We start from the raw sequence: 72089 nt of genomic DNA, 5'->3' as shown, positions 1-72089 counted from the left end.
ATGATCAACAGTATCGAATGCTTTCGATAGGTCAATGAAAACACCTAAAGTATATTTAAATTTTTTAAAAGAATTTGAAATTTCAAGTACAAATTGGATAATTGCATGTTCCGTAGAATTGTTTATTTTAAAACCAAATTGGTTGACGTATAACAAATTATTAGAAAGAAAATAATTGTATAGTCTATTGTACATAATGCGTTCTAGTATTTTTGAAAATGTGCAGAGGACGGAAATAGGACGATAATTACCGAAATTTCTTTGATCTCGCTCTTTTAAAATAGGGGTAACTTTTGCAATTTTTAATCGGTTAGGAAATACTCTTTGATAGATGCTCCATATACTTTAAAAATAATATCTTTTAATTGTTCAAAACATTCTATAGCTATATTACCGTTTATATCATCTGCTCTGCTTGCTTTGTTTTTTTTAAGTGATTTGAATGCTTTTTCAAATTCTTGAAAAGATAGTTTTGAATATAATTCGTTGGAACCATTGTAATTATCTATCTGTACAAGAAAATCGTTAAATTTCGCTTTGGTAAAAGGAATTTTATTTGCTAGTTTAGGACCGATGTCAATAAAAATTTGTTAAACTCATGAGCTATATCTATATGGATCACATATACGTTTGTTATCAACAATAATCATCTGGGGGAGAGAACCTGAGGATTTTATTTGTCTACCACTAATTTTGTTCATTACTTGCCAAATGCGTCTTGAGTTATTTTTGAATTTATCTAGGAGTTTTAAGTAGTAATTTTTTTTCAAGTTTTTACGAACTTTTTTAAATAGATATTTGTAATCTTTATATATTTTCTCATTTGAAGATGATTTTGTTTTGAGATATTTTATATACAGCGTCTGTTTTATCTTGAATGATTTTTTAAATCCTTTTGTTACCCAAGGATTGTTTATATTTTTTGGAGTTATTGTTCTTTCAATAATAAGGAAGTTTGCATCATATACGGAGTAAAAGGTTTCAAAAAAATTATCGTAAATTTTGTCTGCATTGTCATTGAAGTTAATATGCTTCCAGTGCAGTAACGATAATTGGTTTTTAAACAGGTTTATATTAGTATGGTTAAAAGTGCGTGTTTTAATTTTGATTTTTTTTTTTTTTTTTCATATTTTGAATTAAGATGCTCTGCTACATTTATTATCAGGTGTGCCAATAACAACAGGAAGATTGTTTCTAAAGGTTTTTAAAGGAAACTTGTCTCCAGATTTAATATTGTCACTTTTCATTTTTATTTTGAGAATTCCAGAAGCAACTTGCTCACTGGATACATTTCCAAGACCTTTAGCCAACATAATTAGGTCTTTTACAGCTTCACTCTTACAGCAAAAGTGAGAAATTTCTTTGCTTAAATAGAAATTTAAATTAGGATAAGTTCTGATATTATTATATTTGTAAAACATATAAAATAATACACTAATATTTAATAAGTCTATCATAGACTATGCATTGACTAGCATAGACTCTATGAGAAATTTAAATTTTTTTTTTTTTTTAAATAATTGAAGAAATAGTTTATTAACTAAAATATTATATAAGTTATACAATATTTTAAATTTGTTTAACTAAATTATCCCTATTGTAGAAAAGCAAGAAGGACATATCTTTTTAACAAATTTACCAACGATATCTTGATTATTTGTTGTGATCTGTTCAGATATTTCACTAATATCAGATGATCTTCTGAGTTTTTGTCTGTTAATTTGAGATATTTTCTCAATCCAATCATTTAATTTCGATGTTTCACCCCTGTTCTATGCATATAAATTTGTTTTGCAAGAATTACAAATGTTTTTTTGAACAACACTCTTTTTCTACAGCATATTCTCTCCAAATCAAATTTTGAATATGAATTTGTACTGCGGGAGTTACTTTAATACGTTTATGTGATCATTTTCCAAAGGAGATAAAGCAACATGCATAAATTAGACATTTTTCGTCGGCCATTTTGACAAAAAAAAAAAAAAGATTTATATAATCGCTTTTTACCGTAATAATAATTATTTTCATCTCTATTGCAACATTTTGCACCAATTTGAAAAGACGATGTAATCATAAAATGACGCAATTTATATTAGACATTTTAATTAATTAAATCTAAAATTTCTATGTTTAAAAGTTAGTTTAAATTTTAAAAATTATTTTAAAATACTTTATTTAACCCAATAATAGTAAATAAACAAAAAAATTTAGAGTAGACAAAAAAAACCCTGGCGGTCTCAGGAGAGCACAGTGTGTTATACCTACTAATATTTGGTACCAGCTAAAAGTAATATTAAATTGTTGTCAAAACAAACAGTAAAAAAAATTCTATAAATTTTGCGCTAAGTAGTAGATTAATAATCATTTTGCGCCAACTTACACTTACAACCAACTTACAACTTACTGGGGTAAGTTGGGTAGCTTTTTTTTTTTAATTTGGTTCATTCAAAAAAAAAAAATTTAATGAATGCAAGTTAAAAATGTTACCTAAATTTTAATTCTGGCAACATTTTTTGTAAATATTAAAGCACATTCTCTTTAAGAATGTGCTTTAATATTTACAAAAAATGTTGCCGTTAGGGTTGCAGAGCTCAAAGAGTAAAAACAGAGGCAACTAGCCCCGGTCTCCCCTACAACATAAGTTATCTAAAGAAAATTTTTAATGTGCATTAAGTTTTTTTAATTTTTTAAAGTCATCCTTACGACAGTGTAATTTAAAATAGGCCTCGGTACAAACTTACGTTCAGCTCAGCGATTATTGTTAATTTTTAATTTATTGTCAATTGAATATATCGGTAGTCAACTCATATATGAGTTTTTCTCATTCAACATTTTGATATATCAAAATGTTGAATGAGAATTGACTGCAGCTTATTTATAAGAACGAAGCGCTAATGAAATTTTTTATGGTTCTCGATAGCAACTCCGTTAATTTTCTTTTAAATTTAAATAAATCTAGGCAGGCACCACAGGTGGTAGACCATAAAAAAGATAATTTTCATAAAAGATTTAAGAGAAGAGAGTTAAAAATGTGCCATAAAGATATCACTAGTAGCAAAAAATATGCAAAAACGAAAATTCTGAAAAACTTATAATGGCGTAAAAACACTTAATTCTTACAAACAGTTCATGTTCCAAGATCTGCTCAGCCCAATATGGGAATAATATGAGGTCATTTGAAGTTTACTAAAACATTAAATGAGTGCGGAAAGTAACGCAAATCTACTGATTAAATTTTTTTTTTTACATGCAGAATGCTTTTATCTTTTTATACTGTTTTTTTTAAATTTTTTGTACATACATCGACCGACTTAGTTAGGTAGAATATGCAGGTTGTATACATACATCGACTGAGAGTTCTGGAGGGTTCTGGTTTAGGCCGGCAACATATTTTTTGCACAATTACGTAATACATTTCTTTAAATGGAAGAGCAGATCCCATATCATGAATACACTCTGGTTCAAAACACTTTACTATGAGTAAAACTAAAGAACTATAAAAAAATTTTTTTAGATCTGTTGATCTGAAAATTTTTATTCAATTTTATTCAATTTTTATTCAAACCGATGCTATGATAAACATTACTGTTAATGCATTAACAGTAATGTTTATCATAGCATCGGTTAATGCGCCTTTAAAAATCTACGTATGTAGATTTTTATCACTTATCAAAAAATAAACTATTCTTTATAAAATTTTGAATAATCTATAAAAAATAATATTTTCACATTTTATTCCAAAATTAGTATTTTAATTGTGGTTTACCACCTTGTATAGTATATGTGTATATATAGGATAAACAGGGGTGATTTCGCAACTTTTTATGGTTTAATGTTATGTCAAAGGTGGTTTTATCTTATACCAATATAATATGTTTGAATAATATAGAATAATCTATTTCAGTAGCGTTTAAAAATTCAAGACGTTTTTATTATTAATATCCATGAATAACAATTTATTTCGCACACTATATATAAAGCGACTTCACACTTTATATTACACATTGGAGCCAGACCCATCAATCCATATGACACTGCAAACACAACAATAAATTATTATTGTTGTTGTTGTTGTTGCTGTAGTTATTCGTTGTAGCTTTTCGTCTAACTGGTTGCATTGCATTTTAAGAAACCATTTGCGATTTTATTTTTAAAATCTTTTAATTTAATCTAATATATCTGCATAATACTTTGAATAAACTTATCCAACTACTATCTCCTCAATACGCCCATGATTTTATCAAAGGTTTATGGAAATTAGCAAAATCTAAACTATAAAAGTTGCCTGATTGGGCAACGCTAATAATTATATATGAATCTGAATTCACCAGATGACAGTCAAACAGTATAGAAATACAATAACACTTATAGTTATTATCATTGCCTCGCAGAAATATATTCAAGTGTTATTTTCAGTCATAATGTCTTTTAAGAAAAGTGCTTCCGCTACTGAAAGAAAAAAGACAATACGGATGAAGAATTACGATTTTATACAGTCACATTGGAAAAGAAAAACTGTTTCACTCATGGACGCCTGCAGAATTTTAATTGATATTTTAGATATGACACTTTAATGAATTGAGCAAACTTCAAACTTGATTATGTTCATGTCTATGCCAAATGAGTATGCTTAGCCAAAAATCGCGATGATGGAGGCCTGGGAATAAAAATACCCCAAAACGTTTGAACCACTTCCACAAACGTGAGGACAGCAATCTAGTAAAATTTTTAAACTCACTACCTTAGATTAAGATTAAAAGTATTGTAAAGTTCAAAAGTTATGACCATGCAAAAAAACCAACTGTCATAACTTTTGAACTTTACTATGTTTTTGAATGAAATTTTAGATCTGTCAATTAATTTAAATTTGCTACAAGACAGTAAAGTTTAAATTTTTATTACATCACTGCGCTCACGTTTTAATTAGGGGGACGGGGGAGGTCAATTGCTTTGGAGTACTTTCGTTTCCAGACCTTCATCATTTAACTTTCATGACAAAAGAATATGTTTATGGAAAAAGAAGCAAAAAAAGTTTTTCACATTTATAAATTCAAGTCGTACAGGCAAAACTGCACAAATCATCTTCAGGTTAAAGGCGGGTTGGGTATACAACTGGGAAGGCTGCTTGTTCAAAAACTATCCGTCCATCCAAAAAAAGAAAAATGTCCTTGAAACTTACTTCAGCAACAGTAAATACAACAGCAACAACGTCAACATCCGATGTTGATTCTGAGGTAGAATATCAAGAGTCTGAAATTTTAGAACAGTCCATTCAGATCAACCTATAAAAAAGCTGTTAAACGTAAAGATGAAATGAAGGAAACACTACACTTAGAAAGTCACTGCATTGCACTCTGCATTGGTCACTGCATTTTGATGTTAAACGTATAATTCACCAAGAATATCATGTGTTAGCGTTGAAAAATAAAAAATGAGAAGTTAAGTTACAAGCACTAGATCTACCAGATGAAAAAGCAAATACTGTTATTAAAAGTATAACAGCTGTTCACAATAAATACAGTTTATAGAAGAGTTTAAAGATGATTGTAGCAGTCACTAGAAATATAAACACTGGAAGAAGGATTGGGATTGTCAGTCAGTTACAAAGACGTTTTACTGAAATGAAACTGCGAAAACCAATATTCATTTTTTTGTCAACATCATGTTCTTGACTGATTCCTTTGCGTTGTAATGGATGAAAAACTTGAAGGAAACAATATGTCGCCCAGTATCGAACATCAGTTTATTCCAGAACTTATAATGAACTGCGAACTGCTAAGAAAAATTTTCAAGAATAGTAAAGAAGTCATTGCTGAAACAGCTGGATGACGTGATGATATAAAATTTCTATTTCGTTTAACTCGGATATTCCACTTTTTTGAAAAATCTGGAGTATTTCCTAAAGTGAAGATTTAAAAAATACCTAAACTAAATAATGCAAGATGGAATTCCAGCTATGGTAGTATTGCTCTTTTAGCATTCATTCTTCTACCAGAAAAAAGAGACTCACTACTCAATATTTGTATGCAGCAATAATATATGTAGCAGCTTGCACGCTCATTTAAAAGCGTTAAACTTAATTAAATGTTTTTAAATCAAGAACCATCGAGACTGGAAATTCCCAAACAAATCAGTGTGCAGCAATCAAGTGTCTTTAAGATCTTTTGGCATCTATAAAAAGAAAGAGAACACTTATAAAAAAATATATATATATTTACCCAGGTCACTGGGTGCGGATTCACAACTTTTGCGTAACTCTTGCGTAGCTGAGCAAAAGTTACGAAAAACTTACGCAAAATATTTTTTGCGTAACTATTTGGTATTCACAACTTTTTCGCAGCATTTGCGTAAAGTTAAGGTTGCGCATGAGTTACGCAAAACTTAGGCAAAACTTACGTAAAAACTTACCCAAAATTTAAAGCAAATATTTTATAACTATTTGTATAAAGGAAGTAGTTAGTATTACTAATTCTTTTTTTTTAACAAGACTAACAGGGCAATGTAACCAAACAGTAAATATTTCTTTTTCAAATTTACTTACAATTATTTTTTGTTGTTGTTGGTATATTTAAAAATGTAGTAAAACCATATAGGGGCTATTCAAATAATACGTGACATTCTTATATGGGGTGGAGGTGTTTGAAAGTGTCATCAAATATCACATGGGAGAGGGGGTGGTTAGCCACAGTGTGACATGACAAAATTTTTAAATTTTATTTTTTAATCACAGCAGAATAGTAAACCTTTAGCATAAAAGTACAAACTCAAACATATATTTGTTGAAAAATAATGTCACGTCACAAATAGGGCGGGGAGAGATTGTTTAAAATGTTACATATACAAAGAAGGGAGTTTAAAAACAGCAAAAAAGTGTTTCGTTGTACTTGAATAGCCCCATATAGCATATACGTGCAATTACTTTTAAAAGTAATAGCATATATATGATAAACATTCTTTCAATCTATTTTGATATCTATTAGCAAAATAATTAAAATAAGTTTCATATTTAGTTTATAAAACTTTTTTACTTCAACAGCCTGATTACTCAGAGATAATTTTTGCATTATTGTATTTTGAAATAGTCTTGTTCTCATTTATAAATAAAAATAAATAAATGGATATTTAAAAACTAATAAATTGATTACATATTTTTGTGAATATTGTATCTATATTAGGACAAATATTTTCTCTCTCACACAGAGAGAGTGAGTCTCTCTCTCTCTTTATGCTAGTTATGCAAGTTAAAGTATATGCTTCAATAATATTATTGTATATATTTTTGTATAATATAGTATAGATAGTATAGCATAGATACAACCATAAGTTAATATAGTATGGATGCATCATGACGATGTATCCTTTATCCTTATGATGCACCATTATGATGTATCATTATGATATGATGATCATATAGCATTGATGTATGACAATAACTAGTTATTAAGTTAATTTATTTAATAAGTTATTGGCATACTACAAAACCATATGATATATCTGTACTATAGTCGCTCTCCTTGTTTTAGCTAGGCTATGAGAGAGTGAACCATCTATTATATAGATTGTGTGTATATTTTTTTAACCTTATATTTAAGGTGAAAATAAGTTTTATAAACAAGTTTATGTAGTACATCTAAATTTTTGGTAAATATACTGCTATTGCTGTCGTTGTTAAAAAAAAAACTATTGTTGTATTATTTAAATAAATAACTTAACGTATAGCAGTATAAAATTAAGATAAAATTATATTTTATTGGCAATAACAAACAAAATCTGAAATCTTTTATAATAATAAAAACGCCATTTTTAAATATTATTAGATGATTTAAAGTTACGCCAAACTTAAGTCAGAAAATAGCAGACGTAACATTTCTTGCGTAAAGTTTGCTGAGCACTTTTTAGGAAAATGTTGTGAATACCGATTTTTAGACTTTTTGCGTAAGTAATAACTTACGTAAAAACTTAGGAATTTCGCAAGTTTTTGTTTACGCAAGGTTTGTGAATACCACTTAGCGTAACTTTGAACTTAAGCAAAACTTACGCAAACTTTACGCAAATTTTGGACTTACGAAAGTGTTGCGAATCCGCTCCCTGATTCTCTGGTTGTTTAACAATGACGTAACGCTGACGTATTACCCATGCGGAAGTTATTTTATTTTAAAGCGCGTTAATTACTAAAAAAAATATCATGCGTCAAAACAAGTTCAATTTATTTAAATTTATCAACTTATTGATTGACCACTGCATCAAAACAAGACTATTTCATGCCAGGATCAGTAAATTTGATGAAATAAACTTTCACGTATTATTCAATCGTCCTTTGTCATCAAAGTATTTTATGCGTGGTCATAATCAGAGAAAAATTCTTCACGAATCGTGTTGTGTTGCAGTGGAAAACCCTGCCGCAAAAAGTAATTGACACGACTTCCGTCAACATTTTCAAAAATCGACTAGATGAAAATTTAAATCAGTTAAAAGAGACCTTTTAAACGATAACTGGAAATAAACTCTCTCCACGTATGTTTCCAGTATTCTATTACGTTCTTAAAGTATGGTACTTGTGTCGCAGATGTGCATAAGTATCTTAAGACTGTTAGTATAGAAATGGCTGATGCAGCATTTCTTTGTTGGTAATTTAAACATAACATTTATGATTTTTCAAAAGTCTATAAATTTATTACGAACTGTTTTAAACATTTTAAATTATTGACTACTAAAATAAAATAAACTTAACTTGAAAAAAAAAAAAATTAGGCAGCGTTTATAGTCTTGTGTTACATACTCACCCAACCTTTAGTATTTTAATGATATTATTGTTGTGCTTTAAAAATACCAGACACATACAGAACTAAATGAGCACACGCGAGATGTTTACTCGTAATACTATTATATTTTCAAAGTTTGTTTTTTGTTGGCCCGATGTAAAAACAAATAAAGGTTTATGTAAGTACATAATCTTCATTACATTATTTAAATGTTTATACCAGAATCGGCAATCTGCTGCTCGTAAGCAGGTTGCCGTAAGTAACCTGCTCGTAAGCAGGTTGCCGACCCTGGTATAAACATTTGATGTTAATTTTTCAATGTTATAATGCTGCTCTCCAGCTCCATGCACAAATACTATTGTAATATTGAAAACGAGATGTTAGTAGCTCTTTAAAAACTGGAAAAATTTTTTAAACTATAAACTTTGGGTCTCTTTTAGAACTAGTTTACTTTCAATGTGAAATTGGATTAGGTTTAAAGTTAAAGTAAGGAGGATTGGCACATTCACGTTTTGTGACTCTGCACTGTACATAAATTATGATAAAAATATTATGATAAATATTTAATGTTATCTAGGACTAGGTCGGTTGACGGGTTACTACAGTTATCCCAAACTACCCAAATGCTAACGATATCCATGCAAAAACTATATACACACACATATATATATATATATATATATATATATATATATATATATATATATATATATATATATATATATATATATATTTCATGACTTACAGATTAACTATATTTATTTTGTAAGTTTGAAATTATTAATTATTAATTAGTAAGATAACAACTTAAAAATGTAAACTTGTTTTGTAAAAGAAGATCTTGAAGATCTTAAAAACATAAATTTACTAGAATTTTTTATTTTTAACATTTAATAAATGTTGAAAATTAAAAATTCTAAGTTAAAAAATTTCATTAAAGAAATTTTTTTATAAGCAATTAGTTTAATATATAATTCTTTGATGAAAAATTTCATTAAATAATTTTTTTTTCTAAACAATTAGTTTATAAAAAAAAATCCTTTAATGAAATTTTGTATTTTTAACATTTGTTTTCAGTCATTTAAATTCTTAATTTTAATTCTTTTTCACTTATAAACACTCATTAGGTATGCCTAATATATATATATATATATATATATATATATATATATATATATATATATATATATATATATATATATATATATATATATATATAAATGGCTAGAGCTTGCTTCCAACGTATAATACCGTTATATTCTGCTGCACTAAAATTAAAAAAAAGTAACAAATCTAAAGTTTTATGAGATTTTGATTTAAATTAATTGTTTTAGTAGACACCTCAAACTTTTGGAAGCCTTTTCGTGCTTTGTTTTCGTCATTTCTTGTACTTGATCCGCTACTTTTCAGTACATCAACAACTTGTACTTGATCCGCTACTTTTCATCAACAACTAAACTCAAGATATCTTTTGTCTTTTATTGAACAGTCATCTTTTTTTTCTTAACCAATTCCTTTATCTTATTTTTCCCATATTTGCTTCTGGCCTAATTCAAATTTATAACTTATATGAAGTCAGTATTTAAACCATCCATGCATGTAATGTGCTCAATTCAAAATTAGTTAAAACTGCATCTGAAATTTAAGAAAAAGCAGCAACTAGATTGTTCATATTTCAACAGGTCTGCCGAAAAATACTTCATACTTGAAAAAAGTTATTTAAAAAGAAAATTACAGTAGCCACAAATTTGAAATGACCTGTCTTAAATTAGTTATATTCCTGCGTAATAACCTGAGCACTTTCTGATTAGTTTTTCTGATTTCAGTATTTGCTTCACAGTCTTAATTGTAAAATTGTAAAATATAAATTCGAAAAGTGAAATAAATACAAGCAAACTAAGAAAATTTTATCATCCCTAGATTTTTAAAGAAAATATCTTTTTTTAATAAAGAAAATAAATTTAAAATGTCTTTACTATAGAAGTTGATATACCCTAGCAACAATGTATCTTAGCAATACTTTCATCTTCTTTTAGTTTTGAAATAGTTGAGCAAAAAATCTCTTTCAACAGCAATTCTTGTTTTTTCTGGTCTCCTTTTCTTTGTTTTTTTTTTTGGAAGCTTGTGTGTGGGTCTACCGCAGACAACTATTTAAAGTTATCAAAACAAACAATTAAATACTATAGGATAAAATCTGATGCTTAGATTTTAGCTGATGCTTTAATGTCATACGTAAATTGTGAGTAGAACTTGGAAAATTCAAGTTTTGAGCTTCGCCCAGTTTATCTGTTTCAAAATATTCATCGTTTGTTTTCAGCAGGTTTTCTTACCAGATTTTATCATGCAACTCAAATCTATCTTTGAGTCTGTTTACTTTGTTCCATTTTTTGTTTAACTGTTTAGAAAAAAATTAGTGACTCAGACGTGAGCAAAACCCCTCACAACCATTTTCTAGAGATCCCTAGCACTCTAAAACTGATATAATTTTTTCTCATCTATGATTTTTGAGCTAAATATATCAATTTACCACGAAAATGGCAATCTTTTACCTTTTATAAATTGGTGAAAATGAAAAAGTCATATATAAAAAAAAGAATTATGATCTATTTCAGAGATCTTTGACATTTTTAAAGCTTTGAAGCACTTTATCATCTTAGGATAAAATTGATCAAGTTGTATTCCGAGCGAGAAACAATTTATGAATATTTTCTTTAATTTTCATAATGATTAGAAGAAGCAAATTTCAATTAAAAAAATTAAATTTTTTTCTACTTTTAAGTTAGTATTTGCATTTTAGATTATTAAAAAGATAATTGATAATTAGTTGAAATAAATTAAACTTTAGAATTAGGAAACCATCCCAGTAAGAACGTGTCGTATAAGGACGCTCATCGAACGTTTTATGAACTTCCAATTTTGTCCGACCTTAAGACAACGCATATCCGCTGCAATATAACTTAATACATGGAATAGCATTAAATTTTGTTATTTTTTGTGTATTCCTACTATTGAGACTATAAAAATTTTATTTTCAAAATGAAAATTATCGCTAACCTTAATAAAAACTCAATTTTAATTTTCGATTGCAATTAAGTTATCAATCATTTCAAAACAAGAAAAAAAAAAAAAAAAAAGACGATAAATAATTAAAAAAAAATTTAACTTTTTTTGTTGTAAATAAGTCCTTCATTTCTAGCATGTGACCTATACACTAAATTGAAGTACTGAAGCCCCCGCATATGCTTCTTTAAAACTTTATTATTATGGAGAAGAAGGGAGAGAATTCGACAAGATTTCTGGCCAAGTATAAATATCAATAAACATTAATCTCAATAAAAAAATAAAAATCAGCCGTCGAAATTAGACCAACCGATACAATTTTTTAATACCGGGAATTTGGTACTAAATAATTTCCGGTATTTAAACTTATATATACAGATGATTAAAATCTCAAGTAATGAGTAAAAATTTACTGCGGCTTAATCAAGTTTTTTCTTTTAAATAAAAATTAAAGAACTTTTATATATATTTACATAAAAATATAATTCACAAGAGCTTTGTCAAAATCTAGATAAAACATTTAAAATCGTGACAATGGTAATTTAGTGATGACTCACAATCGGAAACCATTTTTTTGTAAATTTAAAAAAGTTTGAAATTATTTTGTCGCAATGACATAATTTTTGTTATGTATAAGGGTTGTCCATAAACCCACCCACTAAAATTACGCAATAAATTTGTAACCTCCTGAAATTTTTTTAATTGGTTTTAAATACGATAGTATTTCCTTATTTTCTTATTTGTTTTTTTATTTGTTAACTAATAATTAAATTTTGTCACATAAAAATTTTAATTTTAATTTTTAATTATTATTATTTAATACAACTTTTGCACTTTGAAATTTCCATATACAATGTATAAATTAACAGTGACTAAAAGGACAAATAACCTCTTAAAATATTTATTTTAAGATAAATAGATAATTTTAATAGTGCTTTGCTTGATGTGTTAGGTTAATATCGTTACTCACGCGAATACGGAATTTAGGATTTCAAATCGCGGTGGCAGATAAGCACCTGCGAATAACTAAACGAATAGTGAAGAGCTAGCGAATAGCAAATAGCTAAAGTATTAATGAACTTTTAAGTATTAAATAAATAAAGTATTAAAGTACTATTCGCTCCTTTTTTTACGAAAAAGTAAAAGTTGTATTCGTTAAACAAATAATACAAAAATATTAGTATAAGTAAAATAATATATTAAATAATAAATAATAATTAAATAATAATAGTATTAGTACAGTATATTAAATATGCAGTAATAGTAATAGTATATTATTCGTTTAAACTTCGTTAAACGAATAGTAATATTCGTTTAACGAAGGTTAAGGTACGGGTAATCCTGCCGTTAAACAGCTTATATTTATTTAATTTTTAAAAAACGGTGGAGAATGTAGATAGCTTCTTAATTACAATAAAAAATAATAACTATTATTAATAATAAGAATCTATGTATTCATAATAATAATAATTGTAAAAAATATATTTACAACAATTATGATATTTATTATAAATATTATAAAATGCTTTCAAATTCTATACGAACAAGAGCGCTTTTATTATTTTATTATTTATAACGGCAAGTTTATTTGATAAAAGTAAGATTTAATTTATTAATAAAATTTTAAACAAGAAAATAAATTTTTGAAAAATAACTCTAAAGCTATTTTATTACAGCTTTGCCTTGTAGAATTGTATTACTTGACAAAAAGATTTAATGATTCAAATGATTTGTATCATCAAATTGTGTACCATTGAGTTGATGTTCTTAAAACATTTTTTCGAACATTGATTATATATATCACTGATATATATAGCTGATATGAGGAGGCTGAATAAGTGCGAATTTCATAACTGCGAATCTGCATAAGTGCGAAGCAGTTGCAAAGACTGGCATAAGTGAGAACTGGCACAAGCGCGAACTGGCATAAGTGCGCCAAAAGAATTTGCAAACATTGGCATAAGTGCGAACTGGCATAAGTGCGAATTGGCATAAGTGCGAACTTGCCAATTCGCCACTTATGTCAATTTGCACTTATGCCAATGTTTGCAAATTCTTTCGGCGCACTTATGCTAATTCGCGCTTGTGCCAGTTCGCACTTATGCCAGTTTTTGCAATTGGTTTGCACTTATGCCAGTTCGCACTTATGCCAATGTTTGCAAATTCTTTCGGCGCACTTATGCCAGTTCGCGCTTGTGCCAGTTCGCACTTATGCCAGTTTTTGCAATTGTTTCGCACTTATGCCAGTTCGCACTTATGCCAGTTCGCACTTATGCCAATGTTTGCAAATTCTTTTGGCGCACGTATGCCAGTTCGCGCTTGTGCTAGTTCGCACTTATGCCAGTTTTTGCAAGTGATTCGCACTTATGCCAGTTCGCGCTTGTGCCAGTTCGCACTTATGCCAGTTCGCACTTATGCCAGTCGCACTTATGCAGATTCGCAGTTATGAAATTCGCACTTATTCAGTCGCCCCGCTGATATTATCAGCATATAAAACAAATATATGTGTTGGGACTATTTACTCATTTTGTTACAAAAATAACTTTTTGTAACAAAGTGAATAAAGCACTTTTTACAAGCGATTCACGTGTTCTTATAAGTAGGGCATTAAATAAAAGTGGGATATTTGGTGAAAACATATAGTTCCCTCCCCCTTGTCTCATTTTCAAAATGAATTTAAACATATTTGCAGTATCTCATTATTATTTTCAAAATGGTAATATTTTTTAAAAAATCTGAACTCAGCCCTTTTATAATACTTTTTTAATGAAAGACAATAAAATAAAAAAAGAATAAATAAAAGTGAGCAAAATAATAAAACTAAAAACTTTTATTAGTAGAATTTTTACATTATACTGTTCTATCCATCCAGTCGGAATCACGTGACTATATCGCGAAATCAAAGGTAACCATATTGAATTGGGGGAAAACAAATTATTCTTTCTTATATGCAAAGTCAAGAAAACTTTGGTTAACAATAAATTTATGTTTACAATTACTTTTAAAGTTAATCAAAAGAAATAGCGAAAAGATGTCTACAAAATATGTCTTTTAGGTGATTTTACTTTATTTTTACATACTTTTAGGTCTCTGTTTAAATGAAATGACGCCTTACATTGCTGTCTACATATTAATTTGGTTATTTTAGATTATAAAAAGTCAAGGGTGGATGCAGAATTTTTTGTGGGTGTTGCCTGTTTTTTTTCGAGTTGCCAAAATATAGTCGGCAATATTTTTTTGTAAACCCCTCCCGGGGCCAGCGAGGTGTGGGGGAGGAAGGTTGCAAAAAAATATAGCCAACTATTTATTTATATATTATTTATATATTTTGGCAATTCGTCATCAAAGCGGCATCAGTACTTTATTATTACTTACTTGGCATTGTTCTCAATTACCCATACAAAACAAAACTAATACAAATGTTGCCTTGGTTATTCTGTTCATAAATTAGACATATTTTACTTGTCAAACTTATTTAACGAAGTTGAAACCAACGAGAAGGTAAGCCATTGGACTTTGCACTCCATCTGTAAATTGTCATGTGGCCTAAGGTTAGCCCTCCATTTCTGGATTCTTACCTTTTCTTGATAGGCAGTTTTTTGCCAAAGTTTTTTTAATAGTTTTTATTTTTATTTTTTATGTTGGTTTTTCTAATTTTCACTAAATATAAGATAAACCTAAATATAAAATAAAATACACGAATATAGTCAATAAACAAAAAAGAAATTAATAAATTAATATTAGGTAAAAACCAACACTTAAATATTTAAAACTCTTTCTACATCAAAAATTATTTCTTGATGAATAGACATCAAAGCTAAAGAATTAAACCTTGGCTCGGTCATGCGGCTTCGCATATAAGTTTTCAGTCTGCATATAACAGAAATGCTTCTCTCGCATTTACATGTGGTAATTAGAATTGTTCCCATTATTAAAAAACTTTCCTTAATATTTGGGAAACCCCTCATGTAAATAGACTTTAGAGTCTCTGTAATAGTGGATGAGATCACAGATTGATTGTTCCAAAATGTTTCCTACAAATCTAATTCAACATGAATTGATGTAGGTTGAGGCATATCCGATATATAAAAATGCAAAAATGCCATAAAATCTAACTTCCAAAACATTTTTCTTTATATTTTTTTTACAACAGTTGCAGGAATACCAGAGAAACCTTTGTAAACAACCATCTCACCTTCATCAAATTTATTTTCTAATTAATTAAATGATCTAGAAGAGATGTGATGGAATATTTGAAACAATCTGAAACTGTGTCAGAGGGATAATTATCTCTATAAATTTGTCTGCCACAGAGCGTTGGTTTAACTTCTGAAACATCAAGAGTCTTAGCTAGATCAAGAGCAATTAAGTACCATTCGTTATGATAGACATCAATTTTTTTTTAAATCTGAAATTTGATTTTTTAAACTATTTATTTTATTACACTGTTGTGATATATCAAACGCTTTAGTTTGGAGAACAACAGTGATGGCATAGAAAGTCCATTATTTGTTTTGTTAAAACTAAACTTACAATAAAAGAAAAATTTGTCATAAGATTTAAAAAGCATGAAGCTTTTGAAGAAGTATCAATATTACCTTCATTGTATGCCATTTCTTCCATTGGATGAAAAAAGTTTAGTAGTTATCAAAAAAAAACACTCAGACCTAAGTTTTAGAGAATTTATTGAGACAGCTGACACGCTTAGGCGATAAGTTAAAAAAAATATGATATATCTTTGATTTGATCAAGAACATTTCTAACACTCTGAACATTGCATGATTTACTAACAACTAAATTAAGTTTATGGCATGCAAAGTGAACAAAAATTGCCGTTGAATTGATAAATTTAATTCTAGATGAAATACCTTTTAATTTACCAGACATTGCCGCAGCACAATCACAGCATTCAATAAGTTCGTTTTGTGCGGTTTTAGTTATATAGGTTGCATTTTTAGGAGCAGAATGAATATGGTGCTCAAGAACTTACCTGCTTCAATTTGAAAATTTAAAAGCTCTACAAAGTTACCTATACCAATGTCGTCTTTACATGCTTCTCCCATGGCCTACCTAAAGTATACAGCCTTATATTTCGCATAATTGCCGAAAAAATAGAAAGTCATTAAAAAAAAGAATAACTGCGTTATAAAAAGCTAAGCAAATAAACAAACAAAATGCATTTATTTTTAAAAATACTTTCTATTTAACAACAACAAAATTTCATTTTAAGTATTTTTTTTAGTTTCTTACATTTTTCTAGAATAAAAAAAGAAATATCGTTCATTAAAAACTTGTTAATTTTATTTATGTTTAATCTTGCTTTTTACGTTTCTTTTTTTTAAACTAACTATATTGTCCATAATATTTCCATCAGTAATTATTTTTCTTTTATTATTGAAGAATATATTACTGAATGTTTTGTTTGAGATTTATCCCAAGTTATTGGTGATCAGAACAAAGTATATTTTCTTTGAATAAAAATGTTTTTAAAATAAACTGAGCAGTTGTTCTTAATGGCAAATCGGTGTTGTTCATTACATCAAAAGTAAAGTCTAAAATTGCAAAAGTATCTCAAGTATAATTACCCAGCTTGGTAGATGGTATTATCAATCCTCCCCTTGATAAAATTTCAATAAACTGTTTATCTGGAGAATCATATTCATCTACTCCAATCATTAGTTCATTACAGCATTTACAAAATCTTTTTGAAATTTTCTTTGAAATATAACCTTCAAATTGAAAGGCAACTTTTCTGCTATCTTCTGACAAAGATAATTCGCTACGAACACAAAACCTGCCACCACTCATCTGTCTGTACTGTCCAAAACTTCTTTCTATTGGATCACTTTGAAATCTTGCAGTCATGATAAATTTATTACCATTGTTTAAAAGATCTTCAATTAAAGAAGCTTGAAAATTAAGTGTTTGTTCAAATGCTGAATTAGTTTGAGTAGACATAACAAATTTCTCACAGTTCAAGATTTTTCTTTTTCCCAATTATCAATCCATAATGCTATTGCTCATAAAAATTCTGTTTTTTTATCATGCAAGATAGTAGCATTTCCTAAATAGTTATTGGAACAAAACTGGTTTTTACTATTAGCAATAATCCACCATTTATTAAACAATCGTAAAAAATCAACAGCATCCTCACGTAAAGGAAAGTATGATTTCAAACCAGCTTTTGTACTTTCATTAAACAAGTCAAGAGCTACTTGAACATTTTGTTTATATTTTCCAGGGTGTAGCACTTTATTTGATAGTTTTGGAGCTTTACGTAAATCTGCATCTAAAGCAAGATCTTTTTCATAGACATCATGAAACAGTTTCCAAGATACTTCTCCACTTTTAACTGTAATATCATCTTTAAACCCAATAAACTCAAATGGGGTAAACAAAAACCTCTTTTGATTTAACAAGTTGTTTCTCACATTTTTAATTAAATGTACTGCATCATAGAACAAATAATCTTTTTTGCAGTTATATAAAATTGAGAAGCTATCAAAGCCATTTTTGTATTCTGATAAAAATTTATTAAATGCAGACCATTGCTTGCGTGATTATCGCACACAATAGCTCACACAACAAACCCACTACTAAGCAAAAGATTCAAAGTTTCAAGAATCTCATTTTTTAACCAATCACTATCAATTTTTACAACTGGAATAGTTTTTATAATGTATGAGATGTTTTCCTTAAAACTGTTTATCATAAAACAAACAACACTTTTGTAGAGTTCACCAAAATTCTTCCAAAAGTAGGATTACATAGATGTATAGTGCAATAATAATGCATATCGAATTAGGTTACCAGAGTACATTTGTTTTTTTAGATATTTTATTTTTTCAAGTTCTTTAAAAACTGAGAAATATTTTTCTGCTCGACTTCTTAAATAGGCAGGAAAGTTTTCAAACATACTTTTATGAGTTAATGTTTAATTATGACCATTACGAAACCACTTTGGTTATGGTACTAAACAACCCTTATAAAATAGTTTTACATGTAAACTTCTGGTATAGAAAGCTCATTAAACAAACGCTCAAAGAAATTCGTCATAAGTGATTTAAAAAGAGGATCGTGTTCAGTTATGCCAAGTGTTCTACCGCATTCTTCGTTACCACTAAGGTTCTTAATTTATCTTGTCAGCCTCTTAAAAATCTATTAAAAAAAAACTTTTCATAATAGGAACAAAATGATTTGGTAACCACATATCTTTATCCTTGGAAATAGAGCGACAATCTGTGTTACACCATAAAATACTCAGAATCTCTTTATTTGTTTTATGATCAACACATGGGTATACACTTACATTAAATAACTTTTTATATTTTTTAAGTCCAAATTTAGGTTAAATAGACCGAATTTGTTTATTTAACACTGCAGATAATGCAATTAAACAAAGAAAAGGAGCAAGTTTATTGTTTCTGCAATTGTTATAGGCCTCTTTTTTTTATTAATTCAGAAATATTTATGTCATTTAATTCTGTAGAAGAATCAAAAGACTCAAATGAAACACATGTCATGAAAACACTTGAGAGTGAAAAAAAACTTTTAGATTTCACTTGAATTAAGATTATTGGGTATCTTGAATAAAAGGTTGCTTTCTCAAACAACTCAACAGAAGTTAATAGTCGAAGAATTTCATGTGTTTTATCTGATGAATTTATCTTTAAATTATCAAAAATAATTGTTTTACAAAACAAAATAAAACATAAAAAAAAAACGTGTATAAACTCCTACTTTAAAACATTTCTAAAATTTTAATCTAAAATTAAAAAATAAAAACATTTCTAAAATTTTAATCTAAAATTAAAAAATAAAAACATTTCTAAAATTTTAATCTAAAATTAAAAAATAAAAACATTTCTAAAATTTTAATCTAAAATTAAAAAATAAAAACATTTCTTAAATTTTAATCTAAAATTAAAAAATTCATTTTCTTTTTGCATCTGAATAAAAGTTTCCATTTCATATTTTCTTAAAGAAAGAAGATCTTTGTTTACAACAGGAAACTTTGAATTTAATTCTTTGAGATTATTACGAAGCTTTGCTTTGTAAGTCGTAATATTAGGCAAATGCTTGGTTTTATGGCATTGGATAGCAACAAATACATAACTGCAAACAAAAATATAACTTGTATTAAAAATTACTTTAAGCTAATTTTTGATAAACTTCAATTTATTCAAATACTTAAGGCTTTATTCAAATAATTAAGGCGTTATTAGAATAATTAAGGATTCATTTTTATATATGAACGGAACCGAGAGAACCCTTTTGATGAAACATTCCTGCAACTTTTTTTTGTTGTCTACCGGAAATTCGGGTCAAATGAATCCTGAAACAGTAGGAATTTTTTTGGCCTTAATTACGGCAACCAAAATAAATACATTGTAATAACGATTGATTAAAAGGGTTCTTTCGGTTCTGTTTTACTTTAAAAAAAGAATCCTGATTAATAGCGGCGTTTTGAAACATGACAGAGGAAAGCTAAGCATTTGAAACATTGTTATAGCCGTGATTGCTTTTCTATAAAGGCAATTTTTTTTTTTAAAGAAATCATATATGCATATTAGTATACTATAAATTTAAGTTTAGTATTTTTTATATAATGAAACGGAATTTTTTACCACTTTTTAGAATATTACGGGCGAACCCTGGGCAACATAGAATACCCCCTAGATCTGCCCCTGGTACTGATATTTTGATACTTATTTACCAATACTAAATTAAGATGCAAATTGAAAGTAACCCACCAGTAGTAAAGTGTGCCGAACAAACATAAATATTACAAAATTTTAGTAAACCATTGCTTGCTACATGCAATACTATCTACAGCACGATTTATCGTATTTAACCACTTTCTTTTAAGTACTTCATTTTTAGGAATACTTAAGTTTTTATTTTTTTATTTATTTTGTTAGTGCAGCCTACTGCACAACAACTTTTTAGGATTTAAAAAAAAAAAAAAACACAACAAACCGCTACTGATTTTTTAGTTTGTTTTCCCCCATTTCAAGTTGGTTAATTTTAAAACGATGCTTTTTAATACAGTGTGACGTCAGGCCGACTGGATGTATTAATCATATAAATAATAATTTTATGAATAAGCCTTGCTATAGAATATGACATAGTATAAATATAACGTTATTCTATAAATAATTTTTACATAATATTTTAGTGTAATTTTTTAAACTTCAACAGCGAATTAGAGCACTTTTTGTTGATTTTCAGACCTATGTTTTTATACGATTCTTAATCAGCATAAAATTCTCTATCAGCAATAATCAGCAATAAAAAAATATCAATAATAATCAGCAATAAAAAAAAAAAAAGGGGGGGGGGAAGAAACTGCAGTAGCGCCTATTGTTTATAACTTACTATATCAATGCAATTATATTAAACATGAATAGGAATTACCAATTAAATTGCTTTATATGTAACTTAATAAGAACCAATAAGTAATATTTAACTTAGCTTGATGTTTATTAATTGGAAATTTCATTTACACAAACTTTTTTTTTTTGTTTATATTTTTGTGGAAATTGTGTAATTTCATTTTTGTAAGAAATTATTATTTGCTATTCAATTACTTTTTTATTCAATTAAAGTATTCGTGGCTTGAATTAATTTAGTTTTTTTTTTTTTTTTTTTTAGTTGATACAAATAAAATATTTTGTTTTCTTTTTTAAATTAATACAAATAAAATAAGTTTCTAAACAAAATAATTAAAATTGACATTTTATATTGTGATATATTTTATAAAATTCTTTCTTATTTATCATTATTTGATATTATAATAAATATCCCATCACTATTTTATGATATTAATTTATTAAAGTGGTACAAACTTTTTAGATTTAAATTTATCAAACGTTTTATGAAAGTATTTTGTTTGCTGAAAAGGTTGTTGTTTCGTAATGGCATTGTATGAAAACATTAGTGCTCAACTTCAAGAAATAGAAATTTTGGAATCAATGTTTCCAGCTGAAAATGAACTATACTGGCACAATAAAACTCTATATTTAAATGCTAAGCAGTTTTTACTTGATGGTCCGCTAACTTTAGATAATCAAATTGGTGTTAACCTAAAGTTTCTTTGCTTTGAAATTAATTTTAATGTTATTGTTAAAATTGAAAACAATGAAATAGAAAAAAGTAAAGATAAAACATACTTTTTAAAATTAAATGTTACATTTCCAAGTTTATACCCTAAAGAACAATATCCAGAAGTATTTCTTACTTCAAATGATTTGCCACGCAACAAACAGACTGCACTTAGTCTAAGCATGAATAATTTTATTGCAAGTCTTGATCTTGGCTCAATGATGATCCTTGAAATAGTACTTTGGCTGCAGAATAATGCTCATGAATATTATGCGGACCTTTTAAGTCCACAATGCCTGAAAGCAAAAATTTCTGAAAGTAAAAGTGAACAGTTTATGTGCTTATACATGCATCATATTTATAATAAAGAAAAACGTAAAAACATTTGCTATTGGGCTGAAGAGCTGCTGTTAACTGGATTTTTACTGCCAGGAAAACCTGGCGTTGTTTACGTAGAAGGCGCAACATATGATATCGAAGAGTACTTTGAACGTTTGCGCAAATTAAGTTGGAAAAAAATGACTTGTAAACTTAAAGATGTTTGTGAAAAAAGGAAGTTCAATGAATTTCAAGAGCTTTCATTTGGATCTAATAGCTCTAAAAACTATCATAATGATATGGGAAAATTTTTCACATTTTTAAAAGATAATAATATAGGTTATTTATTTAAATGTCTTTTTGGGGTTGAAAGTTAATTTTCTTGAATTAAATATATATGTTAAAAATATTAGTGTCCTAATATTTCTCTCTGATATCTTTATCTCTAAAAAGCATCTGATGAAAATATTTATTAATTTACCAATCTAATATTTGTCATTAAAAGATTTCAGAAGATTAAAGCATTGTAAACCATAAAAAAAATTTTCTTTTAAATTTAAACAAACACAAAAGCTATTGAAAGCATTCAAAATTTGAATAGATTTCATGCATATTTAATCTGATTTAATCAAATGAATATTATTTATTACAGAATGAATTATTTAGTCTTGCAATTGCTTTCAAACAGTTTTATGTTTGAGTTTGAAAGAAGTGAGCTAAAAATCAAAATCATGATTTTTAGTTCTAGCTTTATGATGTAATTCTGTGACATTAAAATTTTTATATTGTTAAATTCTTCATTATGCAAGTTGCTGGGTGAGTTAATTTATTTGAAAAAAGCATTTGATAAATTAATTGTTAAATCAAAAGTCATAAAAATAGTTATGCATTTAATTTAATATTATTGATTTTTGATTTTGTAATTTTTTAAATATATTTTTCAAGTTTATATCCACTCATGTAAGAATGTATAAGACAGTTATGTATATATATAAATATATATATATATATATATATATATATATATATATATATATATATATATATATATATATATATATATATATATATATATATATATATATATATATAACAAATTGTTTTTTACATTTTTGCTGTAAGCAGAGTGTTTAAGGTAAAATTGAGAAACTTACCTTTAACACTCTGCAAAAAACTTTTTTATTAAATACTAAAAATTTGTTTTTGTTAAATTTGAAGCATTTCATAAAAAAACATCTGAAAAATATTACTTATTTTTTGTTTATGCATAATTTCACACAAACACATTCAAAGTATTATTTTTATTTTAAAAAACTTCTTTTACATATTGTTTTTAATTAAATATCTTTTATAATTTCATTATATTAAAACAATAAAATACAACAATTATATATCACAAATGGGTTCTAGATTTTGCAATAAATTTTTCTCACTAATAAAACTGTTACTAATTGAAGGTGTACAAATTTCATTTCAACTTATTCTCTATCAAAGTTATCACTCACACTGAATATGATTAAATATTTATATAAAGTAAATGATTTATTAGCATCTATTCAAACTAAAATAAGAAAGTGTACTTTAAAATAATAAATACAGAAAAAAATTTTAAATTTATTGACCAGTTATTATTATTATTATTATTATTATTTCTTAAATATTTTTTTTTTGTTATTAATGTAATAATAATAATAACAATAATAATAATAACAATAATAGTTATAATGATAATAATAGTAATAATTATAATAGTAATAACAATAATCTTGTTGTTTTTATTGAATAAATTGTTATTGTATATATACATACATTAAGGATGATCAGAATCACTATACAACTGTTACCCTCTAATCCAATACAACCTGCCCTAGGATGCCTCATAGGATTCACTTTTTTAGGCTAGGAGAAGGTAACTCTGACTTAAAAAATCACTGCCTTGGAGCTCATGGTCCAAGGCAGGGATGTTGAGTCTCAATAAAAACACTTATCTTGGGCAGACATTAACTGCATAGAAAGTGTCCTTGGCAAAGATTTAGAGGTTACTTGAAAAGTTCTGTTGACAAGCCTCACACCCAATCTTTATTTATGAGGTGTAAACCTATATTGCATTGTTTCCTGCCTAGAATTACAAAAGCTGGGTGTTTGGTTGTGCCTCCTTGTTAGTGGCTATGCAGTTCTTCCTGGTATCTCCTAATAAGGATACAGCTCTAAAGCTCTATTTAATTGTTATAATGCCAGTTGGTAGTAAGGTCTCTTAAACTTTGTGGTAGCTCTCAGAGAGGTTAATTCCATCTACATGCTTTAATAAAATATCAGAGTATTAACAGTGCAATGTTGCACATGGATAATCTCTTGATACTGCTCTTAATGTGCATTTTTAAGGCTACACTAGGAACTCTTTGTTATAACTTAGGGTTAACTAGTGGAACTGAGGCAACTACATAGTTCATTGGTATGATTGATTGATTGATACATAGTTCAATGATATGATTTTCTTTTAAATTTAAGAATAACCAAAATAGCTATAAAAAAAAATTAAAAAAATCATCAGCACAACCTTTTAATCAATCTTTTATATATTTTGGTCTAACTTTTCATCCTTTGAATTTTACTCCTGCAAAATTCATCTTACTTGCTCTTTGTGTAACTAATTTGAATTCCAATGTTTGATCTTTGAATCTCAGTGTTGACTATTGTCCTTTGATTTGCTCCAATAGTTACATGCATTGCTTGTTTGTATATTTACATATCAATGGTCATATATTTAAATACCACCTATTTGTCATGAAATCAAGTTTAAATCCTCTTACTTTTCTTTTATGTGCCATCTTTTTTATTCTATCACCTTTCTCTTTTTTATTATTCTTTTTCATTAGATTACTCTCTTTTTTATATTATTTCTGATCAATTTACTTGAAATCGTTGTTATCCATCTTTATCATCATAATACTGTTATTAGTGACTTCAATACTCATAACAATAATTGGCTCTAGTATCACTGAACCTGCTGGCCCTAAATCTCAATACTTTTTTCTTTCTTATTCTCTTACTCAAATAGTTAACTTTGTGACTTGTTTTCCAGACAACCTTAATCATGTACCTTTTCTTGTTGATTTGTGTCTTATCTCCTAGCTTGTGCTCAGTTTTTCCTTATTTTTTATTGGGTAGTTTGAGCTAATTTATGATCTCACTAAAACTTTTATCTCATACTTTTTTAGGCTCACCCTTTCATTCCACTTCTTATTACTACCTTGTATGCAGACTGGGATCACTTTCATGATATTCTTTGTAATGGTCTTTGGCTGATGTCTTTTGTCTTTGTACTGGTAATTGCACCTCCTACATTATTTCCTGGATTTAGGTAGGGATTGCAGCATTTATTTCTTATCAGTTTTAAATCGAGCTTCATTTTACCATAATTATACAGATTGTGTAGAGCTTCATTCTTATATAGAGTTTCATTCTAATCTAATTATGCAATTATTATTCTAATTATGCAACTGGTATTTCTAATCATGATGATTTCTTATTCTCAAGAAAATTTCTCTTGAGATAAAGCATCTGTTTTTTTTCTTTAATATTTTTTGCCTCCCCAAGACCAAGAAGGTTAAAAATTAAAGTCAAGGAGGCTACTTTATTGTGATTACAACCCTCTCTCAACTCATTAACTACAAAACATAAATCTTGATGAACAAGGTCACTGTGTGAAGAAACAAGTTGAGCATGGTACTACCAAGAATGTGGTGTGGGTCAAACCATTTTTATAAGCTAAAAATAGATGCAAGTTTATTGTTAGAATTCAACACAGTCTTAGTTTACTAAATCTCATATTTTATTTCAAAATTTTCTCTAAACTATTTAATAAGCCCTTGCAGTATTAAATAGTTTAGAGAATCTTGCTTTCCCACCTGTTGTAAAATGGCATCTATGGTTCCAATTTTAAAAAAATTATCCAAACTATCATCCAATCAGTCTAGTTTTAGCATGGTCTTAGAATTTTTGATTAACAAACATATCACATTTTGAGTGTCATCGATACTCAAATATGGATTTTGACCTCTTGTGATTTGTTAAGTGTTATAACTAAATGGTTCTATTTTGCATTAAATGCAATGAGGCAAGGGCTATTGCTCTTGACAAATAAAGTCTGGCATGCTGGTCTTCTCCACAAGTTTGCTTCATATGGTGTATCGGAAAAGGTTTAAAGATTTTAAATTATTATTCTCTTCTAACCACATTATTTAAGTTGTCCTTAAAGGCCAACACTGTTTTTCATTTCCAGTAGCTTCCAGAGTTTTTCCAGAGTTACCATATAAGTACCCAGGAATCTTCCTGACTATCTTTCATCTAAGATGCCTTCATTTTTTGATGAAACAACTCTATACTCCAGTATTGACAAAAAATCATCACTTTTTGATTCCTTAGAACTGACAGTTTTTTTAAAGTATATCATGTTGGGTCTCAAAAGAAGTGAATTTATATAAAAATTTAAAAAATTATTATTTTGTAAAAAATAGATTTTTTTTTTTTTGTTAAGGTATGTCATTTTCTACACAGTAAAATCCAAATAAAATTTTTTTATAAAATTATAATTATTTTTAAATATTTTCACTTCTTTTGAGATCCAATAAGACTTGAAAAATTAAATTTTTTTTTTTTTTTTTGGAGTTAAGGGTCAGGTTGCAAAGTTCAAACTTGGTGACCCCCTAAACTCAAATAACAGTTTGGAAAAATTTAACTGAGTTGGTTGTGAGAACCAATAAAAAGTTTTAAGAATGGGGAAAATGAAAAGAAATTTTTCATTTTGTCCCAAACAAAGTTCAGGATTTTGAACAAAAAGTACAAAAAGTCAATATTTTTATACTAATACAATAATTAACAACTATTTTTTTAAGTCTTTGTTTTATCAAGAATTTACCTGTTGTTGTTAGATACTTTTTACCACTGGAACGTGTCAAAGTAAAACTGCTGGATTTTGAATCTGTTGATGGTGAAACATCTAAAATATTGACGATAAGCTAATTTCATTGACAATATCATAAGATTGATAACATTGCAGCATCATTAGATTGATTAAAAAAAGCTGTTTTGTTCTGACAATTGCAATATATAATTTCTGGTAGAGTACATAAAAAAGGTAAAAATAAAGTTTACAACAGGCTCAAACAAGAACTTGGTGCTAATATTGTTAGCATTGGTTGTGATGCAAATATTATGCACACTACACTTCAATCTGCTGTGGATAGTCTTCCAATTGAAATTGAAGCTCTTGTGAAAATATATAAGTATTTTCATCTAAACAGTTTGAGTAACTGGGGAAATTTGTGATTGTGGAGGTGTGGAATGTAGTAGAATAATCCAGCATGAAAGTACTAGATTTCTTTTTCTGTTGCTGGCAGTTGAAAGTTTTGTATATGTTTGAGGCACTGTAGTTATATTTATTTCTCAAGTAATCTTTTAAAGTGAAACAGGTAAGTTATATTTCTGGTTTGTGCATGGGCAGCTAAATATTTTAACAAAACTTTTGCAATTGCAACAGACATTATTTTGGAACTAAAAAATTAAAATCTAATCTTGAGGAATGAAAGAATAAAAAAATATTTTGGTGCTATTTCTTTGCTCTAAATTCCATCTCTTCCTTATTTATATAAAGACTTTCATGTAACCTAGTTACAGGGTGCCATATTTTTTGAAGCATAAAAAAACACTATTTCTCTCTCCCTCCTCACTCTCTGGTCATTTATTTCAGCATTTTGCATCACCCCCTCCCCCACTCCAGCACACTCTGAAACCTCTTTCTAACCCCCCAACCCCATACTTATTTTTATTTGGAATCTCCCAAATAATTCAAAGAACTTTTAAATTCTACACAGATAAAGTACACTTTAATAACTGACTTTTTGTATTATTGTAACCAGGTACTTTGATTATTTTTTTTTTAAATCTGAGGCAGCAGAGGTAATAGTAGAAAATATGAGAATCTAGCAGGGGTAATATAGGCATCAGTGTTCACAGCAAAATAAATTTTTAATCCTAAACCTTAGAGTCTTTATTGGGACTTTTCATTCCATATTGTTATTGTTATAAACAAAGTATTTACAGTTTTACTTTATTTTTAATTGTTATTAGTACTTCATTATTATTGTATTTATCTAATGCTGTTTTAGACATAATACTCGCCAATCTCGGAAAGGAGATGTTGTATTTACTGATGCAGGAAAAACACCTGGACTTACTATTTGGAGAGTTGAGGTATTATTAGACAATTATTTTGATTTATTTATGTATTATATAACTATATAAATAAACTTAGTTTGAAGGAATGTAAGATATTTTCCAAGTTGCCAAAATTTTTGATGAATATTTTACACAGGATTTTGGCTTAAAAAAAGTTGAGATAACTGAAGTACCCGTTTTCTACAATGGTGACTCATATGTTGTTTTAAAGGTAAAAATATTTTTTATTTTTCAAATATATTAAAATATCTTTTAATTTATATAATTAAAAAGTTAATATTATTACCATACTGTAAATGAAAAAACAAATTTTTTTTATTTTTTTACTAAAGCAAAAGTGTAATGATAATATATAACACTAAAAAAAAGGTTTAAAGCAAGAAGACAAAACAGCTATCAAATTAACAAACAAATAAAAATTAGCATATCAAATGTTTATCTTTTAACAAGATAACAAATGTTTATCTTTTAAACTAATATATATATATATATATATATATATATATATATATATATATATATATATATATATATATATATATATATATATATATATATATATATATATATATATATATATATATGTGTGTGTATATATATGTATAGACACACACACACACATTTCCTGATTCAATTATAATTTCAAGTGTAGTAATATTCAACCATTGTGATTTAATTACATTAATTACAATTTATTTATATATAAAACTAGCATTAGATGTTATTAAAAATTTAAAGTATTGAAACAAATGAAACAGATTCATTGAACTAATTTATTGCAAAATAGAGGCATTGAACATTGAATTTTGAGGACTTCCTTTCCTACTTTGTTTTGCTGTGGATTAATTTGCTTTGAGAAATTTGTTTTGTTTAAGTAAAAAGTAAATTTTTCTTTGCATTTTTGGACTTTTTTTTTTTAAGGAACCAAGGTTAATTGATTAAATTCATATTTTTAGTGTGAAGGAAAATCACCTCCATACAGCTGCCATATTCATTTTTGGCTCGGAAAGAAAACTTCACAAGTAACGTTTTTTGTTATAACTTCATTTATTTTTTAATACTTATTTTATTGTTGTTATAACCTAACTTTTTTAATTATTGATTAAATATAATTTATGTTATGCATTTTTTAAATTATATTATAATCTTTTACAATTTTCCTTATTTTTACTTTTATTTATAAATATTGTTATTTAATATTTGTTTATCATATTTTTACAATTAATTACCAAATACTTTATGACATCCCAAATATTTAAAATGAACTATTGATAAAGCAGAGCCTTAACCGCTGGGGAGGGGGAGGGGGTCCAGGAGACTTCCCCCCACCCCTCCCTCCCTCCCACAATAATTTTTTTAAAAATATTTTTATATAAGAAACCTTTTGTAAAACATATAGAATGACTTTATTTCTATAGCATTTATTTTCTTGAAATAAACTGAAAACCTTACATTTTTTAAATACTGCATTTTATTGCAAAAAATGAAGTATTATGAAGTATATTAAAACTAATTTAAAAAGGTTTGTTTTAGTTATTATAAGTTATTATAAGTTATTATTTTTTCTTGATCATAACTCTCTCCCCCCCCCTCTTTTTTTTTTTTTTTTTATTGAAGAAACCCTCTCTTCCCGCCCCCCCCCCCCCTCCAATATCAAAATTGTGGTTACAGCTCTGGATAAAGTCATGTTAATACCAGTGAATAAATGTTTTGAATATTTTAAAATAAATTGTGAATTTCAACTAAAACAATTGCTAGGTTGTTTAAGTTAGATTAGTTTGTTTTTGTTTAATATATTTTTTTTTTTTACATATGCTTTTTTTTTTACATGTTGCTTTTAGGTATACAAAAAAACAAAAACTTTTAAACTTATTTTTCTTAACTGTTGATGTTTTCTAAATCTAGTGTTTGCACTGATATTGTTGATATTGTTGTTATTGCTGGTGTGGTGTGGAAATTAGGCTTATAACATTAGAACATGACACCGAGCAATCACCATTTTTCATTTTTAACATTAATTTATCTTTAATTTTTAACATTAATTGGACATATTTACTAATTTCATGAAAATACTTTTTTTCAATAAAAAGTCTCTTTCCAGATAAAATCCTGAATGCAATTGTTATTTATTCTTCATCATTTTCATAAGTTTTTTAACAGAAAAAAAAATTTACAATGGGACTTATATTTTTAAATATGTTATTTAAAAATATAAGTCCATTTGTAAATTTTTAAAAGCCACACTTTTTTTTTCAATTTCTTTTCTTGGATGCAGACAAATTAATATTTTTATTTTCAGTAATTTCTCACTTATCACTTATAGTTAATTAATTATTAATTTTATTAATATAAGCTTATAAAATTAAGTATAATTTAAGATATTATAAAATAGATGTTTTGTAATTGTTGCTAAGTTGTTTATGTTCTTCAGGATGAAGCTGGTACAGCAGCACTAAAATCAGTTGAGCTAGATGATTTGCTTGGAGGGAGTCCAACTCAATATAGAGAGGTTTTTTTATCATATAGAATTGATATTTTGTATATTTTATTTTAATATTATTGTTAATATATTTTTTTAATCAACTTTACTTAGATTCAACAACATGAAAGTAGAAAGTTTCTTTCTTATTTTCCTTTAGGCATTAAGTAAGTAATTTTATATATTGTTGTATTAGTGCTTATTTTCAAAAAGATGTTTTTTCATTGCGTACTAGTTGTGTTAGTTCTGGGTTCTAAGTTATTCCTAATAATTTATTTTAGAAAGTTGTTAAACTGAACCCAGTGCTTTGGCTTGTTTGCATTATTTGAAAATATTTTTTATTTTAATTAAAAAGAATAATTTTAATTTTTTTTTTTTTTATCATTATAAAAATAATTCATCGCAAGTTTGAGTAATTTTTTATTAAGGTATGAAGAAGGAGGAGTTAGATCTGGTTTTAAACACATTGAGACCAAAAAAATCAAAAGGCTAATGCAAATAAAGGGCCGTAAAAGACCACGAGTTTTTGAGGTACAATTTTTTGTTTTATATATAGGAATTAAATTACAATAAAAAGTAAATTTAAAAAGTTGTCCCAAAACAGCAGAATAAAAAGAAGCATAAAATAGTTAAGTATGATTTCTTTTCTTACTTTTTGACAACAGTATTCCATACAGGGATAAATAAGAGGTTTGTAGAGGTAGAGAATGGCTGTTTGGGGTTTGCTGGTGAATTAAACTTAAATTTTTTGGCCTTTTAATACTATAATTTTTTTATATGTGAATGGGGACATACTGTCTAAGTGTTCTACTTTACATCTTCTCAGATTTTGATAATTCGTGATGTAATGTAGAAGGTATAAGGGTGGAACCGGATTTAAGCAAGGGGAAACAAATTAATTTATGTCTTTAATCATTTAACTACTTTATTGTATTGTTTTGAAAAAAAAGAGTAGAGTAGAGTAAAATAGAGCAAGGAAACAGTTGACAGAAGACAAGAAAAGTTGAAGGTTGTATGAGTCAGGAAAACATGAAGATGGGAGAAATTTCAAAAGGCTTGAAGTGTGGGGAAAAAAATTACACAAAAGTTTTTAGAGCATGCAAGGACAGTTACAGTAAACGAATGAGACTTCGGTGAATGACGAATCAAAAAAGAATAAGTTTTAGTTGATGGAACTAGCGGTGATAACTCCTTTGAGCATTAGTCATGATAGTATTTGTAGAAAAGAGAAAGAAATGCAACTTTACAGAGAGCAGATCTAACTATGTTTACAACATGTTTTTGGACCTTGTCAAAAAGAGAAAGAACATCACTAGAAGAACCAGCTCAAATATGACAACAGTATTCCATACAGGAACGAATAAGAGATTTGTAGAGATAGAGAATGGAATCAGGAGAGAAAAAATTGCAAGCATGATAAAGGGAAGCAACCTTAGCAGATGATAATGGAACAATCGATTGTATATATAGTTTCCATGGAAAGTCAGTAGTTAACAATAATCCAAGAAGATGTAAAGAAGAGGACTCAATAAGAGGGTTGCCATTCATTACAATTAAAATGTCGACCTTATTGCAATAGTTGATAGTTTTATTTTTTATATTTAATCTAAAACCTTAGATTTAACTATCGAAAGTTTTAGATTTAAATCTGGATTAAGAATTTTAATTATCAATTTTAAATTAGAAATATACAGATTAAAACATTTTCAAAGTTAAACTTTGTGGATAGTTTTTGATTCAACATTAATCGAAAAATTTTAGGAAATAATCATATGAAATTTAAAAATATAAACAAAATTCAGATTTTAAAGCCTTTTTTTTACTTAAAGCAAAATTTTGATTTTACAGCAATGTTGGTTTTGTGTACAGAAAAGCTTTTTGATTTTTATTACTAATGATCCATTTAAATGTTGTTCATTTACTAAACGGCTTTTCATAGTAACTAAATCAAGTGTTTTTGGTTATTTAATTTTTTTGTTAATTGTTTTTGGTTTACATAAACTTTTATAAACAACTTTAATGAGCAGTTGTTGTATTAAGTGGGTGTTAAAAGTTTTTTTTTTTTTTTGCATATAATAGCGAGGAGTGATTTTTAGCTATGCTGATCTTTGTTTGATTTAGAAAAATATCAAGTTTTCAAAAACCTTAGAGTAAATTTTATCAGTTGTTTCTTTGAGGCTTTTGTGAGTTCAGCATTTTTGATTTATTAAATTTAGTAAATTAGTAGTAAAATGATCCTCTTTTGGTTTAGGCTGTACAGACTTGCTGCCTTTTCAGTCCTACTTGTTATTTTAAAAAGATTTATTATATTTCAAAACTTGATTTGATGGCCTACGATACGTTCTTTTACTATAAGCTCTGTATGCCTTAAAACAAAATTAAAAAATTAAAAAAATTATGCAGGGCACCTCATGTGGTTAATACATGCAATAAATGAAAGCATGCAAAAAGTTGAAAACAAACAATATCTTAAATAATGATCTTTCTAATAAACTTACTTCTAAAGTGGCTTTATTTGCTGAAGACGCAACTATATATTCCAGTCCTTATTTGCTGAAGTCACAACTATATACTCCAGTCTTTATTTGCTGAAGACACTATTATACTTCAGACTTGACAAAAAGTCGTCTCTTTAGGATTGCTTAGAGTAGACAGTCTTACTTGAATGTGGTCTTTCTTCTGTAACATCTTGTGGCTTGCAGTGGCTGTTCAATATTTTTTTTAACTTCTGACTTCATCTCTTTCTCTGTAAATCTTCTATATTTTTCTCTATAAGTTTTTTATTTTATTTACTGTTATCATATATTATTCTTTTGTAGAATACTTTTATCATATGTTACTGCTTCTTTTAATGAGATTCTCTCTCTTTTTTGACAAGATCCATAAATATTGTTTCAGCTACCAAGCTTGAGCCTCTGTCCCATTGGTGTATAGTTGTACCTGTCTATAAATACTCACAGCAAGTTAAGCATGTTTCATCAACTAAAACTCTAACTCACCTGACTCGTCGTTTAGCAAAGTTGCATTACTGTTAATATTCCTTCATGCTCCAAAAATTCTGATTTGTCAAACTTCTGATTTCTGAACTGAATTCAGTGAAGCCATAGAGCAAACACTACATTGTTTTTATGCACTCAACCATACATGTAATTTGAGCAGGGGGGGGGGGCTTTTTTAAAATGAAAATAATATTGCAGCAGATTATACATATAATCAGGCAATTGTATGTATTACATAATAGTTCAAATATATCTAGGCCATCAAATGAAGCACATCGTTAAAGTTATTTGAACCAAATTTTGTTATTGTTTTTTTGATTAAAAAAACTGTAAAGTCTATAAAGTAAATGCTTTACAGACTTGTTGTCTTCTTCCTCATTGTAAAATATGTTTTTGTCTTTTTATTTTGAATAAAAAAGTAAGCAATACCAATAAAATATTGTATTCTATATTATTATAAAGTTTTATCCATTTCTTATATCTGTATAAAAATACAATCATAAGAAACATAGTAATCTTCAAACTTCAAATTTAATAATACGGCATTCCTTGTTATTAAATATAATAACACGGCATTCCTTGTTATTAAATATAATAACACGGCATTCCTTGTTATTAAATATAATAAGGGGTCGTCCATAAAGTATGTATATTTTTTTTTTGTCCACCCCCACCCCCCAACCGCCCTGGATTTTGCAAGACGCTTTTTTGAGTACCCTCCACCTCCCTAAAAGTACCTACGCTTTTAACCTATTTATCTAACATTTTATGATATTTTTTTTAATTTAGTGTCTCCTTTCTTTTATAATTGACCCACTGCCCTCCCATCTCATATACGCCATTTGCAGACCCCCTCTTGTCCTCCGAGCGTATGTACTTTATGGACAATCCCTAACATGGTATTCCTTGTTATTAAATATAATAACACGGCATTCTTTGTTATTAAATTTGAAGTGTCTCTTGTTATTAAATTTGAAGTGTCAAAAAATTTGTAAAGTCTGCCGGCAGACTTTTTAAATTTTTTGACACAAAAAGAGAAGTATTTTGCCCTTAGTAAAAGGAAACATTATATTTCCAACAAGGTTTTCTACCAACATTATTAAAGTAGAAATGATTTCAAAAAACATTTAAAGACTAATAAATAACTAACCTTTCTGGAAATGGCAGTATAAATATTTTATGATAGAAGTTGATTTAAATAAATAATTTAAACACTAAATTTTTGATTAAAACTTTGAAATGCCAAATTTGCTTCCTGCCACTATATATAGCCCAGTCATCAGATACTGAGTCTATTCTCTTATATACGTTAGGTGTATCAGGGTACCCAGGGTGTTTTATAATCCACCCTAACCTATGGTTTTCATTTTTTATTTTTTATAAAAGATAGTTGTAAAAGATAATATTTTGAAAATGTATTGAACTTTTAACTATCTTTGGTTAAATAATAAAAAAAGTTATTTTTTTTATAATTTTTACTTATTTTTAACAATTTTTATTAGTTATTTATTTTTAACAGCTTTATACATTTTAATTTTATAAAAGTTGATTTTTTTAAACAATTAAATTAATAGGCACTTAATTATACCACATCAAATTAAAAAAATTAAAATTAAAAAGCTAATTTTTTACTGTATTCAACACCCTAAGACCGACAAAGCTGCTATAGTTGCGTAGGCCCCTTTAGTTTTGAAAACCAGCTATGATAATTTACATTGGATATCCAGACTCCAGAACTTGACCAAAAACTACCTGACCACATCTATTACAAACAATTATTTTAAATAAACTAATGATGAGTTTGTACTATTAATATACTAATCACAGATTCACAAAATTGTTAATGCTTTGAAACAAAATATTTTGTGTACATATTTTTTTTTTTTTTAACTATTTTTGTAACAACTTTGTTATTAGGTTCCTTGCCATTGTGATTCTTTAAATCATGGAGATGTTTTTATTTTGGACAATGGTGGTTGTATCTGGGTTTGGTGCGGTAAAGAAAGTTCAGAAGCTGAAAAGCGAAAGGTAATAAACTTTTGATGTTGATTTTGTAATATCTAAAATTAGATATACATTTTAAGTTAATTATTGGAAATATTTTAGGGAATGGAGGTTGCTCAAGCCTTAAGAGACGAAGGTAGAGCAGGAACTGGTATTTCTGCAAATGATACACGAATTATAGTTGTTGGTAAATGTTTTATTTGAAATTCATACTTTGCAAATAGACTTATTTATATTTATATGAACTTTACTTATATATATAAATTTTATATTATGTATTATGCATAAATGTATTTTTTATGTATATTTAAAAAAAAAATCTATAATTTTTTTTAAAAATATGCAGTCTTCTCTGTTAAAAATTTAATGCAAGCGTATGAAAATCAAATGGGTCGGATCATTTAGGTCATTTTTAAAATAAAATAAAGGTCAATTTTTAAAATTGTGCACGATTTTACAAATTTATCTTTATTTACTATTTAAATCAGAATATTAAAAACATAAAATAATTAAAAACAGTGAAAAAAATGCTTTGCATAAATTCTAATTGAAATAGTTTTTAAAAAATGGCAAAACAACAAAAAAATAAAAACAAAAAAAAAAGTTTTATATAAATATTAAGAAAAATAATTAAAATAAAAACAAAGAGGCGTTTTATTTAAATTCTAAATAAAATAATTTAAAAAATAACATCAATATTAATGTATTGTTTAAGTTCTAAATTAAAATTATTCAAATAAAAAGGAAGAAAAAAAAATTATTCAAATTCCAAATAAAATAATTACATTAAAAGCAGTAAAACAAACATTTTATTTAAGGTCATTTTTATTTTTTATTAAAAATTAAGCATTTTATTTTAATACTTAAAATTATGAAAAATAATATTCATACATAAAAGTTTTCATGATTTTTTGTAAAAGTATTTTATCCCAAAAAAGATTGCAATTAAAAAAAAGAAGCTTTTATTTTTTTGGCAAGTGCTTTTTTGAGCGCTCTGCAAAAAAGTTTTTGTGGGCATGTGGGTGAGTACTAAAAGGCTTAAACGCAAAAGCGCTGACCAAAGGGAGAAGACTCAGTATGTATGACTTAAATATTTTGTATAAAAATTTATATAAATATTCTATGATTTTTAAGAATCATTGAACAAAAAATGTTTTTAATTTTTTAATTAAATAAGTTATCAATTAATATTACATAGTTATAAGCTTATATAATAATACAAACTAGTAATAAATAAACAAAAACTGAAATAAAATTTAAAAACCAACTAAATTTGACGTCTGGAAAATATAAAATTTTCCAGATGTCAATTTTCCAGACAAATTTATTTTAAGCCATTCTATTTTAATAAACATTATTTGCTCATTTAAAATAAAATAATGTATATTAAATTGTTTATGAAGCTATTAAATTTGCTAAATAGTTTTAAATTCACAAAAGAAGATCTTAGTGGGTTTGTCAATTTTGAAATTCGTATCTTGATAAATAAAAAATGTTTAGTAACAGCTCAATTAACTTTACTTTTCAACAAGGTCTTAATATTTAGAAAAAAAAGTTTTTTAAAAGTAGGTCAGCCTGGTACTTAAAAGAAGCGAAATATATAAATTTTAAAAATTATAATCTATTTTATTTTATTTTTTATGTTATTCACCTCCCCAAGGCCGAGAAGGCCTCTACAGACGAGGAAGCTTTTTAATTTTGGTTATAAAATTTTATATATTTTATAAAAAATGTTGCAAATTTTTTTTAATTCAAAACTTGTCAAAATGCACTTTTTATTTTTAGATTTATTTTCTATTTTTAGTTGTGGTTTTATTTTTATTTTTTTTTATTTTTTAAAAAACTATAATTTTTATATCTAAATTTTATATATAAGTTTTTATATATTTTAAATATAGAAATTAAATCTAAAATAATTAATGCAGTTTAATAATACTAATTAATAATTAATGTAATTATTTTTGAAATTTTCTTATAGTTTTACTTCTTTTGACCCAACATGACATACTTTTGAAAAACTTTTTTTTTTTTAAATAATAGGGAACCTTAAAAAAATAAAGTTAATTGAACTGTCACTATGTATAGATAGATAAATAATTTTTTTGAAATTTGCAATGAGAAAAATTGACACTTATTTAGATGATGACCCTTCTATGCACCCTGCAAAAGCAAGTAAAAATGACCCTTTGGCATTATTTTTTGAGCACTTGGGTTCATTTGGACATATTAAACCATCAGGTGGTAAAAGTTCAGATGAATTAGTTGAAAGAGAGAAGATGAAGTTCATCACTTTGCATAGGTTTTTTTTTTTAATTGTTAAAGATTTGTATTTTTATTTGAACAAAATTATAGTAAAAATTTTTATTTATTTTTAGAGTAAAAATTACTGATTCAGCTGGTAATGGTATGCATGGGCAGTTGCGCGTGATTGAAGAAGCCACTGGAGATTTGAAATACAGCATGCTTGATAATGATGATACCTTTGTTTTGGATAATGGAGGCATAAGCTTGTGGGTCTGGGTAGGAAAAAATTCAAGCAATGAAGAAAAGCTTCAAGGTATGAAGGTAGCTGTGAACTTTTTGCGAAGCAAAGGATATCCTGATTACACACAAGTGGTTATGGTTAAACAAGGTTCAGAGACACCAGCTTTTAAGCAATGCTTCATTGATTGGCCAATCAAACCGCTAGATCCGCAGCAAGTGACATTTGTTTCCGGCAGAGGAATAGGTAAAGTATTGTAAATAATTTTATCAAATTTTGAAAATTGTGAGTGTGTATATATATATATATATGTATATATATATGTATATATATATGTATATATATATGTATATATATATGTGTATATATATATATATATATATATATATATATATATATATATATATATATATATATATATATATATATATATATCGTCAGCCAAGAATCAGGAGGCTGTATGTTTATGCGTTACTTAGAAAACTGAGTTTTAGATTTTAACATGCAAAGACTTTCTGCCAAAAATTCATACTAATTATTTTAATATTTCCTAAAGTAAATTTAGCGGACACACATTCCACTTGATAAATATTTATTGATAATAAACAGAAAAAGAACAAAATGTGGACATACAACATCTTGGTCAGGAGCTAATCTAATTCAACTAGTAAAGGGGAAGGGTGGGAGGCAATTCTTAGGTTTTTTCAATTTGGTGGATACAGACCATCTAGGAAAAAAAGAGAAGGGCGATTTTTTAATTTGATGGATCCAGACTATCTAGTATAGTGGAGGAAGAAGGGGGGTGCTAGGATTGTCAGGGTTGAATCATAACACTTTTTTAGTTAATTTTTTAGAATATTAGTTTTACACCAAATTATATTAGTCTTAGGGATCGTCCATAAAGTACATATGCTCAGATGGGGAGAGGGGGTCTGCAAATGACGTATATGAGACACTAAATTATAAAAAAATTACATAAAATGTTGGGTCAATAGGTTAAAAGCAAATGTATTTTTAGGGAGTTGGGGGTACTACAAGAAAACATGTAACATAATGCAGGGGGTGAGGAGGGCCCAAATAAAAGCATACGTACTTTATGAACAACCCTTTGCATTATGTCATATATTGATATATAAAAGTTTCTTATGATTTTTAAATAGCCTTTCTAATTCACTTCAGTTTTCAAATATGCTTTGTTAAATTTATAAAATTACAAAAAAATTCCTTTCGAAGTATCTTAGGGAAAGGGGGTGGCAATTACCCTATTGCAACCTCCTACCCCCTATAGATCTGCCCTTAGTCTTGGTTCTCAACTGATAATATGTCAATCACACACAATCGACTAGTAATATTCACACACAGTGTGTGTGTGTGTGTGTGTGTGTGTGTGTGTGTGTGTGTGTGTGTGTGTGTGTGTGTGTGTGTGTGTGTGTGTGTGTGTGAATTTAGAGAATTAGAATTTAACAACACTTATGTTATAAAATTATATAATTTAGTTCTCTGAATTCACACACACACTAACACACAAATAAAAAGAAAGAGCTCTTCATGGTTCTGCTCCTAGGATAAAATGGAAAACTTTTTGAAAACACTTTCACAGTGTAGTACTTAAGTAAACTCATTCTGCAGTAAAGTTGTACAATGTAAAATGTAACAAGAAAACTGAATAACTATTGAAATTGAAATTTATTTATAACAAATAAAAATTTATTAACAAATAAAAATTTAACATATAAAAAAATAAAAATTTATTAACAAATAAAAATTTAACATATAAAAAAAAATTTTCAATATTCCAAAAAATATTATATAAAGCAAATATCTTCTGGTTCAATATTATGTATATATATGTATATCAGACGTGGAAAGGAAAGGCGTTCAATCGCATTCTATTCCTGACCACGCATTTTTTTTTTTTTTGCGACAACTTAACCACGGCTTTTTAGATTTTTGAAAACGTTTCAAAAACTCGCAAAATAATGTATAAGGTAATAAAGCAAGAAATTGCTTTTAATGATTGTATAGTATAAAAATTTTTTTTATTGAAATTATTGAAAGGTACAATATAGTTAACAAGTGCATTTTTTATGATGTAAATGTTTTTAAAACAACTTGTATTGTTAATTTTATAAACAACAACGAAAACGATTGTTTCAATAAACTTTTTGATGAAACCATAAATTTAATAGTCGAAAACATTGCAAAGTTATTTTTTTGTTGTTGTTATGGGTTGTGTAAAAACATTTCATTAGAGAGTAAACTTTCTTTTTTGAAATATTTTTACACGCTAAACGCTTTTAAATAAAGTTTCAAAATGCTATTAAATAAATTATCAAACAATATCAAATAAAACTTTTATTTATTTCAAAAGTATTTTTGTTTCAACGACAAAAAATTTTTTTAAAACAATTTGTAATCTTAATTTATAAACAACGATGACTATCAATGTGTTTCAATAAACTTTTTATAAAAAACGCATTAAGTTAATATCATCGAAAACATTCCAAAGTCTTTTTTTTTTTGCTGTTTTGTAAACTTTCTAATTGAAGTTTTTTCTTATAAAATTTACAAATTTTAACGATAGTTATTAATAAAACATTATACCTTAATTAACAAAGAATATTATTAAAAAATTTATTTTATTTAAAAGTTTGTGTATTTTATTAAATGTTGGAATGCAATTTTATTATTTATTTTATAAACAAGGAAGTTTCGCTTCCTTTTCCTTACTTATTTTAGACCAGAAATTAAAAAATAAAAAACCCACGAAACTAATATTATCAGGGGTTATGAAAAGCAGATCCACTTCCTCGCCATACATTGTTTTTACACTATCAATTTATCCCATAAAAGTTTAACTAAAATATTTTGATGCAACTAATATATGCTATTCCTAACCCTATTTAAAAAAGAAAAGAATAAATTTTTAAGATTGATAAACCAAAATAATAGTTAAGTATATAATGCTAATTTGAAAATTAAAAAACTTTCTAAAGAAAAGTTCATATTTAAATACTCGAACTCGAAACTCACACCAACCATAGCGCTTGCATTAAATATCATCTTTGATTAGTCTTAATTGTGTAAATTAAAATACTCAAAATTTTATCATTTACAATTTGTTTAGTTTAGGCATATAATTTGTACTAAAGTTTGCTATTAATTAACAGATGTAAAAAACATTAGAAAAGATTAAAGTTTTAAAGTTATTCAACCTTAACGTAAATATAAACATAATTAAAAATAACTTTCTAATAGAGTTTTAGTTTTCTTTGGGTTAGATTAGTTGAGTATTATTTTTATTTTTTAATTTCTTTTTAAGATTTCTTTTGCTTTTTATAGTTTAGCTTGTTTATAATTTTCTTTCATTTGTCGGTTTTTTTCAGTGCGTTTTCAAATAACTAAAAACCTGTGGTCAAGCTTTCACAAAAAATAATAGTGTGTGTGGTCAGGAATAGAGTGCGATCGCACACCTTACCTGTCCACGTCTGATATATATATATATATATATATATATATATATATATATATATATATATATATATATATATATATATATATATATATATATATATATATATATATATATATATATATATATATATATATATATATATATATATATATATACATATATATATACATATATATATATATACATATATATATACATATATATATATACATATATATATATACATATATATATATATATATATATATATATATATATATATATATATATATATATATATATAGAGAGAGAGAGAGAGAGAGAGAGAGAGAGAGAGAGAGAGAGAGAGAGAGAGAGAGAGAGAGAGAGAGAGAGAGAAAGAGAGAGAGGAGGAGGAGATATATATATAGAGAAGATATATAGAGATATATATATGTAGAGAGATATGTTTACAAATTGCAGTTTGTGTGTGTTCACTGCAAATGCGGTAGTGGTGTAGTGGTAGAGCACTCGCTTCATAAGCGAGGGGTTCTGAGTTCGATCCCCACCACATCCCTGGTAGTATCGCACTCAACTTGTTACTCTGTGCAGCTGCCTTGTTCGTTAAGATTCGTGTTTTGGAGTTATAGAGTTGAGGGTTATAACCACAATTAAGTAGCATCCTCGTCTGTAGTGGCTTTCTGGGCCAAAATTCATAGAAAATATAAAACAGGATTTTGTTATTTTATAATCATTTTCACTATTGTATACCATTTTCCTAATAATAACATATTGTGAGCAAAAATGTTTCTTTATTTAGCAATTTAGCTTCTGCAATTCTTTATTATAATATAATAATATAATAAAGTCTATAACATTCATGTATAATTTTATAAGACAAAATTTAACTATGAATTTTTTTGAAAAAGTTTTTGTAAATTCTTTTGAAATGTTTAGCTAAAAAAGTAATGTAGTAAAAAAATCTGGAATGTGTCATAAAAAAGCTGAAGTCATCTTAATGTTGCTTGTAAGTTATAAACTTGTTAGAGGTTCTGTGGTGCTCTGGGTTGTTCAAATAGTGTTGTAAATATCATTATGGTAACGGAATAGAAGAATTTAAAAATTGATTGTTGAAAAAGGAGATAAATTAGATGCAATTTATGACACATTGAAAGTAAAAAGGTTTCTTCTTGGATCATGTTTTTATTGTGTATTCCAAGTTAAAAGAATTTGATGACTCTTTAAAGTAACACAAATGCCCATAGGCTAATATTTAAAAGTTGCGTGTATATATTTGACATATTTAATTGTGGTATGTTACTGCTACAAAATGCTGCAGTTTAGAATTTTAGTTTTCTAATTTTAAAAATGTTCACAAAATCTTGAATTCATTATATTCTAAGGTTTTAGTTATGCATTTTTATTTTTATATTATTTTAAATGCAATTATATATATATATATATATATATATATATATATATATATATATATATATATATATATATATATATATATATATATATACTGCTTGATGGCTGCTACTGATGATATTTAATTGCTTGATTTCATTTTCACTATTAAAGTTATCTTTCTGTTCAATTAAATAGCTGATAGTCTCAATTATTCAAAATCTTTTCATTTGTTCATGTATTCTTTGAATATTGAAATTGAATTTATTAAGTCCATTATTTTTATATATATTGTATATATTATATACAATATATATGAAAATAATTTTTCTCTCTTTATGTTATGACTGATTTTCTATTTAAAAAAAATTTGTTATACCATTCTTTAATAATTTTTAAAAAAACAGGAATTTTTTGTAATTTCAATTTTTTTTTTTTGCTTTTTTATTTTGCATGCATTTAATATCTGTGTTGATCTAACTTCTGCCAATACCAAGAATACCTTTAATTGAAAATAATTCAGTTCAGTTTGTAGATTATATACAAATAAATGTGCTTGTATATAATATATTTTATATAGTTATATATAAATATATGTTTATGTATAATTATTTATATATATCTATATACTACGAAACATGAAAAAAATGTGTATAAATAAAAAACATTTAACACTTATTTTTTCAGCCAAAAGTATTCCTCAAATGGCTATTGATACATCAAAGTTGCATTTGCAGCAAAAGCGTCAAGAAGAAAAAATGATAGATGATGGTAGAGGTAAAGTTGACGTATGGAGAGTAGAAAATTTTAAATTAATACCTGTACCCAAAGAAGCTACTGGTGTATTTTTTGGCGGTGATTGCTATGTCATCTTGTACACATATGTAGTTGATCGAAAAGAATGTTACTTGATCTACTACTGGCTGGTAAAATTTTTCAGTCAAATAGGTTTTTAAATTTTGATAAACATAAAGATAATCTTTAAATTTTAGGAAATGATTATTTTAAGGTTATTTGTTTATTACCAAGGTTTAAAATTGTTAAATTTTGGGTGGTGGTGTAGGAAATATGTAATATTAAGGGTGTTTCAGCTATTATTTTGAGTAGTGGTGTAGGAGATGTGTAACGTTAAAGGTGGTTCTTATTTTTATGCATCTTTTAAATTTTTTAATGCAAAGGGATTAAAAAGTACACCTGATGAAAAAGGTACTGCAGCAGCTATGACTGTTAAAATGGATGAGAGCCTTGGCGGTGCTGCGGTTCAGGTTTGTTTGTTGTTGTTTTATTTTTGCTTAAGCTTTAAATATTGCTTTAAATGCAGTGGTTTTTTAATATTGCTTGTGGTTTTTTAATATTACTTTTGGTTTTTTAATATTGCTTGTGGTTTCTAGTTTTCTTTATTTCAATATGTTTTCAAATTTAAATGCATTGCACCTAAAGAAAAGTTTTGTTGTTAGAAATTTTATTGTTTGTTAAGGTTCGTGTTGTTCAAGGGAAAGAGCCACTTCATTTTTTGAAAATATTTAACAACAAAATGATTGTGTATAGAGTAAGTTTTTAGTTTAAATACTTGCTGTTTAAAAATTTTATGAAGAGAATTTGTTTTCACATTTTTGTCACATTTTATGTTATTTCAGGGTGTTTATTTTATGTTTTTTATGTTGTTATTCCAGGGTGGTAAGGCAAGTGGTTTTCGTGGGCATCAACAAGAGTTACAAGAAAGCGGTTTTCCTAGACTCTTTCAAGTTCGAGGGCAGACAATCAAAAAAGCATTAGAGGTAACGCTTTTTTTTTTAATCCCTCAAATAATTTAAAATCAGAAATTTTTAATTTTTTTTTTAATTTTCAGGTTGAACCTTGTGCAGCATCATTAAATTCAAATGATGTTTTTGTTTTGGTGTCCCAAAAAAATGGTTATCTTTGGTATGGTAAGGGCTGCATTGGAGATGAGAGAGAGTTGGCTAAAGAACTTGCTTTTCGTGTGGCACCACGTTACTCTAATGATTTTGTTGTAATCCCTGAAGGAAAAGAACCTAAAGAATTTTGGGATTTACTTGGTGGCATTGGAGAATATTCTAGTGGAAGTATTTTCCAGGTTACAAATTAGAGATTTTTTTTTTTACATATAAAAGTTGCATAAATTGTTGCGTAAATGTTGACAGTTTTAGATTTCTTTAGGAAGCCATCCCAGAATATCCTCCACGTTTATTCTTGTGTTCAACTGCAAGTGGAAAGTTTGAAGTAGAGGAACTCTTTAATTTTACACAAAACGATCTTGATGTAAATGACGTGATGATTCTTGATACACATGATACAGTCTTTATTTGGTTGGGTAATCAGTGCACAGAAACAGAAAGAAAACTTGCATCGAAAACTGCTATGGTATTTTTTTTTGTTGTTATTTTCTACAAAAAATTCAAAATGTTTATGTATTTATAATTATATAAGTTGTTATAAATTTACTATAGTTTTTAATTTACTATAGTTTTTAACTAAACTTGTGTAACTGTTGTGAGTTGAGTGCATTATATATTGCTTAAAATTAATCATTGAACAAGGATATAAGAAACGTCTTTATAAAGAAGTTAGCGTTTCTGAAACTTTTTGCTTTCATATAACTATTCATAACGAATGAAATGACAATGAAATCAAAAACTAGTTTTCATTATGACATGTAAATACTTATCTACAGACTACTCTAAGCAATATAATTGTTTATTCATTCTAAAATCTTTTTTTTTTCTTTTATCATCATTATTTAAGGACTATGTCAACACTGATCCTTCTGGTCGTGATCCTGAGAAGGTCCAAAAACTAGTAGTTAAACAGGGTTTTGAGCCGCTAAATTTTACAGGTTGTTTTCCGGCTTGGGACAGTACTGTTTTTTCAGTAAGTGGTTATTTGTTATATTTTATGTTATATTTTATTTATTACGCGCATGTTTCACTTTTTAATTTTATTTTTGTTAGCACGGAAAAAGCTACGAGAGGTTAAAGCAGGAACTTAATAACAAGTTTGCTGGGATCATAATGGTTGACGAGTACATCAAAGAGTTTTCGCTTGATCGAAAGCTTCCCCTGTCAGCTCTTCAAACTAACAACGTTCCAAATGGTGTCGACCCAAGAAGAAAAGAAGTAACTAATTACTTTTAACAATTATTAAAAAAAAAAATTTATTGTTCCGTTTATTTTATCGTCGAGTTAACTAATATTTTATTTGTCATTTGTTACACGTTTCTTTATTTATTTCACGGTACTTTATTCTACTGCGTTTAGTACTATTTAACACCAGAAGAGTTTCTTTCTACTTTTGGAATGACACTAGCTCAATACGATCAACTGCCGCAATGGAAAAAAGACGAAAAGAAGAAAAGTGTTAAACTATTCTGAATCACTTATTCAATATTTTTCTATAAAATGGGGAAAACAATTTATAATCAAGACAAAACGCGCGCAATAAAAATTTTTATTAGAGAAAAACGATTTATATAGAATGTTTTAGTAATATCCCATCTTTTTTTCTCGCTCTTTTTTGTCATTTAAAAATATTTGCAATAATAAAATTAGCAATACTTAGTTTATGTAAATATGTTATAATATGTTTTTATCAATGTATTTATTACTGTGCATTACAGTTGTACAAAGAATAGGTAGTCAAAATAATATTTATCATCGTCGTGTTTATATTTACAAAAAAAATATTTATCATCGTCGTGTTTATATTCTTTACAAAGAAAGTCAACCAGGTATATCTTGTTGTCGTTAACGAGATGCGGAAAAAATAATTTATCAGTTTTATAAAATTGGTTTGATTTAATTATTGTAATAAATGATGTAATTGTTAGTAACTTCAGATTCGAGGGTGTGGACTAGACTGTGGGAGTAGATTTTTATAAATTTCTCCACTTAAACTTATTCTTATTTTTCCAAAAGTAAAAAAAAGTAGAGGAGAGCATAATCATTGCTGTTGAAAGATATGAGATATTTTACTCCAATATTTTAAAACAATGTATACTGGAAAGAAAGCATTAGCTTTGATCATTTACAGACAGCTCGCTTTAATACAATTTTTAAAGGAAACGAATTGTAGCTTATTGTGAAATAAGAAAAACAAAATTTAGGCGTACCTCATTGTGGAATACAAACTACCTATTAGTCAGTAGTTTGTATTCTTTTTTTTATTTTTTGGTTTACATTGGTTACATGTCAAACAATATAAACTCGAAATCTGCAAGAACGTACTGATCTTTTCGCCAGAACCATATAAAAATTGGCATATAAATATAATACAAGTAGTTAAAATCAAAATAGCAATCAAAAATAGTTGAAATAATAAATGGTTAAATATTATATCTCAAAAATATTTTATTGTACAAAAATATTATATTAAATATATTATCCATTGAAAAAATAATATTCTTCAACTTATTTTTAAAACTGGAAAAGAGACTGACATTTCAAATTGAGCTAAAAAAAACTTTCTTTCAATGATAAAGCGCTAAATTAGTTATATAAAATTGATTTAGCAATTTATTTGACAAAAAGGTTCGTCAAAATAGTTATTATTTTGCAAACTATGCTTATTCTTTGCTCTTAGGATGCATATAAATTTAGTAACATTTAACAATTGGTTATTCATACATCAAAACGTAAAACATAAAGTGTTATAAATGTTAAGTTCATAAAGGTTCATATCTATAATTAAACAAAAACATTCATATCTATAAATAAAGGTTTCGTATTTGAAAAATATATTACGCGTATTACATGTTTCTGATGGTGATAAAGACGTTGTAACTTACTTATACCTGTACTTTCCCGGGCAATATTGACATTTATATAGCTATGAATAAATGAGTAGTTAGGTTGTTTTAAATTATTTTTTTTAAATTTCTAGCTTTATGTAGGATTCCAATTTTTTTTGTAACTTTTTTTGATAAATAATTAATATATGTTTTCTATGATATATTTTTATCAAGATAAGATTTTCATTAAAGTAAATCTCCAGTTCGCTGGTGCTATTATAAAACCACTGTGCTGAACATCTTCTGTAAACCACACAAATGCTAAATACTAAGGAACTTAATAGTGGAATCTTCTTTAATTTCTACTCTATTCATAAAAAGATAGGCAACTTTTTTTGGCAAAACACGTTTTTTTTGTTCGTTGAGGAACGGAAAAAAATCCAATTTTTATTTTGTTAATATTTAAGGTTAATTTATTGCATTTGAACCAGACATAAATTTTTGTATGTTCCTTATTCATATTGGGATATTTCTCAGTTGATTTACAGTTCTTATAAATCATATCACGCATAATTTTTAAAAATACTCATTGAGTCTCTAAAGGCTTCTTAAAAATCTATACTTATTTTTATACACAAAGTTTGATTTGATTGGTTAACAGGTCAGTCTTTGCAAAAAGAGGACAGAAAGCGAAATAAGTAGCTTGCATTAAGATAAGTATATAAGCATTGTACTAATTAAAATTTGTATCGAAGAATCTAGCGAATCACTCTGGACAAATAAAAAACCATCCTCAACAGTGCAATTTCCATATGTATAAGAAAGTACTGAGGTTATTGCACAAAATGTATATATATATATATATATATATATATATATATATATATATATATATAATATATATATATATATATATATATATATATGTATATATATATATATATATATACAAAGGAAATAAAAAGGGGGAATAGGGGGGGAGGGCTAAAAAGATTTTGCAAATTTTATAAAACTAATATTAATTTTCAGTTATTTTTAAAAAAAAGCCATATGCATACATTTTCAATAAAGTATAATATCAACAATAAACATATTTCACTAAAATTTAAAATTAAAAGAATATATTACAATCTAAAAATAATTTAACGTTTTCCAAAGTAAGAAACTCTGGTGTCTTTACTTTTTCCATTTATAAAATCTTTTGCTATAGCTTTAACATCTATTTCCGCGGTGTTTAAGTTATAAAATTGAAGAAGTAGCAGATGATTCAATCGCTTCTGAGTCGAGGTCGACCGACTATATGACTTCATCATTCTTAGATGAGAGAAAGATCTCTAGGCTGTGCAGGTTGTCAATGGTGTCTCCAAGTAAATTTTTAGAAGTTTTGATATTTCAGAAAACATTATTGAAACTCCTTTACAGTTGTTTAACATATCAATTATAGTTGTGATTGATGTTAACTGTTTAATGTTCACTTTATATGTAATGTTATAAGTTTCCTTAATGGATTTAAATAGAAAGAGTTCAGCTATTAATTTTTCATTAACTATATCATTTTTTTATAAAACCTTTATATTATCAAAAGCTTTTATGTCCGTATCACCATTTGCAGTGGACAATAATAACCTTTCTAAAGCAATTATTGATTCCATAGAATTTTCTGGGAGCCACTGATTTGATTGACTTTCTATAAAATCAAGTACCTCGAAATACTGAGCTCGGTAATATTCCATCGTGTCCCATTTATGAATGTTCAAAGTATTATCATCAAAGCGAGAAGTAGTTAAACGTCGGTAAGGCAAAGAAGTATGAGGTGAATTGCAACCAAATTTCTTAACTCCTTCATTAACACAAGATTCAAAAAATGATTTAAAACGTATTTCTGATCTCATAGATGGTATATGAATTTTTAATAACATTATTGATGAAGCAATTGTTTGAGCATCTACTTCAGAAGATTGCATATGTTGAGAGACTTGCTCTACAGTTGCAAACATATCATAAGCCAGGTGAAGCCAAAAATATAATTGAAATGATAATAATTTATCAAGTAAATCTTCTGCTTTAGCTTTGTTAGGATCATTTGAATCAGAAGTTTCTTGAAGCTCTAAAACAATTACTTGAAAATTTTTCAGAATTGAACCCTATAATTTAATTCTCGCGGTAAAACAAGTTGGACAAGGAGCATTTAAATTGATTTGCTTGACATCCTCGTTAAGTATATCACATTGTAATTTTTTAAACTTTGCCAGTCTCTTTGGAGCTAAACAAATGAAACTATACAACAGCTGGCAGAATTCCTGTCTCTCGTTCATATAACTGACATGTTTACAAGTATCTTGAAGAACAAGGTTGAGCCAATACGCGTAACAATTTATAAAAATCGCTTTATTGATATCATCTTGAAATAGTTTAGCAACACCACTTAGATGCCCTGACATTGAAGCGGCACCATAATAACTTTGCCCCCGCACCATTTTCTTGTCTAGTCTACATCTTAATAAAACATCACATATTGCATAAAAAAGAGACTTACTGTCATTAGCATCAACTGCATAGAGACCAAGAAAATCTTTATATATTGTAAAATTTTCAGAAACTGATCGAACACGTATAGACATTTGCTCAATACCGAAAATGTCTCGAGTTTCATCGCATACTACAGAAAAAAAATTTTTCGATTTAATAGCACTAGGTACATATCTTAGCACATAATTTGCCATTTGTTCTATCATCTCGTTAATAATATCATGAGACATGTACTTACTGTTTGACAGCCAGCTCGATAGAGGTGGATAATCTTCACTCTTCATTAAAAGTAACTGATTAAGATTGCTTTCAATTTCATCATTCCGTCGAATAGCTAAGCTTCGTTGAGTAACACATTTTAATGTTGAGATTACACGAATTAAGCACTCGTAATGCTCATCACATTACTTATCATGCATTTCACTTATCATTTGTATGGTTTTTGAACCTGCTGCACGTAGTGTAAATAATTTTTCCTGTGCCTTCCTTATGAAATGATGATAGGTCGTGTTTTCTCAGTTTTTCTACAGCTTTTTTTCCAATTGTCAAAACCAATTGTCAAAAAATTTTGTTCACCGCATTTTTTAAAAGATATCATATTTTTCTTGATAGCACCAATGCAAATATAGCAAAATACATTCTCTTTAGAATAACGTAGATGAATCCAAGGGTAATTTATAAATCATTTCTCATTGAAAAATCTAAGTTGTTTGCCATGCATTTTTTTGGTTGCTTTAATATCGGCAGGATTTATTTCTATTTTTTCGGCATTCCACTCACAGCAGGAACCAGCAGGAAAAGATTTTTCAATGACGTTTGTGTCTTGAATAATTTTTACCGTTGGTAAAGTTGGACTTGAAGAATGCTTGTCATGTACAAAGTAAGAAATCAGTGTTCGTTGTTTTTTATGAGATGGTTCTGTCATGACTCTTCGTAGTTGTAAGGAAATACTAGTCGTAAGATTAGGAATTGTGAATTATGAAAAATGTGCTTAAGTATAGATTTAAATAATATTCACAACTGTTAATCGCTCCCTTCTGAATGGTAAAATATTGTTCAAAGCAAACACATAAAGTTATTATTTCAAATACAAAACGCTAATTACTCCCTAGAAGCTTGTAAAACACTCTTGCACTCTTCTTGCAACTATACTTTGCATCAAAGGTTCAAGTATTATCAATGTTCTAAATTTTAGTTTTGTATTTACTCAATCTGCAAAACAGAAAAACATTTAAACATTTAGACATTAAAATTTAATAAACCATATACATATGTAGAGCTATAAATCCAGGCTCGTGTTCGTGAACGGCTCGGTGATTGGCTCGACAAGAGCTCGTTCATATTCGGCTCGAATGGTAAACGAGCCGAGCTTGAACAAAAAATTAGCCTCGTTTATTAAACGAGCCGAGCTTGAACATCATAGGCTCGTTCATATAGGCTCGTTTAAAGCTCGAATATATATATATATATATATATATATATATATATATATATATATATATATATATATATATATATATATATATATATATATATATATATATATTTATTTATATTATAATAATATATACGTAATAAATAAAATTGTGATATTATATATATTAATATATAATAAAAATTATTTACAGACGAGCCTTTAACGAACAATTTGCTTTTACTAAACAAGCTTTAAACTAACAGGTTACAATAATTATTTCGAGTTTTAAACCGGTCGAGCTCGAGCAACATGTTGAACGAGCCGAGCCCAAACAATATTATTCCTTAACGAGCCGAGCTCGAACAAAGAATCTCATGTTCGAAACGAGCTCGAGCCGAGCCTGAACACTCTTAATATGTAAACGAGCCAAGCCGAGCCCTGGCAAGCTAGGATCGTTCGGCTCGATTTACAGGCCTATACATATGAACTATTTAATTTCTCTTATTTTAATATACTAATAATAACAGTATAAAACTTTTAGTATAAAATATTTTAATAATACTTTTAATAGTATACGAAACTTTTTCGTTTGCATTATTCAAATGAAATGTTTACAATTAAGTAGTTTTTGAAAAATTTAATTTAAAGTTATCTAAGTTTTAATCAATCATAATAATATTACTAAAGTAGTTAAGCTTTTAAAGTATATATGTATGCACCAAAAAAAGCATTATTCTGACAAGAATAGTATGCAAACTCTCAAAAGACATTGCTTCTTTTGCATGCCAAAGTAACAAGCTTAAAAAATTTCTTTGCGTCACATAAGTTATATATGTTAAAATTTGTTAAATATGTTAAAATTTTTTTTCACTTTGTTTTTAATTGTAAACTACAGGTAAGTTAAGTGTATAGCACAAAAATAATTGTAAAAATGTGTAAAGCAGTGGTCGGCACCATATTTCCAAAGGGGCCCACTTGCAAAATTCTTGTTTTAGTTGCGGCCCACAGCAATAAATAAATTATATATAAAATAGGCTATATTACCTATATAACAGAATATAGTATAAAATTAGATTATAGAACTAATAATTGTATCAATACAAAATACATACTTAAGAAAAAAAACACATAAAACACAATTAAAAATTTGGTGAGTATTTTGTTGTTGCAGCTAGCACAAGGTCATTCAAATGAGTGTCAGTCAGTCTTGTTCTGTAAACATTTTTTATTATTTTCATGGTTGAGAATGTTTGTTCGCATTGGTAACTAGTGCCATACATACAGATAAGTCTATTTGCATGTTTTTTAAGAACTGGAAAACGTTCCTTCATGACAGCATGCCAGAAAATAATTAAATTTTCACCAAAAGTGCCATCTTCATCTTTTTTTGGTGCCTTTTTTCTCAACTCGTCGTCACATTGAAAGTTAATTAATTCATCTACTGCTTTTAAAATATCAGCTTCTTCAAAGTCCTTTAGAATACTAATAAACTGTTCTAATTATTTTTGACGTGCTTTTCGAATGTTTTTATTTTTGTAGAGTAATTTTTTAGCATGATTTAACTTTTAAGTATAAGGATCTTATTTGAAGTCTTAAAGTGCTACAGTGTTAGAGTGCATTAAAATTATTTTTTTACTATGTCTAAAATGACAAGATCTGGTGTTAGGGAGTATTTTATAAGGAGGCTTTATAATTTTTACAGCCTGGAAAACAACTAAAAGGCCCACAACTACACTATTTTGTATATTATGCAGTTAGGTGGCTTGGGACCCACAAATTATGTAGCAAAGGCCCACAATTGGGCCGCGGCCCACAATTTGCCGACCTCTGGTGTAAAGTTTTGGACTTGAGATTGTAATAAACAATTGTTATCATTTTAAAAAATATTTTAAAAAAACTTGATTGGTTTATTAACAATTACTGTTATACTATTAAACAAATGTTTTTTTAAAATTTAGCAAAGCCAATTTTTTTTTCAGGAAAGTTAGTCAATTTTATTAGAAAGCCAATTGTTGTTATTAGTTTTGCTAGTGGGAATCAGTTTTTTTGTGGCATTACATTCTAAAATCAAAAAATGTTCGGTAATTTAAAATATATAACAAAGATAATTTATTTTTGGTTGACTTACTTTTACCGGTTTCTGGTCTATTATTACAAATCAATAATTAAATAAATATTTTAGACAATAATTATGTTGTTTTCCTTTAAGGCTAAGCTGTTTTTAGTTAGATAGTATTGCAAGTTATTAAAATAGTATAAATATCAAATAGTAGAGTGAGAAACAAAGAATTATCATGACCCATGTATTACAGGGGTCCTGAATCCCAGTAATTATAATATTTATCATTCTCTTTGAGATTCAAACCTATGTTGAATTCATACTTGCCCTGGCAGGTTATGTGATTGATGTAATGTGTAACGTACTTGATTCTTCCTACTGATCTATACTTGGTTTAGAAAAAGCAGTTTTTTAGGGCAGTTTGCTTCGATGTTTTTTTTTTAACTTTTATATTTATCTAACTTTTGAATTATTTTAAACGTGAGTAGTACTTTGGTACTGAAATTGTTAATCGACAGTAGATGCTACTGCCTAACAGGTAAGATCTTTGTTGCTATTGCCATAAATGAAACAAGCAAAAAAAAACTTTTGTTTGTCCCAATTAAATTGATACTTAGTGCATGTATTAGAGAAACCGATCACAGTATGACGCTAATAAACAGCATCCAATTTGATTTGTTGTTCTTTTAAAACTTTGTTTCGCAAATCATATAAACAGTAAGTTACTTAATTGTTGTTTGATAGGACTCACACAAAATTAGAATGAATCTGTCAATGGAGTTGGTTTTGGTCAAAATATCCCAATACTTAATTTTGCGTTCGATTAAAAATTCTTTATGCAACTAAAAGCTGATTAATGATGGAGCAAACTCAAGAGTAGAAATTTTAAAAGTTGGTTTAATCACCAGTTTCTAGAAATACAGCTGAAACAAGTTAGTATTTAAATAGTTTAAGTTTCTTTAAAAACATAACAAATGAAAAAAATTCATGCATTGTACAGTGGGCCAGTGACTAGACAAAAGTATAAAAACCAAGGTCAATATTTTGATGTCTTTTATGATTTTAAACCATTATATAAATATTATAAAAAAGTCTAAAACCGTTTAAAGTTTTAAGTGTATATAAAAAGAAAAAAATTATAAAGAGAAAAATGTTGTTTAAAAAATCGATGGAAATAAATAAGATATACATAAAATATTGCGCTTTTCAAAACATGTTATAACTCTATATATTATCTGGACTTTAAAATGTTGTTAAACTAAAATTGATAAGTAATTAATATATTTATAGCAATTTTAAATATGCCTAATATGTTATATTTTAATGTCTAACTTTTGCTTTTAATTGACAAAATATTTTTTTTATTGCTACATCTTGCTTTTATACTCAGATATTTTAAAGCTTATATATGTTTGCTTTAATATTTTTATAAATCTGGCTGCCACTAAGCACCACTTTGGTTTTCTTTTACATTTGAACCCTTTTACCTAACAAAAAATCTGTAATTCCACTCAAAAATGTTATTTGCACAAAATTTTAAAAGACGCAAAAAACATATATATATATATATATATATATATATATATATATATATATATATATATATATATATATATATATATATATATATGTATGTAAATATATATATATATATATATATATATATATATACATATATTATGTATATATATATATATATATATATATATATATATATATATATATATATATATATATATATATATATATATATATATATATTTAAACAACTTTAAAAAGTATTCTACACAATAGAGTGCTCAATGTTCTTAAAAGAACAGAGCAATTATATATTAGTAGAATATATATATATATATATATATATATATATATATATATATATATATATATATATATATATATATATACATAATATATGTATATATATATTTACATATTCAGCATGGCTTGAAAATGATTTTTATACCACATTAATAAAGGACTGTAAAAATAAACAACTCGGCAGACCTATATTACCATTTAAAGAATCATCATCAAAAACAAAGAAAAGAAAAGTTGCAACTTTGTCAGCTTCAAATTCTTGTCAGTTTTTGTTTGCTAAGCGTGTACTACTTGTAGCATACATTGTCACAGATTTTTGGTGATTGTGAATGCATTGGAACAATATATCCGTACAAATTTTAAAAATTCCTTAGACGCTCATAAAATCTACTAATTAGAAAAACTAATTAATTAAGCTAGAATATTTTTTTTTTACAGGAAAACAAGTTTATCTAGCAACGTGTAATAGCACGTGGAATAACACTATTTAATCATATTAAACTTAAATAAGTTTTGCTTTCCACGAGCGAGGATAAAAGCGAGGATTTTATAATAAAACACGTACTAAATAGTGTACATAGCACAAATAAAACATATGCCACTAATAAAAGTTAGATGTTGCTAAGCAAAACTAGGTATCCATAGCAACTAAATAAAAAATGTATACACTTTTTTAAAAAGCACGACCTCATATTGGCACTTATGTAAAATTTGGTGAACATAGTACTCGTAAAAATATCTGCAAATACCAATACTTGATTTTTCCTTTCCGAAATTTGATATCCATAGCAACGAGTTAAAAAAATAGCACCTTTATAAGAAGCGCAAACATCATATTATTACTCATCCTAATTTTAGTCAATGTAGACCTAATATTAAATTAGATAAGAATTTTTTCCAGTAAAAGTGAATTCTGGCCCACTGTGTATTGTACGCAGTAAGCTAAATATGATATTACTTGTTTAAGGCATGTTTTGAACCATAACTTTCACCCACTAAGCAAAAAGGTATGAAACGCGTCTTGCGCTACTTGGGCAGAGCAGTTTAATTAATTTAGATATATTCTTTGATTTAATTGATTTAGATATGACTTGAAAGGAGAAAATTAACAAGTAAAAGGAGGGAGTGGGAATTTTAGTCTAGAACTAATAAACGGGGGAAGGAGGGGGGTTTAATAAAAGGGGGAGTGGGAAATTTTTTATGATACAATATTAGTATTTTTTAAAAAAAGTTTAGTTTATAAGTCCGAACTAATATTTTTTACAAAATACGCTTAAAACTATTTAATTCTAGCGTGATTGCGGTCAAATGCACATTTTCGAACAGTTGTTTTTGCATAACTTCGATACGATTTAATATGCTGAATCGAGATTTACGAGGTCGGCGATATTTAGAGCCTGTTTACATTAAAAAATTTTGTTTTTATGAATGACTAAAAGAATTATTTTCTAATTTTTAAGGTCGATTTTCACTGATATTTTTTTTAGTTTTGAGATATAAAGCTTTTGCTGACAACAATTAAAAATTAATAAAAGGAGGGGGGGGGGGTTCCCATCCACCTCAATTAGCTTGAGATGGGTAGGAATATTTTCCAAAATTTAATAAACGTATTTCCCTCCCCCTTTTAAAGGGACTCGAGAGTAGTATAGTTTATAAAGAAATTCTTTAATGAAATTTTTTAACTTTTTATTTTCAATATTTATTTTTAGTCATTTAAATTTTTAGATTTATTTCTTTTTCACTTATAAATACTTATTAGGTATGCATAATATATATATATATATATATATGTATATATATATATATATATATATATATATATATATATATATATATATATATATATATATATATATATATATATTTATAAATAAAAGATTTATTTACTTTCACCAGCTTCACTTCACTTCTCAAAATAAATATCATAATATAAGTGTTATAAATATAAATAAAAATATTATAAGTGTTAAAGTTTGCTGAAAACGGGCGCCACGGGCGCCCGTGAGTTTTTTTGTAAACATATAATAACAAAAAATATTAAGATATGATTTATATAAACTATAATCTAAAATCAGCGAAAAAAGATTGCTAAGTTGTATTCTGGAAGAACTCAGAGATAGGAAAGAAACTTTCAACGTTATCTTCATCAGATTCAAATTGAAGGCGTTTTTTGGTTCCTCTTTTACAAAATGGTTCGATCATAATTGGTTTTAAAACTGTTTCATCTCAGCATGATGCTTTACTGCATGTAGATTTTAAAATTTTATGGCAACATGAGTGTTTTCGAAGCTTAGTTGCTGCACAAACATTCTTTCCACATGTATATTCTTCCTTACATTTATAGAATGCCTCAATTTGTTGTTGTTGCTTGGATTTCTTTTCTATAATAGCTTGCAACTTTTTGGCAATGTTTTCCTTAATTGATGAAACCGTTTCTAACATTTTTTTTCTTTCCATTTAGCCGTGAACATGGGTAACTCTAACATTTATTTTGTTTACTTTGGGTGTTACTTTGGTTACAGGCAATAAATTAGATACTTCTTCAAGTGATATTAATTTATCAGGTATTGTTTAATATGCTTTTATGGCACTTTTTCCTTTATGTTTCCAATAACTCGCTTTTGGAGCCACGTTGTATTAATTCCTTTTTCTTTGAATATGAGGTAGATTATACCTCCTTTTATGTGGTAGATTATACCTATACCTCCTTTAGAGGAAACAAAAGAATGTATGGTTGTGCATTTCTTGTTTTCTCTTTTCATCTTTTAATAACTTTCCCTCTGCCAACTAAACTATTTGAAGTACCATCAACTCCATAGTTTACAAACTTGGGGGAGGGGGTGAAGGTGGCTGGGGGTAAGAGGGTTCATCATGATTGTAAAATTTAGTGGTATCAATATCTCCATGACATACACCTGTTTCTAATTGATTTGCATCAATGAAGATATTACTTTTCATAAGTTTTTTAGTTAACTCATTAAGATGGTTACACGCCATTTCTTTTGTGCAGTGATGGGCATAATTAATAGATAGAGTTTCCTACCTCTCTTTTAGGATGTTCTTTTAATATTTTGCATCCCAGCTATCCCGTTCCTAAGCTTCATTGTTTGAAATCCTTCTTGAGCATTTGCTAATACCTTAGTATCTGAGGTTTCTACAGGCTTGCTTTCTTACTTCTAAAATATTCAACCATTGTCTTTATCAACTCTGACTCGTTTAAACCTTGGAGGCATTTAAATAAATTATTGAAATTACAATATCTAAAAACTAAACGCTACAAATTTCGCTTTCTTATTGCAATAATCATAAAAAATAAAGATTTTATTCCTTTTAACTTGAATAGTTTATAAGAAAATAGTTTTATTTCTCAATCATGCGTGTTACCTATAGTTTAGTTGAAAATTTTTGAAAAAATGTCTTAATCTACTATAGATCTAATCGGTTCTAGCACATATTAAGTTAATATAATTGTCAAATAATAATATTTCTATCAATTTTCAGAAAAAATATTAGAACTCCGACAAAGAAAGCGCTTATACTTAAGAAAAAATTGCCAATAAAATATCAGAACAGATAGTATTATTTCATTCATCTAATAGTATTAGATCGTATTAGTCCATTTCACCTAAAAAGTGTATTTATTTAAAATCTTATTCAAATTTGATCAAGCGATAGTGATTTTAGAAAGAATTTTTTTTTTTTTAAAAAAAAAAAGAACTTTGTTTGGGTTTCGGTTTTTTTTCGCTAAAAACATTTTTATTTTATGGTATGGCAAAATTTATCATTTTAATTTTTTTCGTCTTTTCATGATTAACAGACCTAATCATTAAATGGAAATATGTTGTAGTCAGCAAAATATTATACAGAACGCTTTAATTAATAAAACTGCCTTAACTACACCGAGTTAGTAAACACACTTTAATTTTTAAACAAAACAAAGAAAACTGACCCCACCCCGCATTTTAAAATACGCTTTTTTGAGTACCCTCCATCTCCCTAAAAGTACCTACACTTTTAACCTATTTATCTAACATTTTATGATATTTTTTAATTTAGAGTCTCCTTTCATATATCAACTCACTGCCCTCTTATCTATTATACGCCATCTGCAGACCCCCTCTTCCCTTCCGAGCGTACGTACTTTATGGACGATCTCTTTTACGGCTTTCATAGCCGTTTAATTAACTTTTTTTCGAAGTTTAACGGATTTCAATTTCGTTTAATTTAAGAAACTTTGCCTAACTGACGGTTTTCAAAGTCGAACAAAAAATATACGATTTTGAAAACTGTAACTCGATTGTTTTATTTTTAATTTGTACATTTAGCATTTCAGTTGGCAAGTTTTGAAGTCTAGTTGACAAATGTCAAATATCAAGGACCTTTTTTTTTTTTTCTCTTTAGGTATAAAAAATTACAATAGATTGTATTGCTTCCAATTTTGGTTAGAAAATCATAAATTTCTGCCTAAAAGCCTGCTGAGTATAGTTTTAAATGTTTGGTTCACTTTTTACTTCTTATTTTCCACTACAAAATGCTAGATTAAGGAACCTCAGAACGTTAAGGAATTGAAGCTTACTTAAAAAAAAAAATTAAAAGATATTTTTATTCAATTTCTTCTCGATGTTATGAAATGAATATTTTACCTACAGTATACAACTGTATAGTTGTTCTATTATCAAACCTCCTTCAAAACAAACTTTAATCAGTTTTCTTTGTTTTGTTTAAAAATTAAAGTGTGTTTACTAACTCGGTGTAGTTAAGGCAGTTTTATTAATTAAAGCGTTCTGTATAATATTTTGCTGACTACAACATATTTCCATTTAATGATTAGGTCTGTTAATCATGAAAAGACGAAAAAAATTAAAATGATAAATTTTGCCATACCATAAAATAAAAATGTTTTTAGCGAAAAAAAACCGAAACCCAAACAAAGTTCTTTTTTTTTTTAAAAAAAAAAAATTCTTTCTAAAATCACTATCGCTTGATCAAATTTGAATAAGATTTTAAACAAATACACTTTTTAGGTGAAATGGACTAATACGATCTAATACGATTAGATGAATGGAATAATACTATCTGTTCTGATATTTTATTGGCAATTTTTTCTTAAGTATAAGCGCTTTCTTTGTCGGAGTTCTAATATTTTTTCTGAAAATTGATAGAAATATTGTTATTTGACAATTATATTAACTTAATATGTGCTAGAACCGATTAGATCTATAGTAGATTAAGACATTTTTTCAAAAATTTTCAACTAAACTATAGGTAACACGCATGATTGAGAAATAAAACTATTTTCTTATAAACTATTCAAGTTAAAAGGAATAAAATCTTTATTTTTTATGATTATTGCAATAAGAAAGCGAAATTTGTAGCGTTTAGTTTTTAGATATTGTAATTTCAATAATTTATTTAAATGCCTCCAAGGTTTAAACGAGTCAGAGTTGATAAAGACAATGGTTGCACTGAGGAAGTCAGAGACTATCGCTAATCTTGAAAGTGGTTCAATTACGTACATTGACCACATTGATCAAAATGATGATGATGACTCAGACTAGGATGATGATGATAATACCGCCACATTAAAAATGAAATCTCCAGTATTGTTGAACTGGAAAGGCGAGACAGTCATCATTTGGGCTCCCAAGGCCAAAAACTAGGACAAAAAAATGAGAATGAAAGACTGGAAGCGGATAACTAAACATCTTTACTAGGGTAGCATGCTAGGTTTATTTTAGATTAGATAATCAATAATATGCAAGTAATTTTTTCACATGTTTACGGAATTGGATTTTTGAAATCTAGAATGATTAAATAAATGCAAAAGTTTCACGTTTATAAATTTCCTGCTAATCCTAGTAAGTTCCTACTAAGTACTTACCAGAATTAAACGAAATACTAAGTAAGTTCCTAGTAATTTTCAGAAATAAAAAATCGTCTTATTAGAAGCGGCTATTTCCTGAGATGACTCCCAATTTTAATTGGTTTAAAACTTATAATTACGTTTAGTCCGAAACAATTTCGTCTCGTATGCCGGATTATATTTTACAATTTTTACATTAGTAACGACAGGACTTCTAGAAGATCATGTGGATCTTGTCGTGAAGCCCTTTACAATATATGGTTAATTTTTGATAAAAATACAATGTCTTAAGTGAAATAATAATAATAATACAACTTTATGCAAAAACATGTAAAAACCAAGATAAAGTTTTAAAAAGCCAACATTAAAAAATAAATAAAATATACAAAATAGAACAACAACGAATAAACAAACAAAACAAAAAAACAATTAAAAGTAAATCAAAATATTTTCAATTAAAAATATAATTCTTTTAAGTTTTTGTTTGAATGAATCAAAAGTCAGTTGGGTAGAAACATCAAAATTTGGTAAGACTATTTTGTTCCAGAGATAAGGACCTCGATAAGAAACAAAAAACTGGTCTTTGCTTTTATGGCAAAAAGGGGCAATAAGATTGTTATTAATTCGAAGATTATATTTGTTTTTAGGTTTCATACAATAAAGATTTTGTAATACGTTTGGCAACAAATTTTCTCTACATTTAAACATGAAACATAAAATGTTAAAGACATTTTGTTGATATACATTTAAAATATTCATTTCTTTAAAAAGTTGTTTCGTATGAAAAAACCGATTTTTAAAATTTATTGCGCGAGCTGCGTGTTTCTGATGAAGGTAAAGAGATTTTAGTTTTGTTCTATGAGTGCTTCCCCATATAATATTCGCGTAGTTTATATGACAATGTATAAATGAATAATATAATTGTGTTAACTGGTGTTTACATAATACATTTCTTGCTTTATAGAGAATTCCAATGCATTTAGCGATGTTATTGGAGGTATTATCAATATGATTTCTCCAAGATAGATTCTCATCAATATATACTCCAAGAAACTTAGTAACTTTTTCTCTTTTTATTATTATATTATCAATTGAAAGGTCTGGCATGATATGAGGCAGTTTCTGTTTTTTTGAAGGTGGATAAAAAAGTGTCCATTTAGTTTTTTCTATATTTAGAGACAATCTATTTTGTTTAAACCAAACAGATACTTTTTTAAATTCATTTGTCATATTAGTAAAAAGCATATAAATATCTTTATGAGACAAAAACAAGTTAGTGTCATCTGCAAAATTTATTGTTGTTAAGTTTGATGATTTATGAAGATCATTTATGTATATTAAAAAAATAAGTGGACCAAGTATGGATCCTTGTGGAACACCACATGTTATATTCATTAATAGATGAGATATAGAATCTTTATTGTAAACAAACTGTTTACGGTTAGTAAGATAACTTTCAAACCATAATAGGGTTTTATCTTTAATACCATATGATATTAGTTTTTTTAACAGAATTTGATGATTGACAGTATCAAATGCCTTAGACAAATCAATAAACACTCCTAGTGTAAAACAAGAGTCTTTAAAAGAGTCAGTTATATTGCGCGTTAGTTGAAGAATGGCATGCTCGGTTGAATTATATATATACATATATATATACATTATATATATACATATATATATTATTATATATTATACATATATATGCTGATTTATGCGTGAATATTCTTTCAACGCAATTACTCAAAATATATCCATAATATATCATATACAATACAAATTCGCTGCCAATACTTGTCTCGCGAAACGGCAAACGAAAAGAACTTGTTTCGGACTCAACGAAATAATAAGTTTTAAACCAATCAAAATCGGGAGTCATCTCAGGAAATAACTCATCCTGAGCGTATACCACAACGCCATTATGTCTTGTTTATACAACTTCCATTTCGCACTTTTGATGCAAATGGAGGGGGAAGGGGTTATTAGATCAAGACCAATATTATTAGTCTAGATCTAATAAACGGTGTATGTATGAAATGTAGCATTTTCTAACAGCTGTTTTATAATAACTTAAGTTATTATAAAACAGCTGTTAGAAAATGCTACATTTAATACATACACCGTCCAATTGAATTCAATTGGATTTAATATGCCGATGATTTCTTAAAAAATGTTCTTTAACAGTGCTTTCTAGCCGACTACGACCCTTCATATGCCAGAGTAATCTATTAAGATTGTTTAATTCGGTGTGTAAACTTTCACCACCTTCTTCACCATACACACCGATTCCTAATCTCCATTTTTCGATAAACTGATATACATGGTTTTCAAGCAAATGCATTTTAGGCGTAATAGAAGCATCTGGCCATGTAAATCTATAAAATTCCATGAGTTTTTTGATTGCTAAATCTAAAAATTGACGAGATTTTCCATTATACAATACGGAAAGAAAAATAATACTCAATAATATCATACTGTAAAAATAACAAGGGGTAGTTTAGGTATTATAATTTACAATTAAGAGAAAAATTTACAAGAGTAAAATCGAAAAAGTTAGTTAAATATTTACCAAGCTCCAGAATATCATTATCTTTGAAATAGTGTGAACTATTCATAATATTATGACACTTAGAATAATATGAAAATAACTTTTTAAATTTCTGGCTCACATCGATAGATAGTAAGTGAACACCGGTATCTATAAATCCAAGGTCTACAACTAGCTTTGGAATCGAATTGCATAAGTCAAGCAATGGTTGATGCTATAAATAAAAAAATATCAAAAAAAGTCAAAACAATTCATAAATCAAGGCATTGATCAATTCATTAATCAAGGCATTATAAACATTGAGCTTTAAATATATTATTTTATGCAATACATTTTTTTAATATATATAATAGAACAGTTTGTTGTATATACACATAGATGCATATATATATATATATATATATATATATATATATATATATATATATATATATATATATATATATATATATATATATATATATATATATATATATATAGTATTAAAACAACTACCTTAAGCATTTTGTGAACATGGTTTCCTACAAAACATTTCCCATGATAGGCTTGCCTTTCAACTTTATTTTCTTTCAATATTTCATCTAGTTTTTGAATACATGGTCCTGACACTTTATCTAGTTTGTTACATTCATGTAAACTTTGTAGTTCTATTGACTAATAATATGTTTTTAATTAAATTAGGTAGACAAAATTTACAGACATTTAATCTTTTAATTATATTTGTATAAATAAACAAAATTATTGATAACTTAAAATAACAAAAACTTCATTCTCTTAAAGCAAGTTTTATCTATAAATTTTGATTAAAGTAAATTTAATGATTCATATTTTTTACTGAAAAACAATACCTTTTCGTTTTTTCTTAATTCATAATAAAGAATTCTTGGTTTATATATTTTCAAAATATCTTCTGCTCTTTCTGGATTACGCAAAACTTGTATTCCAACTGTGTCTTGGAGAAGAGCAATTTTTTCAATACAATCTGTAATAACGCTATTCAAAAGACTTGATTGGACATGCATGGAAATAAACTTGTCAAATTCTGCTTTATCAATAGTTTTACTACTTAATGCAAGTTCTCCAGCAAGTTTTATATCAATTAATTGACACTCGTCTTCTAACATAATAAAAAATTTCAAGAAAATGCCCAGAGATATATGTAATGCAGGCACTGCAACCTGTTAAAGTTAATAAAAACAATTGTAATAATTTTATAGTATAACAGCATTATTTAAATAAAAAGAACTAATTTACTTGATCCAGAGGAATGTTAAACAAAGATTGATCAATAACATTGTTGAATAGCTTTGCATTCTTCAAAACTCCTCCAAAACTCTGAAAAGACTCAAAGTTATCTGTTAAAGAATAAAGTGTTCTATGTGAAACATTATGTTTTCGATTTTCAGGAGTTATTTTGATCTCTTCCTTTGTTATGTCACAAAAAAGGCAGCAGTGTCGACCTTGAAATGAAGAAAAAAAGGAATAAATAATGTGTTGTATGACTGATTAAAAAAATAGTTATTCATTTGCAGAAATAGATTTGTTAGGATAATTATTTATTTCATAGTAGAAAAAAAACTTACCACTAGCTCCTGTGATTCCATATACACTGCACAGAAAATCGTAATCTCCAAACATAAAAACACGACAATGGTGATTTCTAAACAAAAAAGATTTTTTATCCAAGACTTTATGGAGAATAAATATTTTACAGCTTTGATACAGTAATAACATCCTAAAACTAATTACAAAGTACCCACCCAAACATGTGTGAAAACTCAAGAAAAAAAAAGTAATTTGAATTGTTCTGAAATATTATATTTTATTGCTCAGAACAAATATTAACCGTGACTGCTGTGACATATTAACTTACTTCCAAACCATTTTTTGCATCTCATCAACTTGTTGTGTATATCTAGACAGTCCAACTTTCAGATTGACACGATAGTCTTTTGCTTCAAAAGTACTAAACACAAAACTATTTGATTTTGAGTTAGGCTGATTTTGATTAACAACTTGGTAACTCATTTTAAAAGAACCACCTCCATGATCACCACCAATTTTTATATGTATTTCATCCTTTATAATCCCACCATGTTTAAGTAAGTTAAACCTTAAAATATTAACATTTAAATTGGTATATAAGTTTGTATAATACACACACACACACACACACACACACACACACACACACACACACACACACACACACACACACATATATATTTTTCATAAGATTTAGTAGGTTTTCTATATTTTGTGGTCGTTGATATAAGCCCAAGGAGCTAGTTTAATTTCAAAAACAGCATTATTATTTTCATTTTGAAATGTAAATGGTCCATCTAAAACAACTAAATCATTTCCAGCCCATTCTTTTGCAACAACTCTTTGTTTGTTGTTTGAAGCAGTTTTAATATTTTTCGAATTTAACAATATTAATATACAAGCAATAAGTTTTGCAATTATAAACAATTGTAAAAATGAACTACAAGTTTTTAAATAAAAAACGAAATTACAAAAAGTATTTTAAGTTCCATATTTGTATTTACCTAGCCATAGTTTTCGATTCATTCCAAGGAATACCCATATCAGCTTTTAAAGCAACCATTTCTTCTGCATTTAAATCCACTCTTCCAATATTGGCTTTATTTAAAATTTTATTTGCTTCATCATTATCATATGACTTTAACATTACAGCTGTTTGACATACTTTAGAGTCCTGAGAACTACCAGCTGTATGGTTGAATTGTTCCAATAAATATTTTCTTAGAGAGCTATTACTACAGTTTGCGCTATCTTTATAGGCTTTGGGAACAGAAACGAAACAAAGTGACTGTAAATTAAACAAAACATTACTTCAAATAGAAAATAAAATAATATTTTATATTTTTTTTTATAACTTATATTTAATATTAAAAAAACTAAATCAAACTGATTTACTCTTGCTTAAAATATAGATTGCATTAAAATGATATAATAAAGATTAAATACTACTACATTTCTAATAATTACTATTATATCTAGCGTAATAGAAGAGTAAACACTATTTAACTTGCTATAAAGTTAAAACATATTTCTTACCCTAGGCCCACCTGATGAAAATTCTATTGTAGATGTTTTGGATTGATTCAACTTTTTTTTAATGATATGTAAAACAGCATCAGGGTAATTCCATGTCAAATCATCCAGGTCATGTCACCCCATGTTTGGTATTTTGCTAATTTTTTTATATGTTATAGGGTTTATAAAAATTGAGAAAATTTAAAATTTGGAACCTCCAACCCCTTACGGTTCTTGAGATATTCAGGTTTCAATTTTCTTATTTATGCTGACTCAGCATTTTTTGCAAAATGTATTTTTGTCATTAAATAGCAATAATTAATGGACGAAATAAGGTATCATTCTGAAATTTGGTACATAGACAATCTTCCATATGGCGGATACAAATATTAGATTAAAAAAATTTTTAGACCACGTTAAGTACATGTAAATTGAATAATAATGGCATTTATTTTGGGGTATTTTGACGGTCAAATTTGTGATGTCACCTTGATAATTTTTTTTTAGGCATTACTATAACTTACAATATAGGTATCAAACTTCACTATTAATTAAAAATATATTATTGCATTTTTTGACTTTTCTAAATTCAGCCTTTTAAGTAAAGCTTATATAAATGCTGAGTCAGCATAAAATTTATTGCTAACTTAATTATAAAAAAATAAGCTATATCTTAATTTCTGGTTGTAAAAAGTCATTTTCAAAGTCATTTTGAAGGCAATAATAGATGTATATAAATATAAATTCTAAATTTTTCGTACCTGGGGTAGGCCCCCCTGCCCTCCACAAAGAAAACGAAAATTTTCCTAATTTTGTAAAAAGTTTTTTTTAAGTCATTTTGAGGGCAATGATAAATGTATACGTATTTATAAATATTTGGTACCTGAGGGAGGCTTCCCTTCCCCCTCCCCCATTTTTATTTTATTGCTTCTGTTTAGACTTCATTCTGTAAATATTAGTTTACTGTTACTTTGCAGGAATTTTATATTTGCTTAACTAATTAAAGAATGTTATGAATGATACTATATGATTGGTAAATAAAATAAAATTTAATTACCTTTTAATCATATATATATAAGGAAGTCATATAATATGACACATCCTAACAAATAATTTGTAATAAGAGTTTTCTATAAACCAAATAATGTTCATGGTATTTCTAAATAAATTTATTTAGTAAAATATATAAAAATCAGATTTTTCGAATAGATTAAAAACTTTAAATGATGGAAAAGTGTTCTATTGGATTAGAATGTAATGTTGACTGCCACAAGCAAGGTTTAACAAAAATTTTGTGTTGTAAATATTAGTTTCCTATTACTTTGCAGCAATTTTATATTTACTTAACTAATTAATGAATATTATAAATTATACTAAATGATTGGTAAATAAAATAAAATTTAATTACCTTTTAATCATATATATATATAAGGAAGTCATATAATATGACACATCCTAACAAATAATTTGTATAAATAGTTTTCCATAAACTAAATAATGTGAATGGTATTTCTAAAAAAATTTATTTAGTAAAATTTTTCAAAATCAGATTTTTATAGATGAATAGATTAAAAAGTTTAAATTATGGAAAAGTGTTCTATAGGATTAGAATGTAATATTGATTGCCACAAGCAAGGTTTAACAAGAACACAAGGTCTTTTAGATCTATCAGCGTTTTCAAGTGTTGAAAAACAAGAGTTATTATGGAGAGCTGGTTTATTTGATTGTGAAAAATTGTTTACAACAGTTTGCTATTATCATAGAGAATACTTTGGAGCTGCATTTGAAAGAAAATTTCAGAAATGCTGTAATCTATATAAAAAATGGAATATATGGAAATCGAAAGAAAAATGTGAAAGGTAATTTTTATACTATTTTGATGAAACAGTTTATTATTTTGATTAAAATAGTAATTAAATAAATTAAAAAAAAATTAGGTACATTTATAAAGTAACAATTACACTCATTTGTTCTTTACAATGATGGTGAGTTGATATTAGTTTTTAGAAATGATTGTTTCCTTTTTTTCATAGGAAATGTGAAGATATCGCTATCAATGGCAATAACTCTAAAAACACAAGACATTGCTGCTGTACCTGGGTGGAAATTATGCAGTAGTTGTTACAAAAGGGTACATTGTATAAATTAAGAATTAAAATCAATTGATCAATGCTATAGTAGGATTGAGCCTGAACAAGAACAACGTTCATCTTTCAATGAAAGTCTTGGATCTATAGGTGTGTCACCTATTAAGCTTAAATCAATTCCAAAACACCAACGATTACCAGCTGCCAAAAGAAAATTTGATCAAATAACTGGAGCAACAGCAAACAAAATAAAAAAAGTTTATGATATTGATCCTATGATTACATTGACACCATCTTGTACACCATTAAGTTCTTCAATTGATAACCAAATTGACGATCTATACTCACTTTTAAATGAATTGAAAGATAAGATAAAAAATGTGACATCATACTCCGCAAAAAAAGATTTTGTCAGTATAGGGTACAGGCAACACATGCAAAAAAGACTAATATTGATTAATTTAAAGGAACTATATGTAGCATTTAAATTCCAACATTCTAACTTAAACGTCGGATTTTCTAAGTTTTGCAGCCTTCGCCCTAGATGGTGTATAACCACAAACTCGTCTGGCACCCACTGTGTTTGTGTCTGTACCTATCATCAGAATGTTAAGTTGTTAACTGATGCTCTTAAAATTGACAAAGACTATAGAGATTTGATGGAAATGATTGTTTATATAGGGATAATGTAGAGTGCATGTTACATCGATGTCCGTTATGCTCTGGTATTGCTGCTTTAAAAGAATTCTTAACAGCAAAGTTTGACAACAGCGATAAAGAAATAACAATTAACCAATGGCAGCATACAGATAGAACTACGCTGATCAATCAAAAAATTAATATTGAAGATGTTATCGACCTTATATGCAATAAAATAGATAAATTAACATCTCATTCACTTATAGCTAAAAGTCAAGCCAAGTACCTCAAAGACTGTAAAGAGTTATTAAATCAAAATGAGTGTATAGTATTGGGTGACTTTGCAGAGAACTTCCAATTTATTGTTCAGGATGAGGTGCAAAGTTACCATTGGAATAAACCAAAATGTACACTTCACCCTATTATTATTTACTATAAATCAAATGATAAACTACTATTAAAGTCATTTTGCATCCTTTCTGATGACGCTGAGCATGATGTATACTTTGTATATAAAATACAACAGCTCATTACCAATTACATTAAGGCAAACATTCTACAGATTAGTAATATTAAATACTTCACTGATGGATGTGCAGCACAATATAAAAACTTTATTAATCTTTGTCATCACAAAGAAGACTTTGATATTGATGCTGAATGGGTTTTTTTTGCTACTAGCCATGGTAAGTTTGCTTGTGATGGCATTGGCGGTACAGTAAAACGATTAACTGCACAAGCTAGTTTAAAAAGAACAGTGACTGGACAGATTTTGGAGGTAGATAAGATGTTTGAATTTTGTGTAACCAATATAAAAAACATTCAATTTATTTTAGTTTATAAAATAGAAATAAATGAAGTACGATCATCATTGCAACCAAGGTTTACTATGGGAAGAACCTTGCCAGGAACAAGATCCTTTCACCATTTTATACCAATTGATAAATATACAATTTCTTTTAAAAGGATGAGTCAACAAACTGATGTTCAGACATTTAAGCTTGTGCAGATACCAAATGAGCTGGTTGTGCAGCAAGTTATTTATAATCATATGGACTATGTAGCTTGCATGTATGACAGCTTTTGGTGGATTGGAATTATAAACAAAAAAGATGAAGGAGAAGGAGATTATAAAATTCAATTTATGCACCCACATGGTCCCAGTCCAAGTTTTTCTTGGCCTGCATGAGAAGATATGTGTTGGGTCCCATCAAATCATATTTTATGTACCATTGATCCGCCATCTACAACAAATGGTCGTGTATACAAAATTTCAGAAATTGAGTTGGCAAAAATTATTGAACAAAATAATCAAGATTTTTAGAAAAAGTTTCTATTGCGTCATTATTTTTATACTTGTATATAATTTTTTTAAATATAGTTACAATATAATTGTATGTGTAATTAGCACAATTTGGCCTCACAAATAAAAATCTCTTGGTAACTTGTCTTTATATATTTTCATTAAAACATTTTTGGAAAGATTTGGTAATATGCCTAATTGCGACCCCCAACCTAGCTGGCATCCAAAAGCTTGATGGAAAAATTTTAAGAAAGCAATCCTTATTTTATTGGTATAACAAAATTAGCAAAATATATATATATTTTTCGTGGTAGGGCGGGTGAGGGGGAAGCCTACCCCACTAAATATTTATAAATACCTAAAAATTTATCATTGCTCTCAAAATGACTTTAAAAATAACTTTTTACAAAATTAGGAAAATTTTCGTTTTTTTTGGGAGGGCGAGGGGGGCCTACCCCAGGTACAATAAATTTAGAATTTATATTTATATACATCTATTATTGCCTTCAAAATGACTTTGAAAATGACTTTTTACAACCAGAAATTAAGATATAGCTAATTTTTTCATTAATAAGTTAGCAATAAATTTTATGCTGTCTCAGCATTTATATAAGCTTTACTTGAAAGGCTGAATTTAGAAAAGTCAAAAAATGCAATAATATATTTTTAATTAATAGTGAAGTTTGATACCTATATTGTAAGTTATAGTAATGCCTAAAAAAAAATTATCA

At 27.3% G+C, this 72089-nt stretch overlaps 4 protein-coding genes across 4 annotated transcripts in view; 2 read left to right on the top strand and 2 right to left on the bottom strand.

The window, feature by feature from the left end:
- The first annotated feature begins 21663 nt into the window (after nucleotides 1-21663).
- LOC100201566 (RWD domain-containing protein 2B) lies at nucleotides 21664-22651 on the top strand. Its single transcript, XM_065800267.1, has one exon. The coding sequence runs from the start codon at nucleotides 21740-21742 to the stop codon at nucleotides 22619-22621; it is 882 nt and encodes a 293-aa protein (XP_065656339.1). The 5' UTR covers nucleotides 21664-21739; the 3' UTR covers nucleotides 22622-22651.
- A 238-nt stretch (nucleotides 22652-22889) lies between these two features.
- Nucleotides 22890-46959, top strand: LOC100197999 (advillin). Its single transcript, XM_065800266.1, has 20 exons — nucleotides 22890-23060; nucleotides 28412-28496; nucleotides 28618-28692; nucleotides 29438-29503; nucleotides 30913-30990; nucleotides 31075-31127; nucleotides 31389-31491; nucleotides 35877-35987; nucleotides 36066-36150; nucleotides 38103-38262; nucleotides 38339-38691; nucleotides 43976-44214; nucleotides 44467-44553; nucleotides 44766-44837; nucleotides 44962-45066; nucleotides 45138-45383; nucleotides 45467-45670; nucleotides 46052-46177; nucleotides 46258-46422; nucleotides 46564-46959. Exons 1-20 carry the CDS (start codon nucleotides 23047-23049, stop codon nucleotides 46675-46677), a joined length of 2541 nt encoding a protein of 846 aa, XP_065656338.1. The 5' UTR covers nucleotides 22890-23046; the 3' UTR covers nucleotides 46678-46959.
- Nucleotides 46960-63792: 16833 nt separating this feature from the next.
- LOC136081893 (uncharacterized) lies at nucleotides 63793-67099 on the bottom strand. The gene is made up of 8 exons (XM_065800264.1): nucleotides 66819-67099; nucleotides 66143-66382; nucleotides 65853-65929; nucleotides 65524-65729; nucleotides 65118-65447; nucleotides 64765-64923; nucleotides 64291-64483; nucleotides 63793-64130 (listed from the first exon to the last, which is right to left on the bottom strand). Exons 1-8 carry the CDS (start codon nucleotides 66959-66961, stop codon nucleotides 63856-63858), a joined length of 1623 nt encoding a protein of 540 aa, XP_065656336.1. The 5' UTR covers nucleotides 66962-67099; the 3' UTR covers nucleotides 63793-63855.
- Nucleotides 67100-71532: 4433 nt separating this feature from the next.
- LOC136081894 (V(D)J recombination-activating protein 1-like) overlaps nucleotides 71533-72089 on the bottom strand; it is a 2165-nt gene continuing 1608 nt past the window's right edge. The window contains exon 2 of the mRNA XM_065800265.1: nucleotides 71533-72089. This exon is cut by the window's right edge and continues 1237 nt beyond it. The gene's annotated coding sequence lies outside the window, so the exon portion shown is untranslated.

This window comes from Hydra vulgaris, chromosome 06 (assembly GCF_038396675.1).
Source record: "Hydra vulgaris chromosome 06, alternate assembly HydraT2T_AEP".
In the NCBI taxonomy this organism is placed as follows: domain Eukaryota; kingdom Metazoa; phylum Cnidaria; class Hydrozoa; order Anthoathecata; family Hydridae; genus Hydra; species Hydra vulgaris.
This window is presented reverse-complemented; position numbering and strand designations above follow the sequence as displayed.

What these genes read in the sequence shown, in the direction of transcription:
- LOC100201566 (XM_065800267.1), top strand. Translation starts at nt 21,740, where the DNA reads ATGGCATTGTATGAAAACATTAGTGCTCAACTTCAAGAAATAGAAATT.
- LOC100197999 (XM_065800266.1), top strand. An exon ending in TTACTATTTGGAGAGTTGAG is followed by an intron (nt 28,497 to 28,617) that starts GTATTATTAGAC and finishes TATTTTACACAG; the next exon opens with GATTTTGGCTTAAAAAAAGT. An exon ending in TGTTTCCGGCAGAGGAATAG is followed by an intron (nt 38,692 to 43,975) that starts GTAAAGTATTGT and finishes TTATTTTTTCAG; the next exon opens with CCAAAAGTATTCCTCAAATG.
- LOC136081893 (XM_065800264.1), bottom strand. Translation starts at nt 66,961, where the DNA reads ATGTTAAAGTCATATGATAATGATGAAGCAAATAAAATTTTAAATAAA. An exon ending in ATGTTCACAAAATGCTTAAG is followed by an intron (nt 64,484 to 64,764) that starts GTAGTTGTTTTA and finishes TTTTATTTATAG; the next exon opens with CATCAACCATTGCTTGACTT. An exon ending in TAATGATATTCTGGAGCTTG is followed by an intron (nt 64,131 to 64,290) that starts GTAAATATTTAA and finishes GTCAATTTTTAG; the next exon opens with ATTTAGCAATCAAAAAACTC.